Source organism: Homarus americanus, unplaced genomic scaffold (genome assembly GCF_018991925.1).
Source record: "Homarus americanus isolate GMGI-L3 unplaced genomic scaffold, GMGI_Hamer_2.0 scaffold46197, whole genome shotgun sequence".
NCBI lineage: Eukaryota > Metazoa > Arthropoda > Malacostraca > Decapoda > Nephropidae > Homarus > Homarus americanus.
The window spans coordinates 3,851,020-3,923,108 of record NW_024723050.1 but is presented as its reverse complement, the minus strand read 5'-3'; the positions used below and the strand labels follow the sequence as shown (position 1 = coordinate 3,923,108).

At 38.2% G+C, this 72,089-nt stretch overlaps 1 protein-coding gene across 1 annotated transcript; it reads left to right on the top strand.

Annotated features, from left to right (window-relative positions):
- The first annotated feature begins 29,240 nt into the window (after positions 1-29,240).
- On the top strand, positions 29,241-65,506 carry LOC121863288 (flap endonuclease GEN homolog 1-like). Its single transcript, XM_042361873.1, has 11 exons — positions 29,241-29,284; positions 29,592-29,767; positions 40,167-40,362; positions 42,835-42,924; positions 46,557-46,666; positions 49,043-49,213; positions 50,989-51,045; positions 54,535-54,685; positions 60,953-61,063; positions 62,988-63,180; positions 64,729-65,506. The coding sequence occupies exons 2-11, from the start codon at positions 29,613-29,615 to the stop codon at positions 65,490-65,492; spliced, it is 1,998 nt and encodes a 665-aa protein (XP_042217807.1). The 5' UTR covers positions 29,241-29,284; positions 29,592-29,612; the 3' UTR covers positions 65,493-65,506.
- The last annotated feature ends 6,583 nt before the right edge of the window (positions 65,507-72,089 follow it).

Here is a 72,089-nt window from a genome sequence, read left to right as displayed (position 1 = left end):
TATATGACACACACACACTACACCAGTTATATGACACACACTACGCCAGCTATATGACACTCACACTACACCAGTTATATGACACACCACTACACCAGTTATATGACACTCACACTACACCAAATATAAGGACACACACACACTACACCAGTTATATGACACACACACTACACCAGTTATATGACACACACACACACACTACACCAGTTATATAACACACACACACACACATACACAGTTATATAACACACACTACACCAGTTATAACACACACACACACACACACTACACCAGTTATATAACACACACTACACCAGTTATATAACACACACTACACCAGTTATATAACACACACACCACACCAGTTATATAACACACACACACACACACACACACTCACACCAGTTATATAACACACACACCAGTTATATAACACACACTACACCAGTTATATAACACACACACACTACACCAATTATATAACACACACACACTACACCAATTATATAACACACACACACACACACACAGTACACCGTTATATAACACACACTACACCAGTTATATAACACACACACACACACACACTACACCAGTTATATGACACACACACACACACTACAGTTATATGACACACACACACACTACACCAGTTATATAACACACACACACACACACACACACACACACACTACACCAGTTATATAACACACACTACACCAGTTATATGACACACACACACTACACCAGTTATATAACACACACTACACCAGTTATATGACACACACACTACACCAGTTATATGACACACACACTACACCAGTTATATGACACACACTAACAAGTTATATGACACACACACTAACAGTTATATAACACACACTACAACAGTTATATGACACACACACACTACACCAGTTATATGACACACACACTACACCAGTTATATGACACACACTACACCAGTTATATGACACACACACACACTACAAGAGTTATATGACACATACACTACACCAGTTATTTAACACACACTACACCTGTTATATGACACACACACTACACCAGTTATATGACAACACACTACACCAGTTATATAACACACACTACACCAAAGAGACACACACACACTACACCAGTTATATGACACACACACTACACCAGTAGTATGGACACACACTACACCAGTTATATGACACACATACTACACCAGTTATATAACACACACACACTACACCAGTTATATGACACACACGACTACACCAGTTATATGACACACACGACCACACAGTTATATGACACACACGACTACACCAGTTATATAACACACACTACACCAGTTATATGACACCACACACTACACCAGTTATATGACACACACACACTACACCAGTTATATGACACACACACACTCACCAGTTATATGACACACACACACACTACACCAGTTATATGACACACACACACCACACCAGTTATATGACACACACACACTACACCAGTTATATGACACACACACACTACACCAGTTATAGACACACACACACTACACCAGTTATAACACACACTACACCAGTTATATGACACACACACACTACACCAGTTATATGACACACACACACACTACACCAGTTATAAGACACACACACTACACCAGTTATATGACACACACACACTACACCAGTTATATGACACACACACACCAACAGTTAACACACTACACCTGTTATATGACACACACACCAGTTATATGAAACACACACACCTACACCAGTTATATGACACACACCACCTGTTATATGAAACACACACTACACCAGTGATATAACACACACACACTACACCTGTTATATGACACACACACACACACACCAGTTATATAGACACACACACACACACACACACTACACCAGTTATAACACATTACACCTGTTATATGACACACACACTACACCTATATGACACACACACTACACCAGTTATATAACACACACACTACACCAGTTATATAACACACACACTACACCAGTTATATAGACACACACACTACACCAGTTATATGACACACACACACACACTACACCAGTTATATGACACACACACACCCTACTTGTGTATATGACACACACACACTACACCAGTTATATGACACACACACACTACACCAGTTATATGACACACACACTACACCAGTTATATGACACACACACACTACACCAGTTATGTGGACACACACACTTACACCAGTTATACACACACACACACTACACCAGTTATGACACACACACACACTACAAGGTTATATGACACACACACACTACACCAGTTATATGACACACACACACACCCTACTTAGTTATATGACACACACACCCTACTCCAGTTATATGACACACACACTACAATTATAGGACACACACACCCTACTCCAGATATGACACACACACTTACTCCAGTTATATGACACACACACTACACCAATTATAAGGACACACACACCCTACTCCAGTTATATGACACACACACCCTACTCCAGTTATATGACACACACACCCTACTCCAGTTATATGACACACACACCCTACTCCAGTTATATGACACACACAACCCTACTCCAGTTATATGACACACACACTTACTCCAGTTATATGACACACACACCCTACTCCAGTTATATGACACACACCCTACTCCAGTTATATGACACACACACTACACCAGTTATATGACACACACACCCTACTCCAGTTATATGACACACACACCCTACCCAGTTATATGACACACAACCCTACCCAGTTATATGACACACACACCCTACTCCAGTTATATGACACACACACACCTACTCCAGTTATATGACACACACACCCTACTCCAGTTATATGACACACACACCTACTCCAGTTATATGACACACACCCCTACTCCAGTGTATGACACACACACCTCACCCAGTTATATGACACACACACCCTACTCCAGTTATATGACACACACACCCTACTCCAGTTATATGACACACACACTTACTCCAGTTATATGACACACAGTACACCAGTTATATGACACACACACCCTACTCCAGTTATATGACACACACACCCTACTCCAGTTATATGACACACAGTACACCAGTTATATGACACACACACCCTACTCCAGTTATATGACACACAGTACACCAGTTATAACAGGTAAGGGAGACCATCACCTTGACATGATGGGACAAAAGCACTGGCCTGTATGACAAGGTACTGTAGTGGTCTTCCCTTTACCCCGCTACATTCTCTAACAATAACACTTGAGTTCTTTTTTAGAGTCAATTTGCATTCTTGTTTTGTTAAAAGAAAGCCATTTTTAAAAACCTGAAATAATCAAATATTTTTATAGAAATATACCTGTATATACAGTTTGTATGAGTATTACTTATAACTTAATAAATTACTAAAAGTTGTCAGACTTGTCTTTGTTTTGAACATACTGTATTGGTAAAAATAAACTCAGTCCAGACTGCTGGCAGTTAATACATTTTAAGATATCTTTGTTTCATATCATCACATGGCATTTATACTGGCTATGAATATGTTTATTCACGGTGAAACCTCTTTATTTTGACACATATGATGACAACAAGTTCAAGAAATTTGTTCTTTTCCAAATATTTTAGGATTTTATGCACTTTGCAAGCCATCCTGCTAGATGACCAAAAGTAAAACAAAAAACTTGGCTCACCTTCAGTCGGTCATGCTATTGTTTTAACTGTCCTAATAATAAATTTGTTGAAATAACCTTTACTAAATCATGTGGAGTTTACCTCAAACCTGAGAGGATTTCTGGCCTTAAAAGTAAGGTTCATACCTTTTGGCTGGTTTTCAGCCTAACAATAACAAGTTAGTAGGGTATCTTCAGTAGATTCTTGGGCTTTAAGAAGTTCTCTGTTTATGTTTTCAGTTAAATTTAATGGATTCTCACCCTAACTGTAAGAAGTTCTCAACTTATCTTTGACACATTCTTGGCCTCACTCTAACAGGTTCTCAGCCTATGATAAATTTTTAGCTTAAAAACAACAGGCTCTTAGCCTAACTTTTTAAAGGTTCTTGGCACAAAGTACTATATGTTATGTAATATAATAAATCTGACCAAATGTGACATACAGCAATGTTCACGATTAACAGCACTTGGACTCAGCAGTGTGATATTTTTTAGGAAAAAATGGTTTGACTTAAAGGCCTGTTTCAACAATCCAGCCTTTTCATTTAATCAGACCAACCCCAGGCTGAATGAGCCCGATTGTGGAGGGGTTGTGTATACTACAAGAATTCCTCATGGACCTTATAAAAATAACATTGCAAATGTTCACTTGCTTAGCTCTTACAACACTGCACTATATTAGTTTTATATTATTAAGAAGAGCTTTATGAAAATACTGTAGTCATATTTTAATTAATATTTTACTGAAGAGATTATTTCTGAACAAAGCTGTTTTCTCTTGGTAAATGTTACCACCATAACCCAGGAGTCAGTAATGATACTCACAGTTGACTTTATACTGTACTGCAGTATTCTTTGTTATCAGGGACCATTTTATTGCTGTTATTTTTCAGCTCCTACCACAGAGTAGCAGGGGGTCATATCATGTTTCAGTTACTCACCCATGTGTATGTCTACACTCTACATATGAAGTGTTACTCTGTTAACCCAGGCCCCGGGTAGTTCCAGAACGTCCGCCTATTTTCCCGCCTTTTTTTTTTTTTTATAAATTTAAATATTGATTTTTTCTTGATTAACCCTCGTGTGAAGTACCAGAACACTTAACCGGGGCTTTAGGGTTAAGCATGTTGAAAGGCTCTATGGATCAAATTGCAGGGTTTTATACAGCTTCACATCATACATATCTAACCTGGATAAAGTTTTTCATTCTAATTCACTGGAGCTGAAACAAATGGTGGGAAAATGCTTCACTTCTAGTGACTGTGTAGTAGTTTATCTCAATGATATCTTTTAGCAGAGTATATTCAGTAATTTTCCTGGTTAGGATTACTTATTTGGACTTCAATTATTGATTTCAACTTAAAAATATATATTCTATCAACCTAATCTACTAATAAACTAGATAATCCTAATTTAACTTGATGTAACCAAAGTAAACTAAGCTACCATAACATTCACTTTTTCAATTTAACCTAAATTATGATATAAGCTAACCCACCACAAATTAACCTAAGTTTTCCCTTCCTAACCTAAACTAATTCATTGTAACTTTAATTCAGCTAAGCTTGAATTGATCAAGCTTAACCTGTCCTACCCATACTCTGCTCCTGTCTAAATGGGGTGGGGAAAAAAGTTAAATCTTTAAGGGCTTTAATGAATCTATTCAAAATCATTGCTGAAGTCTGAAAAGTATTGTTGGCTTTCCGATAGCCAGCAATTACCATTGCTTTTTTTCCTTTTTTTTTTTAATAATGAGAAGCAGATGGTTTGTTTAATTTTCTCAATATTCTGATGAGTGTTCCTTGATTGTCAGTGTTTGTACAGGTAGGCTTCAGCTTTGAGGTCACTGGATAACATCCTTCATATATCTGACCCAGGGATTGAACTTAGGGTGCAGTGGTGATAGGTGGCGTGCTACTACTGTTACTTTAAACATGTTCACCCATCCATGCTTCCAAAGATAATAAGGATATGGTTATGATACACTCTTGATAGTACTGAAAGAGTAATGGTCTCTTTATTTATAACTTTTTCCATAAATATTTTCACCTTTTCCAATGTAGCAGACGGTGGTCAAAATCAAGAACAACGTGGATATCTATCAGTCTTTGTAACTTGTTCTGATGTCGTGTGCACTCTTTGGTTTTATGTGATTTAGAATTTAACTAAGAGACTCGGTAGTAATAAGTTGTCAAAGTGAAGTGTCAGAAGAAAGAGGTTTTGGTCATCTTTTTATACTGTGTTTATTTCAACGTATAATTAATTTTAAAGTCCAGTACAACTTGTACAAAAATATGTAAATGAATTTTTCTTTTTTTTAATATTTGAAGCATTTAGAAGTACTGTATGCTTTCATCTAGCTTTTTCAGAAGAAACTTGTAGTATTTATGGCAAAAATTTACTTTGATAGTATTCCAGAGATTATCATACTGGTCCATTGTTAGCAGTAATCTGATAGTGAGCTTACTAAGGATATATTGTTATATATATATATATATATAGCACTGAATTTCTGCTATATCTAAAGTGAATCTTAAAGGCTTTACATTACCTGTTTATAATGGGGGATTCAGCTATTGACAGTGAAGACTCCACCAAGTAACCTGTATTATCAGGGAATATTTCCTTACAGATGACCTACACTGTATATATAAAACATCAGAATTTTCTTTATTTACTTATTGGAGATCTCTGTACTAAAATCATTTGAGAATATAACATTATTATTCACTTGCATTAAATAAAACTTGTCTCAATCTGTTCTGTATGTTCTTTCTTTGTAGCTACTTGTATGAAATAAAACATGTAAGCTGTAGAACAAGTTTATATATTGTTTTGTTATTGTTGCAGTTGGTATTGAGAACCAGTGTGATATTCTTTTACACTAGGGTCTTATTGTTGTCATTTTTGTTATTTTCAAGTAAGTGTAAACACTCCCATCCATCCATGTTTGTTACCTTTACTCCCACTTTTGAGTGAGATTGATCAGGGACTACAGGAACCCCAAGAAAGGGTAGAATTGGTATAGGAGAGAGTTGCAGTGCTGTACTGTACAAGTGTAGAAAGTGACAGGAAATGGCTGAACCATTTTTGCTGTTACTTTTCACATCAGTCTTGCATCATTCCCACTTACCATATACTGTAGTACTGTATCCCTTTGCTTGACTTTTCTCTCTTGATCTGTCCCACACAAGAATGGAACAAGAGTAAAGACAGAGATAGACAGAATAGTAACTTAGTTGTTTTTTATTTAACAGATGTTAAATATACAACATATTACCATATTGCTTCTGTCATGACTTAACATTTGGTTTACTTGAATCTCGTTAGTTCCTCATTATTGTTGTTCTTCCTTAAAATTTTTGATGCTGAATGTTTATATAATTACCATATATGAGTTCCTTGCCTTGCCAGTCTTTTCCTGTACAAAGATAGATTAAGAATTGCCTGGCATACATTCCTGGTTGATAATGTTACAGTGTTAGCATTAATAGCGAAGTTATTGTGAAGAACTCACTGTTTATAGAAGAGTGTACTAAGTGAAGAATTAAAATTACACTGTACTATATGAGTAAAGAGTGTACTGAGTGAGGAATAAATGACCATATAAGACAGATACAATACAGTTTATACAGTGATAAAGTGATAGTCTTATTCCAAATTTTTTACATGATTTATGTTGATATAAAATTCTAAAAAGGTACTGCTGGGGCCCCCCACAGGGCTTGAAAGCTATGAGTAAGTGCTCAGGTGGTATGGGCATATGGAGATATTGGATAAATCAGGTTTAAGTGGAAAAGTATAATAATGTGGTCCACAGTACAGTGTTTCGAGAGGTTGAAAAAGAAAAGGAGGAAGTGCCATGGTGGTACAGTATGTATATGAGGAGAGATGAATGAAATCAGGGTAAAACAACTTGGTGTGTATTGTTGAGGATTTGATATGACAGTACTGTACTGTAGTAGATTTTATGAGTTTGGTTTATAGCCATGTAAATTTATATCAAGGTTACTTACATTAAGTGGCTGATGTAACTTCAGAGCTTTTAGTGATGTGACTTATATTTGTAATAATTGTATGGTGATTCAGGGTAAATATGGCTCATGTAACTCTTGCATTGTACAGTATTGAATTGTAATTCATTTGTAATATATTGCCTTCTGTGTGGGTATATGTTGAATTTTGTTCATGTTTTCTTTTTTTCTCTTTTCTTATCAACCTTAGAATCTATTTATCTCCACTTTTAGGTTCTTTTGGTGCATTCTTAATGGGATAGTATATCCAAATGTTTCAGCTGTTGACCAGGCCATAATCATTAACTGTAAATCCGAAAGCTTCCATCCTTGAAACCATCATACGTTTTTTTTTTCTTGCTAGCATCTCCCATACCAGAAGGTGTGGGAGATGCTAGCTTGGATCTGACATAAGTGTGACTGAGTACATAATTCTAAATACTGCCTTGAAAACATTTCACAGGTGCAGCCTTGCACTTCTGACACAGATGTTTAGGGACAAGTCTACATGAGGCCATTCAGGATGTCCAAAGGAAAAAAAACGTAGTGAAATATGTTTCCATTATCTTTAGTACATTATATAAAGTTTAAGTGCATCATCAGCTATGGAGTCTTTATTACTGATTGGGAGCAGTAGTTTTGTTAATAGGTCACTCATGTGGCTAAGGAGGTATACTGGATTACTTCCCTTCCTCTGAGAAATTAGTAAAATTAGCAGGGAACTGAGTAGAGTAGAAACCTGATCACCACTTGACACATGACACATGGATACACTAGACAGGTAGCCTGCAGTACACTCAATAGTACCTTGTTCTTCTGGATAAATTTTACTGCTGTGAAACAAGGCAAACCTTTTAGACACTGGCTTGCTCTAATCAAAAGTGACAGTTGATTGTGTCTCAGGGCACATCCTTGTCTCCTTAACTACAAGGGATTTTGTGCCTCATTCCTCCATTTATACATCCAAGGAAACAGACATATTATGACAGTACTGTACTGTGTTGGACACAGGGTCTCAAAGTGTCCATCAAATGGACACTTTAAAAATCAAATGCACAAAATATATAAATAATCAAAGGGTTTCTCCTAAAAAATCAAATGATTATTCCCAAGAATGAATTACTGTGGTAGTTTTTCTTCACTGAAAATTTGTATACCGTATATACCCGTGTATAGCCTGAGTTCTTAAGACCAAATTTTTGGGCAAAAAGTTGGGGGTCGACCTCTATACGGGTAATAGTTTCGTTAGGTTGAAAAATATTTACCAGTAACTACCAGTAAACAATGGAAACGACGCACTAATGCACCACCCGCTGTGAGTGTCGGTACAGTTGCCAGGGCAGATCTCTTGCGTCATCATAGCAAGCCCAAAGTAGCCAAATCCATGGTATGGTATGCACAGGAGTATGTAAAACATAAAGTATTCATTTTTAAAAGTTATTTATAGATACATAAAGTTTTGTTAATTAAATTTGAAACATCAATATGATGTGAGTCAGGTCATCTACACACAGTTGCCAGTTTCAAAATTTTCCTTTTAAAATTTTAAGTTACCGAGTATTTCTTTTCCCAAATCGTTTTACAATACTGTAGGTAAAACAGTATACTATTGTGCAAACCCCACAGAAAAAAAATTAACAAATGAAGACACCAAAAATGTAAAAAAAAAAAATGCTGTCTGACTTGCAACACTGTTGGTAAGTCCAGGTCTTTTAGCCCGGAGAGTCGCATAAATATCTAAATTACTAGTATTTGTTTGGTGTCTTCTGTATTTTAAAATGAATACTTGTAAATTAAAGATACACGTAACATTGTATTATATAAAACATCATATTTCTGGAAAATAAGAAGCAGAAAATAGAATACACAGTAAACACAATTTCAACGTCACGTAAATTAAAGCTATAGAAAGGGCCGGTGCAAACACAAAGCCTCCACGACCAGGGGGCTCTACACGTATCATGGAAACTGATTGCGTGTTTTTCGAATCATTTTCAGTTAAAAAACTGTTACATCACAAGTGAATTAGGATAGAATATTATTGTAATACAATAGTTTTTTAACTGAAAACCATTCGAAAAGTGATTACGGTAACATCTTTTCAACGAAAGAAAGCTAAAGTCATTGTTTTTGTCACGATTTTATCCCACTTTCCACTGTAATACGTACGTCATTTCAGCAAAAATATTACATTTCCATATTCTCAGAAATAAATAGTAGTTTTGCTGAAACGTGATGTATTTCAATGTAAATTAGGATAAACTACATGACGAAAACAAAAGACTTTACCAAACCTTCCGATGTTCAAGATATGTTACTCGTTTTTTTAATAGTTTTCGGCTAAAATACTGTTATATTAGTGATATTCTATTCATACTGTGGTTGATATAATACATTCACGGAATGTAATATTTTTTGCTGAAATGACGTACGTATTACAGTGGAAAGTGGGATAAAATTGTGACGAAAACAATGACTTTTGCTTTCTTTCGTTCAAAATATGTTACCGTAATCGCTTTTCGAATGGTTTTAGTTAAACTTCTTCTGTGCTTTACAATAATATTCTATCCTAATTGACTTGAATAAATACTAAGATACAATATTTCTGAATATTTTCATTAAAATCCATCAAAATCATTTTCCTTGTCATCGTCTGCAGCACCAAACAGCTTCTCCCAGTCCTCTCCTTGAACAGGGCTAGAGGGTACGTGTTTTTTGAATCGTTTTCAGTTAAAAAACTATTACATCACACGTATATTTTACCTAAACTGCGCCTGAATGAATATATTCTCGGAAATAAATAGTAGTTTTGCTGAAACGTAATGTATTTCAATGTAAAATAGGATAAAATACATGACGAAAACAAAAGACTTTACCTAAGTTTCCGATGTTCTTGAGATGTTACTCGTTTTTTTAATAGTTTTCGGTTAAAATTCTGTTATATTACAATGATATTCCATTCATACTGTGCTTGATATAATACATTGACGGAAATGTAATATTTTTGCTGAAATTACGTACGTATTACAGTGGAAAGTGGGATAAAATCATGACGAAAACAATGACTTTTGCTTTCTTTCGTTCAAAAGATGTTACCGTAATCGCTTTTCGAATGGTTTAGTTAAAAAAACTGTTGTATTACAAAAATATTCCCTCCTAATTGACTTGAATAAATACTTGAATGGAAATATACAATATTTTTGTTGAAACTACCTGCGTTTCAGTGTAAAGTGTCGTAATAATAAATGGTAAACAAGTTTATAGAGACGTGTGTTTCTCCTGATTTTGTTGTTCCTTTACCCTCAAAAACTGAACGACTATAAGCGAGAATATCATAAATTTCACGATTTCTTGGTCATAAAATCGGAGTCGATGGGATGACCTATATCTGAGGGGTTATAGAGTATATACGGTATGTGCATTAATAAAAAGTAATATTTACTGATTAGAATACAGTACTTCAGGTCATGATCTGGAAGTGTTTGTTTGTTGTTGTCAGTGACTTAGTACTTAATATATTTCATTATGTAAGTAAGGGTGTCTGATTAAATCAGACTGAATAGCTGTTCCTGTGTATACATGACTTTGCCAGTGTTTTTCTTTACCATTTACACACAAGTGTAAACAATGCTTGTTTGCTAGACTTATCTCAATTTTCTGATACAATACACTGTTAAGGATATATTCATGAGATAAGATGTATTTAATGTCATGTTAGTGACTGATGCACCACAAGATAAATCTTTAGCTATTAGACATAATACTGCATATCTCCTAATCATGTTGTTGTGTTTGATGGTTAAACTGGATGATATTGATATAGGAAAGTCATAGCCAGGTCAGCAGTTGTGTAGGCTCAAATTCTTGTAGCATGCCTGTTCTTAGACAATTTTTTTTTTTTTTTAATTGGGCACCCCCCTACATCCTTGTGTAAGGTGAAGTGCAGAAGCATTTACAGCGCCCAACAGGGAAGCATGCTTAGTTCACGCTTGCCTTTATGTCTCATGAGTTAAGGGCGTAGAAGCCTGAAGAGTCAATGGTTTATGTCTAAGCAAGTTATTGGAAGCTCCAACAACTTGTCCCTGAACACATTGGCAACTTTCGATTTACAGCAGGTACCTACTTTGCTGCTAGGTGAACATGGACCAAGGGAGGCTAGGAAGTGTGTCCGAACAACTTTCCACTGGCCCAGGAATCGAACCCGTGACATCTCGCTTGTGAGGCAAGAGCGCTACCGTTCTACCCACAGGCGCCCCCTTCTTAGATAATGTTTGAATAATTCTCAAATGTTGTGAAGATGTCTATCAGCTATTCCTCAAAAATACCAGACTTCACAACATTATTTGCTCAATGTTTTAGGGACCCCTAAGAAATTTATCATCTTACTTCCTTGGCAAATTTTTTTAGTACAGGTAATTCATATCTGAATTACAAATGTCTCCAGATCACATGCTGTATGATGTGGTGTCGTCTGGGTGTGTGTTCGTAAACTCTTCCTTGTCCAGAGCAAATCTTTTATATCAGTGTACTGATATATATTTTGATGGACCTTCACTTACATATGGTACTGTATATTCAGTATCATCACTAGGTGAAACACACAATACCAAATTTATGTCTTGTGTCCAAGGTCATAGTTATATATGGTGATGGGTTAATGATTTACCGTAGTGATCTTGTACAGCACGGTATTAGTTAAAAAGACTATTGTAGATGAACACAAAATAATTGTGTATTTGTGTAAGCAGAAAGAACATTTTTTTTAAGCTGTAGAAGTATAACTGGTATGTTTGACATTGAAGTTTTAATGTTATTACTCTGCTGCTTCAACAACTATGGTTTTGAAGTACATAACAAGATTAGCAATTACATTGGCCCATCAAGAATTAAAAATTACTTTGAGAGATTGAATTTTCTGAGTCTGGTGTGAAAGTGTCCCTCACATCCTACAGCAGACAGGTCATTAAATATTTAGGTAGACAGATGACTATATTGTCATCTCCAGTGACAGTCTGTTCTATTTTCATCATCAGTTGAACTCTTGAAACATCACAAATTAATAGAATATATTACTCTAATATCTAATCAGGGAATATAAGTTTATTCACTGCTTGATGATTGTCTTATACAGTATATTATGTGAGAAAAAATTTATAGGGTTTACCCTTTGAACTCACTGTCTAAGACATTGGGTTCATGCTCACAGTCAAGTAAAGTTGATGTGTTGCTACATGCTGTGATATGCACAGAGTCAATCAGTGAATTATGTCAAGGTCTCAAGCTAGAACACTCTCTCTACCCATAAATTGCCACCAAAGGTGGGCACGCGCAATTTTTTTTTGAGTCGCAACCACAACCGTAACTCTGCTGAAATAGTTGCGCCACAACCATTTTCAAAAAGTTTCGCCGTGACCGCAACGCGCAACTTTAAAAAAATATTAATAAACAAATACTAAAATAAAAAAATTGACTATTTACAAGTAAAACAAAATATAATTGATGCAAAAAAGTTAACATCAATATTTTATTACAAAATTACAAGAAAATGCCTCACTGCCACTGGCCTCCATCTCAGTGGACTGGCTGTCAACAGTCTCAGTCACTTCAACTTCCGTGTCCATGTCCTGGTCGGCAGGATCACTGCTGCCGGCCACAGACTCCTTCCTCCTCGTCACAAAACGATCCATAATACTAGTAATAACAAGAAACTGACGCCTTAACTGCAGTGCGACTGACTGTCTGACTGGTTATGACGTGAATCATTCTTCCCTCCCCTTCCCTCGCTGTAGTTGCCAGATTTCATCTTTCACATTAATTCTAGTTTCTAGAGTTTATGTGAAAGATGAAATCTGGCAACTACAGCGAGGGAAGGGGAGCGACGGGGGGGGGTGGGGGTCTCATCTGGTTAACAGTTCAGAAATATGCTGCCCGACCTGTATCATGTATATGCTGAATCATTCCATCAGAAACAGAAATTTTTGTAATGTGCGGCTCTAGAGATGCCCGTTTGTTTATGTGGTTGTATTCCAATTTTCAATTATTGCCAAAAAAAATTGCGAGTTGCACTTGGAAATGCTTGTAAAAGTTGTGCTGCAACTCTCTGGAAAAATTTACGGCGCAACTGCAAGCGCAACCAAAAAATTATTGCGGCACAAGTTGCTCCGCAACTTTTTGTGGCGCAACTGCCCACCTTTGATTGCCACATCCTTAATGATTAAGAATTTTCACTATTGATGTTCATTTTGTATTTTTGCAAGGAAATTGCTGATGTCAGGTACAGTACCTGCAAAACAGACAGGTGTTTGATCTCAGAATATCTATGAATAAACCAATTGTTTTGGACACATCAGCTCTTCTCTCTTTTGTCATTTTCTTATATTTTGTATCACATGATTATATACTGTACACTAATAATTTTGTTCCCTCTAATACTGTTATTCATAAAGCTAGACAGTACATTATGTCCACTGTGTAATAGCTTCTTGTAGGATATGATGTTTTCTGTTGCTGTGTTTGTTATTTACAGATACTGTATGTTGTTCTTGTTTCTTTTATATTTTATACTATTTCCTAAGTGTTCGTATGTGATTCATTTGTTTCTTATGTATTTTACTTTTAGGTTCTTTATGTTTGTTTGTTTTTCGTTTCTATCCCCCGTTTCCTCTTGTGTTGTGATTAATTCGTCTCAGAATCGGGAAAAGATTTAAATATGTTCTGTATTGATGCACAAAGCAACTTTAATATAAAAATTTAAATTATACAATATTTTAATTTGATCTTGTTTCATTGTTTTTTTAATTTAATTTATAAGTTTGGTATTTTGGAATTTAGCTCTAAATATTTTCTCATTTGAATTACTGTGGTAAGGAAAACTATCTGCATGATTTTATTTCAAGAGAAACTCCTTTGAAATTGGTACTTTAAGCAGAAAAAATTTGACATTTTTTTATGGGTGAGATTTAATGAAAAACAATTAATAATTGGTCATTTGCCAGTTATTTGGGTCAACTGGTGATGTTATTTAAGCAACACTGTACTGTACTGTAATAGTTTCAACTGTCCGGTGCATTAGAAAGCAACAGAAAACCAACTTTAACAGAAAGTCCATTATAACTTATCATATTGATTGTTCCTTACCTTGTAAATATAGGATTTGAAGCCCTAAACTTTCCTAAGTTTAGCCGCTTGAATTTGGGAGTCTCTGTGCTGAATTAAATCATCTGGTGTTAACCACTCTTAATACAGTACTGTACATGTACAGTACAGTACTGTATGTTGTTTCTTATGTAATTGTCTTTATAAACTGACAAGTTCTGGTATAGGAAGCCCTAAAATGCCTGTGTCAGCACCTCAGCAACTTTCAATGTTGTGAAAGAATTAAATTATGGAGAAAACAAATATTTCAGATTTTTTTTTTTTTTTAAATTTGTAAACCAGATCTTCATAAATCAGGGACTGTGTGTACCTAGTTGCTTGCTTGGCAAGCACAGGAAAACTTGGGAAATAATTGTCTTATGTTTTACTGAAAAGTGGAATTAAAAGAAAAGGATGATTACTGGTATGTATATGAAAAAGATAAGAGGCTTATTGCTGTATGTTTGGTGCTAAAAACAAAAGATTGTGAATCAGGGTAAACGTATCTCCTTAATATGTTTATCTGTAACAGAACAGTTATATGCTATATAATGTACAGTATGTTACTCAGTTGTTGAGCTGAGGAATATACACAGTAGGTACTCATTATACTTACAATATGTCTAGAAAAGAGTGTAGCAGAGGGGAGTTAACCCTCTTGGCGTCCATTTTATGCATATGTGGGTGAATTCTTATGCATATATGTGTATCAAGACCCCCAAGAGTGTTAATTAAAAGAGATGGAAATAAGGAGACAAGAAAGACGAGAAATAAATTGTAGTGGAATGGTATGGAAGCCGGTGTGTCTGCTGATGGATGTGTGTGTGGTGAGTTGAATAACTGAGGGGAAAAGCAGTGTTGTACGTTGACACCGTTAATTTAATGCCGTCAATGGACAGCGGCAACTTTTTGTTAACGCTGACGCCATCAATTTTTGGGGCAGGTGACGCTACAGGTGACGCAGTCAACTTTTCACCCGAGTGGAGCGTCAGGCGTCAATTTGTTCGTCAACTTCTAAAAATTTTTATTTGTTCAAGTTCGATTTTCAATTATCTTGTTATAAAGACGACCGACAAGGCCATGAAGGAGTTGTTCATCAAATACAACACCCCCATCCCCTCTAGAGCTGCCGTGGAGCGCATGTTCTCCATGGGCAAGGACGTCTTGAGGCCCAAGCGCAGCAGAATGAGCGACAAGCATTTTGAGATGCTAGTATTCTTGCGGGGGAACAAATGAATAATTAAAATGATATAATATAAATCATAATAAATGATTAAAAATTCATGAATATTTTTTATTTTGCATATGTTAGTCCCATACACAGGAGAATATGCGTTTCGGGGCTGCATTTGTATGTCACTGAAAACTCGTTGACGCTAGGTGTTGACGCTGACGCTAACGGCGTCAATTTATGAAATCATTTACGCCGACGCTAACGGCGTCAATTTATGAAATCATTTATGCCGACGCTGACGGCATCAAATTTCTCAGCTGTTTACGCTGACGCTGGTGGTGCCACTTTTTTCGTTGACGCGTACAACACTGGGAAAAGTAATTACCGTAGTACATTGAGAAATACTTAGAGAATCATATCAAAAGAGGCAAATATGAGAATGTACAGGGGAATAATTAATCTGACATTATTGTATTGCTGGAAAGCAGAAACTTTGAATTTAAAAGGAGCAAGTAAGTTTTATAAGACAGATTTCATGTCTAAGAGCAAAATGTGGATGAATAGGATGTAATAAGTATAATGAGAGTAAGATGTGGATATGAAAGAAGTATCACACAGTACTAATATGGTTTACTAGGGTGATGTGAATGTATTGAGAGAATGGGAAATGGTAAGATTGGTAAAAATGGTGAATAAATCAGAGGCTAATGGTAAGAGAGAAAAGGATAAACCAAGGAGGAGATGGAAGGATACGATGAAGCAAACACTATAATACAGTACTGTACTGTATGATGCGAGGGGGATGGGCATCCACAAAGCATAGGTCATAGTGCATGGTATAAAGGTAGTTTTGGGGAATTGATGAGCTCTGGATGTGTGAAGTGACATTGACAAAGCAGGTGGAAAATAAAAACTCAGCAGTGGCGGGAATCGTCCTTAAAGGGTTCAAAGTGCAATAATGTAAGTAGGATTTTCAGTACGGATGTTTCTCTGTACAGTATTATTATTATAATTTGTTTTGCCAGTGAAATTAGGATCCAATTGGGAGGATTATGGACATTGAAGCTTGACTATCCCTCCAATTCAAGCTGGATAAAGTAGAATTGAATCAGTTGTTGCATAGTCGGTTGGTGTAAAAGACAGGTACAGTACTGAAAAGTTTGTGAAGTCAACCAGAAAATGGTGTTCATTAACCGTGGTGGTTAAATTACCTAGGAAAAAAAAAGTAAAATGTACAGTAGAGTCAAGAAAAAAGACGAATATTAGATACAATTACCCTGTATAAAATTTATTTTATATTTGTTAATGGTAAATACTGAAAGACATGGGCTCTTTAACTATTGTATGGTGTTTATTCTTGATATGCTTAAGCCTAGACCTGCTTCAGGCAAAACCCAATAATGTGTAGTGAGGATAAGTCATATACTCACTGGGAGCATAGATGGTGGACATGTGAGCTGTTTAAAACAAGATAATACTCATTTCCCAACATGGATACATGAACCTCCAGTAGTTCCCCTTTGGCAAGATCAGGAGTTTGAGGGAACTTGGATCTTTATAATTGACTTTATCTGTTGGGGAATACCATACACTGTACATGAACTCTCATAAATTCTTCATCTTTTACTCATCTAATTGTATTTCACACTGAGTTCCCATTTATTGTTTGCAACCAGAGGTTGTTATTATTGTTATTCATATAAATATTTATTCTGTAAATATTCTGCCAAATTCCTTTTCCATTGTAAGAAACTGTAAAGCTGCTGCATAATTTACACATACGTTACTGTACTTCCTAAACTTTCACTCCTAGTACTACTGTACTATAATTCTGCACCAGTACAGTACAGTACTTCAGGTTACCACGCCTCACCTCTCCATTTTAGATTATCCAATTCAGTTAATCAAAGTTAAATTTTTTTAAGATGTACAGGGAGATGACTGAATAAGTAAACACAGTCAGTTTATGGTTTTTAAATGTCAGTCAAAGCCAAATTGCTTTCACCACATTGTCAAGAGTATTCAGCAGTACAGTAAGATTCTGTGTGGCACTGCTTCTTAATGTTTCATGTATTTCTCATGTATGAATATTTATTTGAAATCCTGATTACTTTATCTGTCCCATTTTTTTCTTGAGTGCGGGTATGTATATTTATAAAAAATGAAGATTTCGGTTTATGTCAGAGAAATGAAAATGGCCAATATTTTATTTGCAAAGTATCAATAAGCCTTTAATTTGATTTTTAAAATGTTTATTCTAAAGACTGTTGGGTTACTGTACCCTTAACAAACTCGTGACACACATTATCTTTCAAACTGCATACCATAGCAAACAGTGTAAGATAAACAAACCCAGATTGTAAAGCCACCACCCTTATTGCCTATGTTGAAACATTCTGTATTCTATGGTCATAGGAAAATAGTTTTAATGCTCACAATAAAGGGTGATGTTTCCACACATTATGGTCTCTTCCTGATCTTCTAATTCAGTGGTTCTCAACCTTGTTTGCCCCATGCACCCCTTTCACCATATGTCAGAATGTCATTCCCCCCTCCTTTCCAAAATTGTCTGCCTCAAAATGTGCATTCCAAATAATATGCATATAACACTGAAAATCCTTTATTTTTTCCATATTAGTACATATACATTTACAATTTTACATGAATTATTTTTATAGTGGATTTTTACAAATTAAATGCCAATTGAAAATGTTGATGGATTTATAAAACTTGAATAAAAGTAAAATAGTTTTTTTTTTATTTATAATGAATTACTTAACAGACCAAACTGAAGCATAATGCAATAAACAAAAAGTTCAATAGAATGCCAGGATATTGTAAATTTGTAATTAATTTTATTCAGATGAAGATTACAGTCAATGAGAAACCTGTGATTGTTTTTTCTTCGCCAATTCTGGGATACGCGGAGGAGTGCTTGAAAGGGCACAACGCAGGTCATTTTCTACCTCTAATCTACTACGTTGCTTCGTTATAATTTGCAACAGAGTTGAAAAGCCTGACTCACAAAGATATGTCGACACAAACGGAAGCAATGCACGGATAGCTCTTTCTGCCACTTTCGGGTAGGAATCGCACATCAAGGGCCAAAATTCTGTGATTGATTTCTCATCGAACATATCTCTTGCTCCCGAATCAGTTTCTGAAAACCTGAATTCCCCCCCTGGGGGGAATTCCCCCCCTGGTTGAGAACCCCTGTTCTAATTAATATAGTGTTATTGAATGTTTATCCCAATACAGTAAATGCTTTTTTAATTGTTATTAGGAAATGTGTGCTTTTGTCACTGTTGTCCTCCAAGTCTATAATTAAAAAACATTGAGCAATATCCAATTGTACAGTTGCTATTTTGATGTAGAAAAATAGGTCTTCTTACTGGTAAATTATATCATAGTTGGTAGTTGTGATTTCAGAGCAATGGTTATGCTCTCATTCTTGTCTGTAATGACATTTTAATAATTACTTTGTAAAAATGGTTATAGTGTACATGTATTATTGTAACACACCACACAAACGATATACAGGTTGTACCTCTCTAGTCCGGCATTCTGTGGTCCGGAAACTCCTGTGGTCCGGAACGTTTTTAGTTTGCCCATACAGAAAATTAATTTGAGTGGTACTTTCGATGTTTGTTTTTTTGTGTCCAAATAAAAAACGTTGAATTAAAAACTCGCGAAATTTGAGAACCAACTGTACAACATTTAACCCTTCAATATGTCTTCAAAGAGACCACGAAGCAGTGAAAGTGGTGCTAGTGCTTCCAAGTATAAGCATAAGTCACTATCTATCCAGGAAAAGGGTGAATTTCCATGGTCCGGCACCGGTCAGGTCCCGAGGTTGCTGGACTAGAGAGGTACAACCTGTACTGTATATTTATGTCACACACAGTGTTATTACATGGATACATTCATGTTCGTTCTACATAAATAAATAGCGGTGATGGTGTAAGGAAACTAAATTATCAGTGTTATCATCATCTCACTTCTGTCCATTAATCACAAGCTTTTGTTTCTTTTCTTTCACAGACCTGTTGCAACACTTAAGAAACCAGTTCTCATCTAAGCTTAAACAGCACATGACAAAATAGACCTCTTGAATCAAACAGAGCAAGCTAGATTTCAATCAGAACATAGCATATTGTTGATAGACTTAAAATTTAATCTGACTGGTCAGGATTGAAACCAAAACAGAGCTTTCTCCAGATTCAAAAATATGGTGTAGAAAAGCAGCTTAGATGATTAGACACTTGAGATGGGAAACTCAGTCCAGCAGGTATGTGAGTACTCAATGGTCACTTAAGGGGTAGTAGGTAATGACTGTGACTTTTATATATATATATATATATATATAGGTTACCGAACACAATTGTTCCAGGTGGATGGGTTAACCTCGCCATTGTTTCAATGGGATTTTGGGTAATTGGTTCCAGCTCACCGAAAATTACATATAAAGTAAAACAAAAATGCAGTAAAGTACACTTACTTTGAGGTGTGTGTATGTAAGGCTCCTGGTTGATGATGATGGGAATTAGAAGTGGTGGTGGAGGAGAAGAGGAGAAGAATGGGTATGAATCACCCCATGCTTGATTCCGTCATTTCACCCATAAAATTTTAAGTTCACTTGGTGTAATTCAAGATTATTTTCTTTAAATCAACACCGCACTGCACTATATATTGTCAATATGTTAAATAAATTTCAGAATGACCAATAATTGTACTGTAAAAACGTAAAAATACTCTGTGTTCAAGAGACCCACAAGCAAGATGTTTCCTCCACTGAACAGAGACACAAACTGAGGCCTTGGTGGGTGAGTCAAGTGGCTGATGGGCGCACCAAAAACTAGTTCCCTGTACTGCAATATTGTAAGATAAGTGTTAAAATTACTAAAAATTTTAATATAGAACTTGGAAAATTGTTGAATAGTACAACCTTCTTGATATTTACTCCAATTTTAACGAATGTAAGCCCTAGAACCGATTTCTGTATTGGCAGACTAATCTTCCAGCTGGTTAGCAAGCCAAAGCATGTCGAAACATTTTCGTAAGAATTTCGTTAACCGAAATGAATATTCTTATGGAAGGTAATTCGTTAACCGAGGGACCACTGTGTGTGTGTGTGTGTGTGTGTGTGTGTGTGTGTGTGTGTATATATATATATATATATATATATATATATATATATATATATATATATATATATATATATATATATATATATATATATATATATATATATATATATATATATATATATACTGTATATATAAAAAGTAAGACTTAAAAGCAATAAAGGTACTGCATACAGTACCACAGTACCTGAACAGCTATACATATTCATGCAAGGTGAGGTTGCTGGAGGATTATAGGTACACTCCAAATAAGACAAGTACAGTACAGTATTACACAGATCTGGTTATAGGTGAAGATCAAATTGATATTACCACGGGAGAGCTTTGTCATATACAGTACAGGGTATAATTATTTTAGCAGTGATACATATAAAGATCAAATAAGACAGTGGCATATATATCAGTAGCTGGTGTTTGGTATTATAACAGGCATACAGATCAGTAGCTGGTGTTAGGCATTATAACAGGCATACAGATCAGTAGCTGGTGTTAGGTTCATCAAGAGCATTATGAATCAAATTCACAAAAAAGTAATTAGATTTTTAATTGCAGTGAATTAGTTGAGAAAAAGCTATACTGTATATTTATTGTACGATTAAAAGCAGGTGTTTAATATTACACAAATAACATGGTTGCACATTCCTGGAAAAAAAAGGATGTGATTGGAGGTACAACATTTCATTGTTTAATACTGGTAATTATTATGTTAGGGAGTTGTATCTAGAATGAGAAGAGAGAGTGTAGTGAATTTGACTGTTTATCCAAATTTCAGATTTTTTGTATATCCTACATTACAAATGGGAATTCTTCCCAGATTAACTGAACTGTTCAATGTAGAGGACAAAGCCTCCTGCACTGTACTTTAATGTGTTAACGGTGTTAAATGAAATTATATTATTAGTCCTCTTAGGTGATTTGTATTCCACATTTTACATGTACTGTAATAAAAATATCCTCATTCTGGAGTCTTAACTATTATTTCTCAAGTTCAGCCTAGCATCATTAATAAAGTTTGTTGTACTGTACTGTAGTTTCACAGCTTAAAAGCACTGTCTTGTTATTATTTTAGATAGCAGTGGTCATTGAAAATCTCATAAACATTTTGCTTTACCATTATTGCCCAAAAGAGAACATCACATTTGCAGCAACACTTGTACAGTATGTTATTACATCCAACTAGCATCTGTAATACCTTGACATTTTTATACTACCCAGACTCATGTCATGATACATGGACACATACAGTATACTGTAAATATGTATTTCTTAATGGCCTTAAAATATTGTTGATGATAATGATTAATACACTCATGTGCACAATCATTTAACAAAAAATACCAAATTATTTTTTTTTTATGGTTTCATTTTTGTCTTTGTGCTAAGATTATTACTATTGATTTGACAGATTCCTAAAGTCATCTTAAAATAATTTGCCTATAATGAGCTTGTAAGATTTATTTATTGTTTTTTATCCTAATGCCGTGATTAATCTCATTGGCTAAACAATTTGTATCTGTTGATTTTTTTGTGTGTGTTTAAGAAAGAGAGAGAGGAGTGTGGATGTGTTTTTGTGAGCACAGTCATAATATTAAACGAGTTTTGTGTGATATAGTACTGCACATACTGTACCATAATCCAAATACTGTATACTGTAACTAGATTGAAATGAACACAAGCAGTGGATATATTTGAGAGAGATACAGTACAGATGCAGTACAGTATTTATAATTGGTGATAAAAAGAAAACTATCATCACTTTTATAATGGTAGAAGCTCACTGTTTAATCATTTGAACTAAATTAAAGTGGAACAAATGTAAAATACAGTATTGTTTTGAGTCATTTTTATTCCTGGCTGCATGTTTACCCTAAATTGTGGAATGTTTGAATATTTAATAACTACTCTACTGTATTGTACTGTACTGTCTTGGTGAACTTTGCAAATTTAAATACTGAACAGAACCAAATACACTGTATCTTCAGTTGAAAATCAAATTGAAGATCCTTGTCACTGGTACAGTATCTGATTCTCTTAATTAATAATATAATTAGATATATTGACCTTCATTGTGTAGTTTTTATTTATCATTTTCAACTTATCGGATTACAAGCTGTAGGTTTTGGATTATTATTGAAACTGTTGCGATGAAAAACAAAGAAATAACAGCAATAGTGTTGGTGAGAGACTTAAAAATACAACTGTCATGTTAGATTAAGAATGACAATAGGACCAAAGTTCAGTGAATCTGAGTTGTTGTAGTTTCAGAGCTGTTGAAAAATATGCTTCTATACACTTACAAGTACACAACAATTTATTGCTCTGATGGTACAGTAGTACAGGTGTACAGTATTTGGAGGATGGTTGTAATACTTGTATGAAATACAAATGATTCACATAAGATTACTCTTGAAATCTCCAAATAAACATGAAAGGAAGTTATTTTAGTGTATCTAGGTACATTACTGGAAGTTTCTGAAAAAGATTGTATTTTTTTTTTTTTAAGAAAGGGTGACAAGCTTCCAATAATGCTCTATTAGGCTTTACATAATTTAATACAGCTATTGTAAACATAGATTTTTGTTGTTGACATGATTGTATATATCATGGGAAAGGCTCTTTGCTTTATGTACTGTGTACTGAATGGCTAATTACACATGAAAGAACTTAGAACAAAGTGTCCTTTATGGATGACCCAATGCCACCCTAACCCAAAGCCTTGGTACAACCTCACAGTGTCTTTAAAGGAATAATGTACTGTACTGTACTGTATTAACTTTCCCTATAATACTCTCTATTTTGAGGACCTGTCAAGATCACTGTAGGATGTCTTGATGTTGAAATAACTATACAGTACTTGTTGATTGTGACCCCCCACCCCCATTTTTTTGTTTTTTTTATTTTTTTAAGAATCATAACTTATTTTTTTGAGTGTGTGATATTGGTGTTCTAAGACAACTCACTTCAGATTCAGGACAAATGAAATTGTTTTAGAATACTGTACAGGTATTTCAGATATATATTCAGTACAGTATTGCATATACTGTACTGTATGTTTGAGTGTGTGTGTGTGTGAAGTAACAGTGAGGAATAATATTGTTATGGGGCTTATCTGAATATAATCAATGATAATAAGTAGTTGGCTGTAGAGTTAATTTTTAGATTGTGAATGGATTATACATATACTGTTTATCTGTGTGAAATATGATAGTGCCAATAACCAAAGGAAATATCGTGTATTGTGCCTTTTTAAACATTTATAAAGATATTCTCAGCAGGAGCCAGTGAATAAAGCAATAAATATTATTGGTGTGTTATTTCCAATAAACATACGGTACATGAATGACAAGCACAGTACCTTGCTAGGCAAGACCTTGGAGCCAGCCAGGCGAGGGTACAGGGAGAGGATGTTTTTGAAGAGTCCAAGTGGTGTAAAATTAAACTAAAGGGAAGGGACCTACTTGTTGTCGGGTGTATCTACAGATCCCCAAACTGTGGCCCACTAAATCAAAGGAACTTAAGAGCCTTAATAGACAATGCGGCGATGCTCAACCCTAGCCACCTCCTTATCATGGGGGACTTTAACTATGGCGACATTGACTGGAGAAACGAGCTCATCCCGAATGACTTGAATAACCCTGCTACTCTTTTTGTTGAAACTCTGAGAGATAATTTTCTGTTCCAATGTTAGAGACCCGACACATTACAGAGGGGAGCAAACACCCAAGTCACCAGACCTCATCATAACAAACGAGGAGGGCATGGTGGCCAAACTGGAACACCTTGCCCCAGTTGGCACCAGTCACCATATAGTGTTGTCATTCAGATTTAACTGTTACCTAGTTCAGGATAAGGCCAGGCCAAGGTGCAAATATTACAAGGGAAATTACAATGGGATGAGGGAAGAGATGAGAGGTATCAACTGGCCTGACTCATTAAGGCACAAGAACGCAGACACTACGCTGAATATCATAACTAGTAAAGTGACCCATTTGATTGATAAATATATACTCAAGACCAAACCCAGTGCTTCTAGGAATACGAGGGGATCCCTACACATGAACCATGCGGCAGTCGACAAAATTAAGAAGAAAACCCAGAAATTCAAGACGTGGGTTGGGTCAAACAATGAGCAAGACAGGAGGATGTATGCAAGAGCTAGAAACCAAGCAAAGATAGAGTGTAGAAGGGCTGAAAAGGAGTTCCAGAGGCTGGTTGCAAGTAAGGTCAAGTCAAACCCAAAGGCGTTTTACCGCTATGCAAAGTCAAAATTGAAAACGCGAGTAGGAGTATCAGACCTGAAGCATGTGGATGGTAGTTACGCAGATTCTGACCAGGATAAAGCTGAGGCATTGCACAGCTTCTTTTCCTCGGTGTTCACAAGAGTGGATGCAACTAACCTTCCTGCGTTTGAGGACAGACGGTTCGACACAGCACTGACCCACATTGTGTTCACAGAAGAGGGTATTAGAAATAAACTGTCCAGGCTAAAGGTCCATAAGAGTCCCGGCCCTGGCATGGTGCATCCTAGAGTGCTAAGAGAGTTGTGCAACGAGCTTGCAGAGCCCCTGAAGATCCTGTTTTGTAAATGCCTGGTTGAACAAATGGTCCCCAGTGAATGGAAAGTGGCTTATGTGAGTCCTTTCTTCAAGAAGGGCGATCGTCACTCCACGAACAACTATAGACCGTTGAGCCTGACCAGCATAATATGTAAGGTACTTGAGAGTGTTATCAGAGATGCCGCAATGTAACATCTAATACGAAACAACCTTGTAAAGGATTGCCAACACGGTTTTATGCCGGGGCGCTCCTGCTTAACACAATTGCTCAAGGTATTGGTTATTTGGACCCATATTTGACAGTGTACCCCATGAAAGGCTGAAAATCAAACTGGAAGGGTACGGAATTTGGGGAAATGTCCTCGCATGGATAGAAGACTTTCTACATGACCGCAAGCAGTGTTTGGTGATTAATGGCACGAAATCATCATCTGTACCTGTCACATGTGGGGTACCACAGGGCAGGGTATTGGGCCCGCTGTTGTTTGTTTGTTTCATAAATGACATGCCTGACGTTGTACACTCCTCCATACAAATGTTTGCCGATGACGCTAAGTTATTTCGGGAAATTAAGAACCAAGCTGACTGTGAAGAGCTGCAGAAGGACCTCTGTGGGCTCCAGGAATGGTCGAAGGAATGGCTGCTGAGATTCAATGTCACAAAGTGTAAGGGGATGCACCTGGGGTGTACCAACGGTAAGGAGACGTATCATATGTCCCAACGGGATGAAGAAACTGCACTAGTTGAGACTGAATGTGAGAAGGACCTAGGTGTGTATGTTGACAATGAGCTGAAGTTCTCGGGCCATTGCGAGAAGAAGGTAAACCAGGCAAATAAATTATTGGGTCTTATAAGAAGGTCGTTCAGATATCTAGACAGTCCGTCCCTTGTAACGATCTGTAAGAGTGAAGTGCTTCCCCATCTGGAGTACTGTCACCCTGTCTGGTCCCCGAGATATGCTAGGGACTGTCAGTTGGTTGAAAATTGTCAAAGGAGGGCCACCAGACTGGTGCCTGCACTTCGGCACCTCAGCTACCATGAGAAATTGGAGCGCCTGAACTTGCCTAGTTTATATTACAGACGGACAAGGGGTGACCTAGTTGAGGTGTATAAGCATCTCAGGTGGCACTACTCAGTCGAGTGTCCTTACTTGGAGCTGGTGGACGCTTGCCCCACAAGGGGTCACAGCTCAAGATTGAAGAAGCCGCAAGTCCAGAAAACTGTGAGGGCAAACTTTTTCGGAGTGAGGGTTGTAAACTCTTGGAACAATCTACCAGAGAGTGTTGTGACGGCACCGAGTGCGAGCTCTTTCAAGACAAGACTTGACCAACACTGGAGCGGGTTCAGGTACATTTAGGAGCCGGTGCATGCCCAATATTTGCCAACAGTGCATGACAGTGTGGGATACGGGATGTTTGGGTTCGCACTCAGGATGGGATGGAGGAAGGAAACTCACAATGTGTTCTCTGTATACATATTGTATTGGATGTACAGTGCAGCTTGGTGCTGGGAAGGCAGCATGGTTACAAGCGTTGAATAGTGAGAGCTGGTTGGTGAGGGTGCTCAGAGGAGGACCAGCTTGTGGGTCGCCATGCTCGCCGGCGGGAGCGAGGGTTGCCAGGCAGGAGGAGGAGGAGGAGGTGTTGCTTGCTGGTTGGTGTAGGTAGAAAGAGAGGTAGGTCACCACGAGGTCAGGTCTTATATAGCGGAGGTAGGCGTGGCTTAATAGTTGACCTCCGTCACGTAAGGCGGCGCTGGTTGACCTAGACCACGAGGCATACACTGGGGAATTCGCGGGGTCGGCTACTCAGCGACAAACAGCGTTTGTAGGGGAGGTATCCACTACAATACTCTCCCCTTCCCTCCAGGCGGTGTAGGAGACTTGTTGTCTGCAGGGTTGCATGGCACATGTGAGGCAGAACTGGCGGTGCATGCCACATGAGAGCCATAACAGCGAGGGCGTGGATGAGCCGGCCGCTAGTGGAGGCAACAGTCTAGACACACAAGATCTGTGGGAGAAGAGAGGGAGAAAGAGGGTTGTGGAGGCGATGAATGTTGTGCTTCACTCGCGACAGGTACAGAGTCGTCAGATGCGCCTGCTGGGGTGTGTGGGCCTGGGTCAGGAGCAGGGGCTGCGTCAGCAGATGAGGGCTCGTGACAGCAGCTGGGTCCACGACAGCAGCAGGGTGCAGGACAGTAGCAGGAGATACCTGAGGGAGAAAAGAGGGGTGTGTGGGTCCGGGTCAGGAGCAGGGGCCGCGGCAGGGGGTACTGCTGGACCGGGGCGGCGTCTGAGGCAGGACGGGTGTGTTGGGGTGGGTAGGACGTGGTACTTGGGGCAGGAAGAGGAGCTGGTGTCTGCTTAGAGAAGCAGAGCTGCTCTAGGGTGTCTAACCTGCGGTGTAGAGACAGTAGCTGTAGAGCCGATGAGAGCTGCCTCTGTGTGGATAAGCCAGTCTTCCATGTTGCTTGAAGACTGGGAGCGTGATCTGTTTCTCCTCCATCCTGTGTGAGTGCGAATCTCCGGGGGTCACCATTTGTGGGGTATGAGATGTTGGTTCACACTCAGGATGGGATGGAGAAAGGAAACTCACAATGTGCTCTCTATATACATGTTGTATTGGATGTACAATGCAGCTTGGTGCTGGGAAGGCAGCATGGTTACAAGCGTTGAGTAGAGAGAGCTGGTTGGTGAGGGTGCTCAGAGGAGGACCAGCTTGTGGGTCGCCATGCTCGCCGGCGGGAGAGAGGACCGCCAGGCAGGCGGAGGAGGAGCTGTTGCTGGCTGGTTGGTGTAGGTAGAAAGAGAGAGATAGGTCACCACGAGGTCAGGTCTTTTATAGCGGAGGTAGGCGTGGCTTAATAGTTGACCTCCGTCATGTAAGGCGGCGCTGGTTGACCTAGACCACGAGGCATACACTGGGGAATTCGCGGGGTCGGCTACTCAGCGACAAACAGCGTTTGTAGGGGAGGAATCCACTATAAGATCTACAGTTACGTATATACATGGTATGTGAGCCGAACAAAGAGAAAATAGACAAACACAAAGATAAATTAGACAACTGGCCACATACACTACGCTACAGTACAATGAATTCGTTTGACTTTTGATTTTTTTGTCAAGGTGTGGGTGTATCCCTGCAGTACGGTGCCATGCGGGCGCCAGTTATTACTCAGCTGATGAAGAAGTTTGGTCTCGTACTGCAGAGGATGTTGAACATGATTATATTTCTTCAGTAAAATATTCTTACATGTTTAAAATTTGATAAGCATATTCATAAACTATGTAGGAGGTAGTCCGAGAAGACTTCCCACCCACTGAGTAACACCATGGCTCAGTAATCACGGTTGGGGACAGGTGAGGCTCCTTGTTGTTGAATGTTATTACTCGATATAAAAACGAAGGTCTTTAAGTGCGCAACAAGGTTAGTAATACAATAGTCTAACAACAATAAAAAATATGTGAGATAGGACTCTGTGTTAGGCTCGTGGTGGTCTAGTAACATCACGGGACATTTAAATCGTGATGACGTCGCCACTGTTTTAAAAGTAAGTTTATAAACTGTTCACATTATATCTTCCTGTCATTTACAGTATTTCCATCAATGTCGTTGATGTAGAGCACAAACAGGGTGGGTCTAAGGATATATCCTTATAGTACTTCACTGAAAACATTTTACCATTATGACTGTAGCTGCTGTACTCTTGTTGAAGGAGGCTTTATGGTGTACGAGCGGGTTTACCCAAGTAATATTAGAAAATTAAGAGAGATTGGATAAATTACAGAGGAAAATACAAATGTAAATATAAATACAAATCATTTTTGAACAACTGAGTAAATAAATGATAATTTCAGGGTGAAGAAGAAAAGGAGACCATGGGAGTGAAGGAACTTTGGGGTCTTGTGTCCCCAACGGGGGAACTGTTGCCTCTAGCTTCCTTAGAAGGGCAGGCTGTGGCTGTGGACCTCTCCTGTTGGGTGGTTGACTCACAGGCACTGCAGCTGGGACATGTAACTCGCCCACATCTCAGGTCAGTCAGGACATACTGATGAGTATTCAGGGAATGTAACCACTGCTTCTCAAGCAACCTAATGAAAATAAGGACGGGCAAATTTATAGAAAAGCACCGTTCTATCTTTGGATATTGAAAATAGGTTTGGCAAAGGTGTAGACAATGGCTACCACCAGAAGCAATTGTCCGAATTGGTTGAAATTTTTTCTACACACTAATATCATGATATTAAATACAAAAATGGAAACAACAATGCATAGAACCCGACCTAACACACCCATAGGTTGGGTATGTTAGGTCAGGTTTTATTAGGTTCTATGCATTGTTAAACACAGAATACACACTAATATCATGATATTAAATACAAAAATGGAAATGACATGCATAGAACCTAATAGAACCTGACCTAACATACCCCCTTAGAACCTAACCTAATATACCCAGGGTTTGTTAGGTCAGGTTCTATTAGGTCATATGCAAAAGTTTTAAATGTATTTTTCTTAATATAATGCTAATAACATGATATTAAACACAGAAATGGAAATCTTAAGCAACTTACCATAATCGTTGGATTGCGTATTACATTAAAAGTTGTTGTTTTTCGTAATATGTAAGTCTTCCGCATTTTGAACATTTGCAAGTGTTCTTAATTAACCCACGGTCACAAATGAAAGACATCAAGCGAGATTCATCAAGAACCAGGTTTGATAAATCACGATGTGAATAATCACAACCTTCGCAATTTGCCGTGATGTTCAAGAGACGCAGTTTCACGTGATATACACCACCTGTACACCCCTCTTGGGGGATACATGTAAATGTGAGGAGAGACAGTTAATAGAGAATTGTGACGACTGTTAACGGTATTCAAAACAATTAAAAGAGAATGGAATCAGTCTACAATGGCTAGTGCTCTTGTGAACAGGGCTGTGCCCTTCTGAGGGCTGAGTTAGAGAAGGTCAAGGAAGAAAACTTGAAATTAAAGGAAGTGATAGCGAGGATGAAGGAAGAAGACACGAGACAAGGAAACCCCGTGTCTGACGAAAACTGAGGCAAATGGAAGGTTGTGAGGAGAGGAACGACCAAAATGGTGGTGAGAAAAGACACCAAGGATATGACAACAACTAAGTGTAAAAACTCTTTTAGTCCTTTGATAGACGAATTGGACGTTAGCATAGTTCAGGGACAAGGCTGACAAGGAAGGTACGAAAACCCTAATTGTTAGCGATTCCCAGGTACGGTACCTGGATAGAGCTTTTTGTGGTAAAAATAAAAATAGGATGAGGGTGTGTTTGCCAGGAGCTGGGGTGGGGGATATAGTTGACAGGATAGACAATATCTTGTCTGGTAATGGGAACAAACCCATTATCTGTCTCAGTGCAGGAGGCAATGATATTGGCCGGTGAAGGAGTGAAGAGCTTCTTGATAAGTTCAAGACAGCTATAAATCGTATTATGACTAAGAGAGGGATCCCTATCATATGTGGTGTCCTGCCGAGAAGGAGAGTTGGCAGTGAATGGTTGTCAAGGGCAGTTGGTGTCAACGGCTGCCTTGACAGATATTGCAAGTCATTATCAGTCCCATTCGTAGACAACTGGGACAACTTTTATGGCAGAGGGGACCTTTATGCTAGGGGTGGGGTGGCAACCCTGGCTGGATCTCTTGAGAGGGCAGTTCAAAAGATGCCAAAGTCCTTAAACTGCTCGGGGAACATATGAACATGGGGGTGGAGGAGACTGCAGTGGGAGCGGGTAAACAAAGTGAAAGGTTACTGATAAATAGCGCTAGGAATGATGTCAAAACTAAATTAGGCAGGGAGTTAAAGCCTAAACGCATCAAAGAGAGGACTCAGAACACGACTAACTTAAATGTCTACTACACAAACAGTAGGAGTATGAGAAACAAAATGGATGAATTCAGGGCGTTGTTATGTACAGGGTACCGAAAAAATTTATATATTAGCATTCACCGAAACATGGATAAACTTAGACTCACATGAGTTACCTGTCGAATACCAAATTGCAGGTTACAAATTATTCCATACTGAAGGCAGATTAGGAAAGGAGGTGGGGTAGCAATCTATGTCAGGGATAATCTGAAGTGTGAAATAAATAATGAAATTAAAACTGAACTGAATACAGAAACAACTTGGATAGAAATAACCAATGGTTGGGAAAAATTATTCACAGGAGTAATATATAAACCTCCTAATCTTGATAGAGTTAATGAGTGACTTATTTGGGATAAAATGCATAGTGCATCTAGACACAGCAAAGTCTGTATAGTAGGCTACTTTAACTTTAGCCAAATAGATTGGATCGACCTTATGGGTAACTCAGAATCAGAGGATTTTCTTGAAACAGTTCAGGACTGTTTCCTAAGTCAACATATAACCGAACCCACCCGGGGTAATAATATACAGTACTCGATTTAGTTCTGTCAAACAGAGAAAACCTCATTAGTAATGTCGAGGTAGGGAACAAACTTGCTAACTGATCACAAAGAAATTAGATTCCAATTAGAATTTAAGGGCAGTCGCAAGGAAAATTCCATTAAAGTCCCAGATTTCAGAAGGGCAAACTTTGATAGTTTGAAAAGACAGCTGACCTCGCACAATGTACCCACAGAGGGTAACCTCACTTCACCTGCAGACCTGACAATGATAACCTCACAAAATATGACGGTTGAGGATGACCTGATCACGAGATCTGAGGTTGACGAGTTCCACAACAAACTAAATAATGAGTTACTTAATGCACAAAGGCAGAACATACCATACAAAAAATGCAGATCAAACAACAATGACCCTAAATGGATAAATAATTATTTAAAGAATATTATTGAACAAAGGAAGGCTATAGGTAGAAGGATAAATCGTGGTGAAGTTTACCTCCCAGATTACTATAAGGTATTGGCCGGTAGGGTTAAGACCGAGATAAGAAAAGCAAAGAGGAATAATGAACTGAAAGTAGCAAGGGAGGCGAAGTCAAACCCCAAGGGATTCTTTCAAATGTACCAATCTAAAACAAGAGAAAAGATTGGACCAATACAGTCAGATACCGGCGAGCTAACTGATAATGAAGGAGAAATGAGCAATAATCTGAATAAATATTTTTCAACAGTATTCACCACCGAAAATTTAAACATGATACCCGAGGCATCGACTATTCAGAGATAGTGAAGAAAACAAATTAAGCGAGATAGTAGTAACTAGTAACGATGTTAGTAAGCAAATAGACAAACTAAAGCCTAATAAGTCACCAGGTCCCGATGAGATATTTGCCAGAGTATTTAAGGAATGTAAGGAAGAGCTCAGTAGGCCCTTAGCAAAGTTGTTTAACATGTCCTTAAAAACGGGTGTAGTACCAGAATCCTGGAGGATAGCGATGTAATACCGATTTTCAAGAAGGGAGATAGGTAGTAAGTAGTAGGCAGCTATCAAACAGGGAGGTACTACCGCTTGGGAAGATATTGGAAGCATAATGTGTTGTCTAATGGTAGACCCTGCTGCCATATGACATCACGAAAATTGTGACCAAGTCCCAGGTTGCTGATCTGAATTTCTGCCTCATTTACACACAATTGCAGGGTCTCAATTGTTTCACTTACTTTGACAACACAACATACATATATTGTTTCTCACTTTTGATCTTTTTTTTCATTTTTGTAATTATGGTTCTTTATTATTATTATTATTATTATTATTATTATTATTATTACAGAGTTATTATTTTATCATTATTATTTTATTATTTATTTTTTATAAATTTTATTTACTATGAATTATTATCATTTATTATTTATTATTATTACATTTTGCCCCAGACCCCGATGTGTGTCAGTGACCTGTGCTCGGGTAGGCTAATCCCCGTAAAAAAAAAAAAAAAAATCACTATCCTCAAACTACTGTCCAATCAGTTTAACATCAATTGGAGGCAGATTGCTGGAAGCAATAATTTCAAACCCTATTCGAAATCACCTGGAGAAGAACATGTTACGAATGGGAATCATGGTTCATTAACCAAGTTCTACTAACATAAACTCATAAACTTCGTCCTTAATACCGATAGAACCCTCGGTATTCACTCATTCACACTCTTCGTATTTCAATGAACCAAGAGACAAAAAACATATCTCAGACTCATTCCTGAACCTCTTGTCAGCTACTTGTTTGAAGCATGCAAGGTGGGCCAAGTTAGTAATGTTTGGGCCGAGTTGGAGGTGCACCATCTCAAAAACTAGTGATTTCTGGTGGAAATTAATATCAAATTCGTTCGAAACTCATCAAATACCATAGGAAAAACATATGGTAAAGGTGTAGACCAGGGGTGTCAAACATGCGGCCCGCGGCCCATTTGCTGCTCCAGCCTTACCTTGAGGAGCTAAAACTAAATAGTGAGTGTATCCCTCAGCTGAATAAAATAGTCTGCTGTTTCCTAGAACAAAATACTCAATCAACATAACCAATGAAAGAACAACAAGACTAGACATGGTTTTAACAGTTAATTGTGGTTGTAAGCGTGCCACTGTACGAGTCAAGCATTTGCAAATACATGACTTCAGATTGTATGACATTGCTTGTATAACTTCAGTTGCATGGCATAACTTGTATGACCTCAGTTATATGACCGTTATAAACAAGCAGACGTGTCAGTTGAAGAGCGTTCCTGCTTAACTGAACGTCTCTATAGCTGTCCACCGAAAGAGCCAAATTGAGTTGACTGTGTCACCAGTCATGGAAGGAAACGAGGCAGAGGAGACAAGCCTAACCAGCGTAGAATACCTGGAGGCCCTGAACGACGGAGATGCTAACCGGTCACTCATACAGCCAGGGCGAAGTGGAGGAACCTTACAAACAGAGTTAGTAGCAATCTCAAAGGCCCAAACAAACCACATTCACCACCTTCTCCGGGTCATCACACGATACCCACCACCCAGATAGCTTAGGAAGTATCCTCTCCAGCAAGTGCGGACCCCAGTTCAGGGGGCGCGCCACTCCGAAACTGATCAAGAGTGGGGGTTGGTGGTAAGCATTCACTGATCGGGGGTCCGCTTACACTTGCAAACCTGCAGTATCCTTTCATACCTGCAGGTAAGATAACCTCCATCCCAATCCCAAATCTGACCTGGCTGCTCCAAGAGCTCCAGCCGGAACCACCAAACTGGCAACCTACAGGAAAGGGCCCGTGTCGGACTACAGTCCGACAATCTCAACAACAACAGAAGATCGCGTAAAGGTGTTATCACTACCAGAGACACGACCTTCCTGAAACCGAAACTGACAAAGAAACGCTATAAACTCCAAGAGGACTCCCGATGCTCACCTTAACCACGGAGCCGGGAACATTTCACCAGGGGGGGCGGAAGTTCTTCCGAGCATCAAGCTCGCTCACCGAAACCACTAACGTTGATGAAGGACCATAAGTGACGACTATGTGAATAATGTGCATAAATACAAAAGGAAGCAAGGGAAGCCTCCTGGGTTCGAGTAGATGTTGGATTCACTATGGATATGGTCGACAAGGCGGAGGAGGCCCCAAAGGGACAAGGACCGGAGGAACCAAGCTGAATATATGCAGATTCATCCTCACGCCAATCCTCGTCGATGAAGAAACTTGTGGGTCTGGTGACGTCAGGAATAAAGAACAATCGAGTCTTACGTGCAAGGGTCTCCTTATCCCACAGTCGCTCACTGGGCTGTTACAGTCAAAATGAGTTTCGGGTCTAATGTAGGACTTATGAACTCCCTGACTTGATAGTTCACTGGACGGATAGAGACTTCCGAGCTAGTTAGCCTCGGCGAGGGCCAGCTATTTCACACCTCAGTAAAGCTCGTTATCAACACTCCCTCTGTCTCTCCCCGTCCCCCCCCCCCTTCTCTCTCTCTCTCTCTCCCTTCTAGTTTATTCTACTGGCAGTAACAATACATAAAAAAGTGTTGTGTAGTAAAACATTAAGATGGATAATGTCATAGATATTGTTATACAGACAGTGAACTTCATATGCGCGCGAGGTCTGAACACAGACAGCTCAACTGCTTATTAAGAGGAAAATGAGAACACACACAGACTGCCATATCACACTGATGTTCGCTGGTTAAGTCGGGGTGTCATACTGAAGTGATTTTATGAATTGCGCAGTGAAATACAGATGTTTATGGAACAGAAAGGAAGGGATTTGCATGAACTGAAAGATAATGAATGGGTTCAAGATCTAACTTTCATGGTGGATATTACAGAACACTTAAATTTATGTGAATACAAAGATGCAAAGACGCAATAAACTGGTGACAGAGTTTTATGACTGCATTCGTGCCTTTGAGATGAAACTTCAGCTTTTTGAACGGCAACTATCAGAGGGTAATCTTTCTCACTTTCCGACCTTGAAGTCCCTGCAAGGCACACCTGAGTTTCGTGCTGATATCAAGGCAAAAAAGTACTGCATCAAGATTTCCAAATTAATGAATGACTTCCAAAAAAGATTTGCTGACTTTAAAAGACTTGAGAAGGATTTTTTCATCTTTCGGGACCCATTCTCTGTTGGTGTTAATGAGGTACCAGAACATCTTCAGTTAGAATTAATTGAGCTCCAGTGTGATTCTGTGTTGAGGAACAAGTTTTCGAGTGTTGATGTTGGCATATTTTATCAATATTTTGGACCAAATTATCCCAGGATTAAATGTTTTGCCTCAAAGATTATGTCAATGTTCGGAAGTACATATGACTGTGAACAACTCTTTTCTGTGATGAACTTGAACAAGTCACGGCTTCGGTCTCAACTTACTGATGTGCACCTTAATTCAATACTGAAGGTTGCTACAGCTCAGTCGTTAGTGCCAAACTTTGATGCACTGGTTCATACCAAGAGGTGCCAATTATCAGGGAGCAGCAGTAGCAAACAATAAGAGTGATCAAGGTAAGTGAACACTTGATTTGTTTGTTTTTAAGGGTTTCGCACGAGCGCAGACTAAATCCACCTTTCTTACTTTGTCGTACTACTCACCTAAGAGGTGATTGCGATGTGCTCATAATTATGTTACTTGGCCCGCATACTGTGTACTCATATATTAAATCTGGCCCGCCTTGGCAAATGAGTTTGACACCCCTGGTGTAGACAATGGCTACCACCAGACGGAGTTTGTTGAATTTCTTGATTTTTGCTGTACTGTACTTATTGTTTTGATGTTTTTAAGTATTTTTAAAGAATCAACAACTTTCTATTTTTTAGGACTTTTTTTTAAAGTACTCTATCCTACAATCATAAATTCCTTGTTAGTGGGCAAGGCATGAAGGATGAGGGAAATTACTGGGTAAAAACAAGACGAACACTGATGTTATGGTATTAAAATTAAGTCTCTAGGATCCATTTGTGACCCCACAAATCATTTTCATACCTTTAAAGAGTCCGGCAGCACAATTTCCCTGCTTCCGCCATTGTTCGTTGTTGTGAACCTGTATAAATTCTGTACCATTAATCCTGATCCTTTAAATAAAATAAATACGCATCTTTATTACCATAATTTTACAAAAAGTTAATACCAGTCTATTGTTCTTTTGTTTAGTTATTAAATGCAGTCAGCCTTCTTTTCATATCATCTACATAGAAACAATAAATGACGTGAGTGTGTCATATTTTTACTTTTACAGGATCTTGTACATAACAGCATAAGAACATAAGAATGGAGGAAACTGCAGCGGGCCTATTGGCCAATACTGGGCAGTCCCATTTAAACCCAACCTCTATTGCTCATGTATCCATCCAACCTATGATTGAAGCTATCCAGCGTATTAATAATGATGTTTGGTAACTTGTTCCATTCATCCACTACTCTATTTCCAAACCAATGTTTACCAATTCCGCGCCTAAATCTAAATTTGTCTAATTTAAAACCATTGTTACGAGTTCGCTCCTGGTTGGATAGTTTGAGTACTTTTGTAATGTCCCCTTTGTTTAGCCCCGACTTCCATTTATACACCTATATCATATCGCACCTCACTCTACGTCTCTGTGACTGTGGCAGTGGTGAAAACAATCATTTGTCCCTTAAGACTTGAGTACATGAAGATTTCATTAACATTAGTATGGAAGTCTCCAGGAGACTAGCCTGGTGATCTTTCAGTCATATTTAATTAATTTTATATATTGCAGACATTAATATCCCTGTTAGCCGGAATAATTGGTGCAGAGCACTTCGGGAGAATGGGAGTTTCTGCGTAACGAGACGACTCTCTCAAAACCTTAAGAAATCCCACATCCCTGAAATTTTCCGGGTAATGGAAAAATTTTCTCGGAAGTTCCTGAAATTGCCCATTACATCTCTCGAACCGGGAAAAATATCCCTCATCCCTGGAATTTTTCCGGGTGACGTAAAAATTGTCTCTGAATTTCCAGAAAATGCAAGTGATTTTCATCTCACAAGTCCGGAAAAAACTCCCCCATCCCCGGAATTTTTCGGGTATCGGGATAATTTTCTCAGAATTTTCCGGAAAATGTGCCCCTCAGAAAATCGTTTGCAAAACCTGAAAACTCCAGCTTTGGGAACGATTTTCTGAGAAAATTTAAATTCCGGCTATCGGAGAGTTCCGTGTTTGAGAGATTCCGGCTAACAGAGATATTACTGTACTATACAGTACAGTATTCAGTTTAAGTTGTCCTTGTAGTCCACCTAAAAATTTGGCTACTACCTTCTGGTAAACCTCGTATTAATGACACAAAGCTGCATCAGCTACCCCACTATAGCACAGTTTGTCATTCGCCGATGTTACCGTACGAAAATAGATTCAAGACGACATGGCAACAGCACGGCAGCAACCTCAGCACAGGACAAATATTGGGGTGTGGCCAGTATGAAACACAATTTAATACAAGCTGATCATGCTGTTATATATTATAATGACTTCATCGAACAAGAGATTTTATTTTAATTTTTTTTTTCACAGGGATTAGCCCACCCGGACACAGGTCACTGACCCACATCGGGACCTGGGGGGCGAAAATGTACCAGTAATAATAATAATAATATTATTATTATTATTATTATTATTATTATTAATGATTCATAGTAAATAAAATTTATTATAAAAAATAAAATAATAAAGTAATAATGATAACAATAATAATACTAACAAAACTGTAATAATAATGATAAAGAAAAAAACGAAAAAAAAATAGTTAGAAACGATATACTTTATGTATGTTGTGTTGTCAGTAGAAAGAGAAACAATTGAGACCCTGCAATTGTGTGTAAATGAGGCAGAAAGTCAGATCAGCAACCTGGGACTTGGTCACAATTTTCGTGATGCCATATGGCAGCAGGGTCTACCATTAGACAACACATTATGCTTCCAATACCTTCCCAGGCAGTAGTACCTCCCTGTTTGGTAGCTGCCTACTACCTATGAGGAGTGATGGATTGAAGAAGTAGAGAATACATGCAATAAGTAGCTACCATATTAATATCAATGAAGTAAAAGCACAGGAGGTGCATGATACTCTAAAGCAAGAACTGAAGCAAAAAATATGGATGGATGTATCAAAACCTATAGAAGAAAAGAATGAAGTTATATTATGATTTCATAATTGGGAATGGCAGAAAAGGAAACTCAGTACATAGTAAAGTTAGGAATTTAATAAGCAGTACTGACCTTTAATGTAAAACTCATGCTTGAACTAAAAGATAATTATATCACCACAAATAAATGAAAGATACAAAATGTGCCATGAATTGGAAAGAGGACGACAGGACAACACATATTTGCATAATTATAAACATTGATGTCTTAGAACTATCAAAAAGTGAATATAAGAAATCTTTATGATTTTATTAAGCTTAGGCAACCTCTCACTCATCCAAGGCTTAAAACTATTTCGATTAACCCTTGTATTAGTAATGTACTGTAGTACTAGCCATTCTGAGGGTACAGTAACAGATAAACAGCGCTTTGTCTGGTATCTGTGCTCTACCATGTGGTCACCCAGAAGCTCCACCCACAACTGTAACATCAATGACAAACAGTGCTATTGAGAGGTCTTATTGTTAGTAATAAGGATCTGTTACCATTATGGGAGCAGTGGTTGAGTGGATACAGCTCTAACCTCCTGTTCCAGGGGTTGATGGTTTGATTCTTGGTCACTTTCAGTTCACCCAGCAGTAAATGGGTACCTAAGTTTACGACTTGGTGAATTGAATGCGATCGAGTGCATTACCAACCATACTGCCTCCTTGTGTACTGAAGACTTAGTATACAGTGTGCCGTATCCACACTGTCCCTAATGGGCAGATTTAATTGCCATTTGGATTTTATGTGTAATACCAAGAAAAATTTTATTATTCATCTGGATCTTTATCATCTATTAAATTGATATGACTGTTCTTTACTCAAATACTGTATATTTCTTTTTCATAATTATTTTACAGAAACTTATTTTTTCGCACCATGGCCCTGTTGAAGGCGGGAGTGTTGCCAGTGTTTGTACTGGAAGGGGATGCTCCACGCCTCAAGTGGAACACCATCACTTCTCGCAACCAGAGAAATTTTCACCATTCAGCGCCTTCCAAGAATGTTTCACTCAAGACAGGAAAAAGGTCCCAATTTAAATCAATTTTGAAACAGGTAACAGTTAATCAGGTTATTTTTCTGATGTCATTAATATTAAATGTCACTTAAAATTTCTGTGTCATAATAACTTTATATTTATTTATGTACGAGGTGTGATCCAAAAGTTCCATGACTGGCTTCATAAAATCTTTATTTTTCAAGATATTACAGTGAAACTTAAGTCACCCTCAAAATATTCTTCAGAGGCCTCAGTGCAGCACTGAATCCCTTCCTCCCACTTCTGGAAGCAGATCTGGAAGTCCTCGTTGGTGAGGCTGGAGAACACCTTCTGCGATGTGTCCTGGATCTCCATTATGTCCATGATCTTCTTCCCCTTGAGGTTCAGCTTGAACTTGGGAAACAGCCAGAAGTCACAGGGGACCAGATATGGAGAGTATGGGGGGTAGGGGACCACTGGGATGCCGTGCTTCACCAGAAAATCATTCGCAGTGAGGGCAGTGTACTCAGGTGCATTGTCCTGGTGAAGGAGCCAATAGCCAGTCGTTAGTCAGAATCTGGTTAACATTTCCACATGAAACGTCCAACTGCTCGGCAATCTCACGGGTGGGCCCCTTACGCTCTTCATGGACAAGTTGGTAATTTTTCTGGACATTTTCATCACTTCTTTCAGTGGAAGGCTGCCTCAAACAAAGCTCATTTTCAAAGGAGGTGCACCCTTCTTTGAAGCGCTTGTGCCCCGTGAAAACTTGAGCCCTGGACATTGCTTCATCTTTGTTAGCTTCCTTGATCATTTCATGGGATTCTTCACCAATTTTTCCTAGTCTGAGGCAAAATCTGATGGCACAGCTTTGCTCGATACTTCCCTCCATGTTGAGGGCTGAGTGTCGACTGATGTGACGTAGCAGATGGGCCAGTACACACACTCGCACAAAGCTGCACTATGGCCGGTTGGTGACACAGATTCCCGCCAAATCGATGCAGCAAACAACTTATACCCGAGGTGAGTAACTGCTGATGATTTGACTTCGATATCTGCTAAGAGAAAGGTTTTATGAAGCCAGTCCGGGAACTTTTGGATCACACCTCATACAATATCTTGCTGATATATTCTTTACTACAATATAGTAAGGTGGACAGACCATACTCCATCTTGTGGCAATCCCTTGTGACTCATCTCTTGCTGCTCAGAATTGTCTCTCTTGTTCACCCATAACATTCCTGAACGTTCACATAATGTTGTCATCCCCCATTACTTCTCATATCCCTCATCTTGTATGTACAGTATATGGAAGTTACAAGTGAATGGGGGGTTACTATTGTACTGTATATATTATGGTGAAATGAGGAAGTGAAAGAGAGAAGGACACATACACTGAGTATCACAGCCACCAGAGAGGGACACATACACTGAGTATCACAGCCACCAGAGAAGGACACATACACTGAGTATCACAGCCACCAGAGAGGGACACACATGAGTATCACAGCCACCAGAGAGGGACACATACACTGAGTATCACAGCCACCAGAGAGGGACACACATGAGTATCACAGCCACCAGAGAGGGACACATACACTGAGTATCACAGCCACCAGAGAGGGACACACAGTATAGTATCACAGAGAGGGACACATGAGTGTCACATACACTGAGTATCACAGCCACCAGAGAGGGACACACATGAGTATCACAGCCACCAGAGAGGGACACATACACTGAGTATCACAGCCACCAGAGAGGGACACATACACTGAGTATCACAGCTACCAGAGAGGGACACACATGAGTATCACAGCCACCAGATAGGGACACATACATTGAGTATCACAGCCACCAGAGAGGGACACATACACTGAGTATCACAGCTACCAGAGAGGGACACATACATTGAGTATCACAGCCACCAGAGAGGGACACATACATTGAGTATCACAGCCACCAGAGAGGGACACATACACTGAGTATCACAGCTACCAGAGAGGGACACACATGAGTATCACAGCCACCAGATAGGGACACATACATTGAGTATCACAGCTACCAGAGAGGGACACATACATTGAACTTCACAATATATAAAAACGTCTGTCACTGCATGGATGTTTACTTTAGTACAGTGATTATATTCTGCTCCCCAGGCTTGATGGCCAGTGAGACTTTTGCCTGCATTTCCATTTTCATGCATAACTGCCCTAGAGTCTGTACTGTGTAAGGTCTACTGTCATTCATCTGACTTGCTCCAGCAGCTTATTTCTAAACCCTAACAGCTCAGTTCCATTCTCAGACCACTTCCTATGTACAGTAGTTTATATCTGCCCCAAGCTTCCTACTTTTACCTGTATTCTCATAAATCTTCATCTTGTGATTCATTATTTGTTTTTATGCATGGAACCACGCCAAGACATTTTTGCCCCATACATAATTCTCAATGTACTTTCTTTCCTGCCCCAATTAATTATTTTCTTGATAACTAGAAATAATGTATATTATGAGAGTACAGGTATGTAAAGACTTTTTTTATTCAGTGTGGTGAGCTGCTTGATCTTCTGGGTGTGCCTTGGGTACAAGCACTTGGTGAGGCAGAGGCAACGTGTGCTGCTCTCAACTACCATCAGGTATTTTCACATTAAGAATTTGTTCTATTCAGTCATAAGTGATAGAGAAGACAAATCCGTGGGGATGCTTCAGGGAGATATATGAAAAATTATATAAAGTTTTGGTAGGTCAAGATTTACTAAGTTAACTTAATTCAAAGAAAGGTTCATATAAGATGCAAGTTTGGTAGGTAAAATTTGATGAGAGAAAATAGATAGGGACATACTGTACAATTATCTAAATATAACTTTTTTTAACTCTTGGAAATCTATTCTTGCAACAGAGTAGAGTGGCTGGAACCAAAGACACGAAGAGTTCATTCAATGTCATTCGTTCTTTATATACTGCTTGTGTGTACTGTATAGTTTGCCATGTCCTACTCTCCAGTAAGGTAGATTACATATAACTTAAGCACATATACTGTACTTTAGCCATTTGGACATGACTGCATGGTTAAACAGTTCTTACACACACACACACACACACACACACACACACACACACACACACTCACTCACTCACTCACTCACTCACTCACTCACCCATGTCTTTACTGTACTCTTTAACCACCTCTCCTCAAGGTTTGCATCCCCTCACCTCCATACCACCTGACCCAAGTACCCCATATTACATCTACTGTATTGCATTAGTCAGTACTTTTATAAGTCCATTATTGTAAACTCCTTGGTTAAGAACGTTCAGGTAATGGGCAGTTCGAAGGGAATGATTGAGGCCCGCCTTTTGAAGCATTTAATATTTATTGATGTGATCAAAACCTGCAGAGAAGAAGGCGTTCATAATATTACACAGTGATCCATCTGATACATAATTAATTAGTCTCAAACAATTTTATCTTAATTACAATTTATTAAACATAGTGACATAACACAAAGTTCATAACTCTATTAATCTTAGCTTCGCTTCATTCCGCTTTGTCTTATTGCTCTAGATAGGGCAAAAACGAGTACCGGGTAGGCGTAATTAGTCAACAATATTTCAGTACCGAGGGGTATGTCATCACTTAGGCTTTACTTACAAGTGCGGGTCAATGCAAATCAGTATGGTGTTCCAAGAGACAACAGTACTGCGTAAATTGTCCCAGCACAAATTCTCGGACAGGATTGTGAGTCGGTGTTCACCAGTGTGAGCAGAAGGCTGGTCTTCACAGCATCACTAGAGAGGGCGATCTGTCTCATGGCGGGGCGGGCAGCAGCGCCACCCACTGAAGACAGTCCACTCAGCAGAACCAGGACTTGTCTATAAACTCTTGTACATCTGGCGAGGTCACAGGTCGAAAGGTTTAATGGCAACACACGCCAGCACTGTAGCTGAAGCCAGCGGCGATAACAATTGTCTTTAAATTTTTTTCACTATTTCATCAATTCTTAACTTCAAATTAAATTGGAATTCCATTTTGTCTGTTTCTCTTAGTGGTCTGCATTATACTGGCATACTGTACATTAATTATTACTCCCATTGTTTGAGGATGAATAGATAGATGTTATATGGATGGATATTCTTTATAAGAGCAACAGCAATTACTAGGTAGTAGTAAGTAGGCAGCTATCAAACAAGGAGGTACTACCGTCTAGGAAGATATTGGAAGCATAATGTGTTGACTAATGGTAGATCCTGCTGCTATATGGCATCACAAAAATTGTGACCAAGTCCCAGGTTGCTGATCTGACTTTCTGCCTCATTTACACACAATTGCAGGGCCTCATTTGTTTCTCTTACTTTGACAACACAACATACATATATCGTTTCTCACTCTTGATTTTTATTTTTATTTTTGTATTTCTTTATGATTCTTTATTATACATATATTGTTTGACTCTGGACGCCTGGTAAGGAGATTAACCTGCCTCGTCAACTCGATACAGTTTATTTGGGTCAAACCTGTCAAATACAAATAATCAATTTACAAGAGGGAAGCTGAAGGTTCAGTGACATATCATATATGAATACATTCACCTAATATTAGCACAAGTGAGTACATTATCTTAACAGTAAACACAACATAAGCTGCATATCGTCAGCAGTTACTCGACTCATATTCTTCACGTCCACAGCTAAACACAATATTTTCACACTTACGTGTTGCAGGTCTGGCTCGGACCAGACAGACTCTGGTGTGTTTAGGGCGATCAGTTGAGAGGTACTGCTGTATGTTATCGTCCAGGGGCCTGGGTGAACGTAAAGCCAACTCGGCGTACACACGCCTTGTTCCTCATTAAGACACGAGCTGACTCGCCAGCGTCTCGTCGCGTGGTACATAACAACATTAATTCTTATTACTCCCCATTACTTTCACTACTCTTATCACGCCTATGATTACCGCTGTCCACCGGTAAAATTTATAAAGCTAGACATCGCATTCTGGACACAAAAACTGTTTTTTAGAAAAAAACGGCTTTATTTTTAATTTTGTATTTTAATTACTGTACGGTGAGTTCTGCTATAACGTGTGTTTTGACAACGCGAATTGGCTCTAACGCGATTTATGAATAGAGGAACGATATTTGTATAACGCGAACGCTTGTTTGCTGTAACGCGATTTTTGCTTACTATTTCTCAAATTTTGTTGTATTAACTGTGAATATGGTAAAGAAGAAAACTGTATCTCCAAGAAGCGTTCTGGTGATCGCATTCCCGGTGATGATCGTAAAAGAAAGGCTATAACACTTGAAGAGAAGCTTGATGTTATCTACCTCAAAATCACTCTTCTCCCCCATCAAGTTATATTCATATTTTTTCAAGGTAAAGTGTTACATTTACTGTATGATTTCATTATTGGATATGAATGTCACATTTATTTAGACTGTGCTATCCTTTGTGTTAGGCTAACTACTAAATTTTTTTTTATTTCGAGTAGTAATCCGCATCAAACCCTATTTTCTCCATAAGCCCTGTTGGTATTTCTATTACGCAAATTTCTATAACACGATGTTTTACAAGAACACAACTATCGCGTTATAGCAGAACTGACTGTACTGTATAATTTTTATTTACTGTCAATAATAATAATAATTATTATTATTATTATTATTATTATTATTATTATTATTATTATTATTATTATTATTATTATTACTATTATTACTACTACTACATTTTCGCCCCCCATGCCCCGATGTGGGTCAGTGACCTGTGCCCGGGTAGTCTAATCCCCGCTAAAAAAAAAAAAAAGCCCTTCCTTTGAAAACTGATATATCAACCTTCACTGTAACACATTTTATTTATTTTTGGGTTACAGTATTTCCATGGAAGTACACAGTAAACCCTCACTATAATGGACCAATTGGGGACAAAGGTGGTAAGTTGAAGCCAAAAGTACAGTACTAAATGTAGCTGTATTTACCTTTTTGAAGTTGAATCTGCAGTTGTTTCCTGGTGATCTTGAGGTGGCCATTGCTAGGTAGCTACAATAACTCCTGAAACACTACACATGACTATGTACACTTTATACATAACATAGCACACTTTGCACATGTTCGATAGGCCCAAGTGACTCGTTAAAGCCGAAATTCTGTTTATCGAGGTTCGGTATAACTGGGGTTTACTGTACATTTCTTTTGCATGTCATGTCTTTCACTTCAGTGTTTTGTATTGAAGATCTACAAATTGACTGAGGCTGCATAATTGTTCACAGATGGTAAAGGGAGTCATTACCCAAGACAGTGACGTCTTCTTATATGGGGGTCACACAGTGTTCCGTAATTTCACTGCTAACCAGAATAAGGCAACTATGGAGAAGTTCAGGTAAACTCATATTAGTTATCTGTATGATGTGATGTGTAGGTAACTCCATTGATATGTCTTGGTTTTCCTGCTTCCATTTTTCTACTTTCATTTTGTATACAGTACTTACTAATTCAACCCTTTTCCTGTACTGCTATATTTGCTAGTACTGTACAAGCAACCTGGGCTATTTCTTTAATGGTGACACAAGCAATACTTTAATTTGTGTCAATTTATGTATATAGTGTTACTGTGAGCACTGTGCTGAGCTTCTTAAGATATGGAAGGGCCAGTAACCATACTGTTGGAGCAAGAGCCTGTTTTCTGTCCTAATTTTCAATTTATGGAGTGATATACTAGTGCCTTACCTGGTATTGATAATGTTTGTAGTATAGTACAATAAAATTCATTATACTCACAAGAATTTTATACAATTATCGGCACTACAGTAAGTGTGGAAGTAAAATTCAGTGTCTGTTGAGGAGTATGGCTTACTTATGGTTTTCCATATAATACAATACAGTCAACCCTCACTTTACGCGGTTAATGTAACCCACAGGGTACCGCGGAAAGTGAGAAACGCGTAAAGTGAATAACATAACATATGGGATTAAATGAAATAGAGACCAGCTGACCCCCAAACTCCACTTTTTCCAACACAATACCTATGTTCTAGTAAAAATAACATCTTAATTTTATGATGGTACATGCACACAATTAATACTTAAGAGAAATAGAGAAATACAGTCGCCAAGTTAATGTCCATTCAAATAATGGACACGACTCCCTCCCCCACTTCTCACACTACACTGCTGGCTCTTCCCTCTGAGAAATTTTGGGGGGAAAACCAGGTATAGTAATAAATAATACCTCAAACTAAAGTTAGGATAATATAATTGACATTGCTGGATTCCTTGTAAGACCAGGAATATTTTGAATATAAATGTCATATATTTTTCACAAAAGATAACATATTTACTCAGATTAAACATTTTATCTAAAACTTGTATGTCTAATGCAAAATCTATGATGTTTATATTCAAAATGATCACCAAATTGTAAGAATTCCAGCAATGTAAATTATATTCTGGCCGGGTAATTTGTATGAATTTTATGAGCTAAAACAAATATCTTCAGTTAATAAAAAAAAAAATATCCTTCACGACACTATCTGTCAATCAAAGTACCCCACCTTGCCTCCCCCCTCTTCCAACCGCGCGGTCAGTCCCAACCCTCCCCCCCCACCCCCCACCAATCGGCCCTTCAAGAGAAAGAGTGGGTGAAAAAAATAAATTTTAACATTTTGTATTCAATAATACCTCAGATTAAAGTTAGGATAATATAATTGACATTGCTGGATTCCTTGTAAGACCAGGAATATTTTGAATATAAACGTCATATATTTTGCACAAAAGATAACATACTCAGAGTGAACATTTTATCTAAAAATTTTATGTCTAATGCAAAATATATGATGTTTATATTCAAAATGATCATCAAATTGTAAGAATTCCAGCAATGTAAATTATATTCTGGCCGGGTAATTTGTATGAATTTTATGAGCTAAAATAAAAATCTTCAGTTAATAAAAAAAAAAATATTCTTCACACGGTAACAGATGGTCGGTCGCCGGTCCCTCCCTCCCTCCCCCCCACCCCCCACCAACGTCCCTACTAGATAAATGTGTGGGAATACCAGACTGTTTACCTTTTTAGTAATAAACAATAAATCAGACTAAAGTTAGGATAATATAATTGACATTGCTGGATTCCTTGTAAGACCAGGAATATTTTGAATATAAATATCATATATTTTGCACAAAAGATAACATATTTACTCAAGAGTAAACATTATATCTAAAATTTGTATGTCTAATGCAAAATCTATGATGTTTATATTCAAAATGATCATCAAATTGTAAGAATTCCAGCAATGTAAATTATATTTTGGCCGGATAATTTGTATGAATTTTATGAGCTAAATAAAAAAATTATACTTCACCGTGTAAAGGGGTACACCCACCGCGGAATGTGAGCATCCTGGGTTCTGGCAGGGCACCGCGTAAACGTGGAAACGCGGAATGTGGGACCGCGTAAAGTGAGGGTTGACTGTATATGTAGGAACTGATGTGTGCCACCTGGTTTGTAAATTGATTTAAGTTAAGAACATGAAACTACAGTAATCAGCTGTTTCACATGTCCAAATAATTAAGGTAACTATTTCAAGCAAAATAAAAGAGTGCAAAATTACTTATGAATCTTAAAATATTGGGACGTCTCCTTTGTTATACTTACAGTACTGTACTCTCATGACTATGTCCTCTTCCCTGAGACAGTTGTTATAATAGTATTTTAACTTAACATTATTTATTAGGTAAATTGAGTTTTTATTCGACAGCATGGATATCATAGAGGACCGCCTACAGTTGACTCGAGGAGGTTTAATAACTCTTGGCATCTTGCTTGGGTGTGACTACCTACCTAATGGTGTGCAGGGGGTTGGTAAAGACACTGCAGTGAAACTCCTGCGAGCTTGGTACAAGGCTGGCGAACGAGATCCAGTGAAAAGGTACAGCATCATATTTATGATTTGTACTTACAGGTATACCCTGTAATACAGTATAGGAGTGCTTTGATTTATGTAGAATCTTTCAAAAAAAATTTGCTAATACATGTACAAAAAAATTTTGTTCCAGCACTTCGTTATATGAATGAAAACCCTGCTTTTACAAAACAACATTTTTGTCTTTTTTGGAGCATCAGAAAATACTGAGTTGATGACACATGCACCTGAGAGCATCCTGTGCTGAACACTAAGCAGTGTCCTGTAGTACAGGCTAGTGTGTGTGGCAATGTTTCTGTGCTTATATATTAATGGAAATTAAAACATTTATATTTTAATTGGATCTATTTATATTGCTGGTGACATGTTGCCAAGTTAGACTCATCACTGTAGCCACATCTCCCTAGCCCTCTCCCTACGAGGCTGAGCTGTAAGCTATGTTATGGTTATTTTTCAACTTGTTATTTTGGGGTGATACTGTACATTATGCTTAATTTTTATTTATTTTATTTATGTGCATAAATACAAGTAAAAAAAAAACTAAGTATCTTCTGGTCATAAACATTTCTTGTGTGCACGGGAGTTAGTCTACAGATCTGGGGATGGGGGAGCGGCATGGGGATTATCTGCTGCTCGCTGTCTCGTGTCCCGTGTGTAGTGAAACAACTGCTAAATGACATGTAGTACAGTGTATTTTTTATTTTTTATTATTATTAATTTTAATTTTTCCTCACATTTACTGTTGGATGGGGTGCAATAATACCGCAAGACACTGTAAAAAAAAGTGTTCATCCTATCCTCGTCAGAAGTGTCACTATGAAAACCACGCTGAACAGCAACTGTTTACTGATTAAATAAAATCAATACCGTACTATACTGCTTTATTAATGCTTAGAAGTATTGTTTCCCACCAAACAAAATCAAATAAAATAATTAAAATTGTGTATTTTTATCTTTGGGGGATATTTTAATTTTTTAATTTTGCAGGAATGTACAGTACATATCCCTTTATATGATGGGAGTTAATGGTATATGAAAATCCTGAGAGTGTTAAGTCGCCCATCATTATCATTGAATCTTAAGATGGAGACATTCAGTTTTCCCATAACCTATGTATCTTTTTGGCTTACCTTTTTTCACTGTGGCGAGTTCACACTTAGAATAACTCATCTCTCATACCTTGCATTTAGTCTGATTCTATTATATTCTGGCACTAACCCTCATTCTATAGTATTCCATCATGTATCTCCATATTTACATCACTCAACAGCATCAGTGTACCTGTTTTTGTTCTTGATTTATCTGACATTTTTACATTTACAACCCCAGGACATGTGGGTTTGTTTCTCTCATCAAAGCTCCCAACATTTCCTTCCTTTTTGTCCACAATCAAGCTCCCCTGTCTTGTTTGCAGCTATTAATTCGTTTTGGAACATGATTACATGGTGGATAAATTAGTTTGTCTCTATGAAGTGATAAAACTAAGTATTAAGTATATTCAGACGTGTTTTAACAGTATAGACATGAATCTTATATGCATGATAATCCCTGTGTAATTTCAGGTTTGATGAGATTTGCTCTTGATAATGTACACCTTGAATGGGATGCAATTTGAGCAGTCATTGACCTTGTTTGACCTTTCAAGAATGACCAGAATATTGAAAAATCCAAGTCATTATGAGACAAACACTATCTGTCATAGTGTTTGTTGAAAAATATAAAATATTTATTCAGACCGTAATTGTGATTATTATTAATTTTCTTATTTCATTTTCTTTCAGAATGTGTTCATGGACAAACCAACATAGCACAGTGAGCTCCAGAAAATGGAAAAATGGGTATCTACCACTTTTTATCTAATGTAGCCATATATGTAATAGTAATAATATATAATTTTGTTGTACTCTGGAAAAGCTTCAACATAATTACTACAGCAATTGTTTGGTATAAGCATATTATCATCTCTTGCATCCTTTTCCATCTTTACAAGTGAGATACAGTACAGGGGCAGCAATACTAGTTGGCTGTGTTAAAAATAAGGGATGGTGAAACAGGAACTCTATTTACGAATCTTAGACAACAGTCTAAATACTCGTCAATATTGTCTCCTATATCGCCTTCATGTTAGGTCCTGTTATTGTGACCATGATAATACTAGATATGTAAATGTACGTTTTTCTTTTACAATCACAGGAATTAATGTAAAAACCAAGAAAATCAGTCAAATATTAATGTATTGTATTGTATTTCAGTATTTAGAAATCTCACACCTCAATTAAATGTCCTGTGTCCATAGTATCCTGCCTGTTGTTTGTGATTCAGGTGGACAATCCACAAGTAAACTACATAATGTGTGTCACATTTACACTAATAACAATGTACAATATACTGTATGTGTGTGCAGTACAGTATTTATTGATTTTTTTAAAGGACTTCAGCTATTATTACTTGAACGGTATTGGTAATTAAATTTTTTTTTTTTTTTTTTTGCACCCTGTACTCTACTACAGTGGGGTATGCTATAACAAATCTAATTGGTTCTAGAACCTCATTCGTTATAGCATTCGTTCGTTATAGGATTAATCCGTCCCAGGCCCCCAAATACAACCACTTAAGACTGAAAATTTTCTGTGGAAAATGTAAAAAATACGGTACTTTATCTTACCTTAGTGTTGTTCAGCATGCAGGACAGGAGGCAGAGGAGGAGGGGGGAGGAGAGAATTATGGAGAAGAGGTGGAAGGAGAGGAGTCATCCTTCCTAGCCCTCTTTGGTGACGGTCTTACAGGCACTTTGTGTGTAGGTTCGTTTGCTACTTTTTTAAAGAAGGAATCCAGGGTTGGCTGCTTCAACCTTGATTTCTGGACCTTCCAAAAGTAGCTCATCACATTGTCATTAAACATACTGATGCCCTTTTCCACAGCACCAACATCAGGATGATAATCCTCCACAAGTTTAGACAGTTTGCTCCAGCAAAAGAACACATCCTTGAGATCTTTGGTTGGAATGATGCAGCTTTCCTCCTTGTCCTCATCCTCCCCTGACTCCTCAGAAGTTAAGCTCCGCTTCAGTGTCTCATTTTCCTCTTTGTGAAGCTCAAGCAGCTCCTCAGTGGACAGTTCCTTACTGTGCTCTTCCACCAACTCCTCATCATCATCATCATCCACTTCCAGGCCCATGGAATTGCCCAGAGACACAATTTCATGTACAACAGCCTCTTCCTCTAACTCTTTGAAGCCTTCAAAGTCTCTTTGAAGCACACATTCAGGCCACAATGGCCTCCAAGCAGCACAAAGACACCTCATAGAAACCTCTTTCCAGGCTGACACAATTAAAAACACAGCACCTGCTATATTGAAGTGACTCTTCCAAAATTCCTTCAAACTAACATCACTGGAAGAAGTGGATGCAAAACATTTTCTAAACAGTGCCTTTGTGTACAGCTTCTTAAAGTTAAAAATTACCTGTTGATCCATGGGCTGGATGAGAGGTGTTGTGTTGGGTGGCAAGAAGTGCACAGTGATGAAGTTGAACTCCTCTGGCAATTCAACCATCAAATTAGGAGGGTGGGCTGGTGCATTGTCCATCACCAATAGAGCTTTCAGTGGAAGATTATTCTCCCTGAGGTATTCCCGAACACTGGGTCCAAACACCTCAGTCACCCACTCAGAGAAAAGACTCCTGGTCACCCAAGCCTTTGGGTTTGACCGCCACATAACACCAAGGCGGTTCTTCCTAATGTTTTTGAAAGCTCTGGGGTTTTCTACATGGTACACAAGGAGTGGTTTTATCTTGCAGTCACCAGAAGCATTAGCACAAAGAAGGAGGGTAAGCCTGTCTTTCATCGGCTTATGGCCAGGGACAGAAGTTTCCTCCCTTGTAATGTATGTACGGCGAGGCATTTTTTTCCAAAAAGTCCAGTTTCATCACAGTTGAATACCTGCTGAGAAACAAAGCCTCCCTCTTTAATCACATTAAAAAAAATGTCATGGTGTTCCTTAGCTGCTTCCTTATCTGCACTAGCAGCATCACCATGTCTCACAACACTGTGTAATTTATTTCTTCTTCTGAAACCAGTAAACCACCCCTTGGTACCCCTAAACACTGGCACAGCACTATCACTTGCACTGGGAGTCTTGGCTTTAAGGTCCTCAAACAATTGTCTGGCCTTCTCACAAATTATAGCTTCACTAATGCTATCACCTGCCATTTCTTTCTCCTTTATCCACACTAAGAGTAAATTTTCCATCTCCTCAATCACATTACACCTTGCTTTGCTAAGTCTAGAGATTCCCTTAGCCACTTGCACAGTTTTTAACTCCTCTTTATTCTTCAAAATCGTACATATAGTCGATTTAGCCATCCCATATTCATCACTAAGTTTCACAATGCTTGTTCCATTCTCACTTTTCTTTATGATTTCTTTCTTAGTTTCAAGGGTTATGAGCTTTCTCACTCGCTTTGGATGATTCATTTTTACAATTGTACACTTGTATAACAAAACAGTTATACAAATAACACGTATTTCAACATCAAAAGACGAAATTTCAACAATAACAGTGGTGCACTGGCTACACAATGAGACAAAGATGGCACCTGATGCTCTTGTTGTGAGTCGCGGTACAACAATATTCATGCGCCAGACGAAATAGTCCCGTATTCATCCGCGTTCGTTGTAGAAGTTGCTTTCGTTATAGCATTCTCAATTTTATAGGTAAAGCCGTTCGTTATAGGAATATTCGTAGTAGAACCCGTTTGTTATAGCATACCCCACTGTATATATATGAGACTTACTATAGTAATATTCCCGTTAGCAAGAACAATTGGTGCAGAATGTTTCCGTGTTCGAAAGATTTTCTTGTATTAAGATAAAATCTCATCCCTGAGAAAAATCGCACATTTATGGAATTTTTCCAGGCATTGGTGAATGTTTCCGAATCTAAGCTACATTTCTGACATGGAGCACTGTTGTTACCGAGGCTTAACTGTAACATTTCCTCATCTTGAACTGGAAAATACATACGCTTATTGTATTTCTATGTTCTCAAAATTTACATATTGAGTGGACAAAATACTTCTCCACACCTGAAACAATATTGACTGCTTTTCACCTTCCAATGGGCTCCTAATACAGTATAGGTATTTGATCTGGATTGTCATGCAGGCATTTTTCAAATTTACCTTGTTTCCAAGCTCATACACTTAATGGGGGAATTGGGATTATCACACAGTATAGTACAGTATATATGGTCACAGGCTTAATACACTAACTATAATATGGGTGTCCATTCACTTTTGGTATTATCCTGAACCTCTTGTTTACTAATAGGAGCACTGAGGAACTTGAAGCAGGAGTGAGAGAGAGGCTGCTAGCAACAGATGGGTTCCCTTTCACAGAGATCCTTCAGGAATTTCAGCACAAGCTCAGTCGCCCCACTACAAAGATTAATTGGGCTCAGCCACGTTATGAGGATCTTGTGGTGAGTTTACAGGAAAGTGAAGTCGAAGTTTTATATTCATATGATGTGTAGTTTTTAAAATAGCAGTACAGTAGGGTCGCAGAGTATGCGTATCTTTAGTATGTGACCCTGCTTATATGCGTCTGACCCCCTGAATCACCCTTATGATTAGGATAATGAGAATTTCATTCCCTGATTGAGTTGCTTTACTGCCCATTTAGGAAACAATGACAGTGCTTGACACCTTGAAAAGATCTTGGTGTTGACTGGATGAGATTCCACACAATAGTTTTGTTATTCACATGAATAATGTGTCCTGGTACTGAACATTTGTACTTTACAACTCTGGTAGGCTCTGTCATGGCATGATCAGTATGCTGAGATCCAGTCCTCTTGTGTTATGTATGGTTTATGGGCCCCTTGTGTTATGTATGGTTTATGGGCCCCTTGTGTTATGTATGGTTTATGGGCCCCTTGTGTTATGTATGGTTTATGGGCCCTTGTGTTATGTATGGTTTATGGGCCCTTTGTGTTATGTATGGTTTATGGGCCCTTGTGTTATGTATGGTTTAGGCCCCTTGTGTTATGTATGGTTTATGGGCCCTTGTGTTAGTGTGGGGTTGGCTGTGTTGGTTTAGCTTTGTGTTAGTATGGTTTGGGCCCCTTGTGTGTGGTTTATGGACCCTTTGTGTTATGTATGGTTTGGGGCCCCCTTTGTGTTATGTATGGTTTAAGGCCCCTTTGTGTTATGTATGGTTTATGGACCCCTTGTGTTATGTATGGTTTCATTCCTCAGGCGTATGGTTTATGGACCCTTTTGTGTTATGTATGGTTTGTGCCCTTGTGTTATGTATGGTTTATGGGCCCTTAAGGTGTATGGTTTATGGGCCCTTTGTGTTATGTATGGTTTGAGGGCTCTTGTGTTATGTATGGTTTAAGGACCCCTTGTGTTATTTCGGTTTATGGGCCTTGTGTTATGTATGGTTTATGGACCCTTTGTTATGTATGGTTTGTGGCCCTGTGTTAGTGGGTATTTTAGGCCCCTGTTATGTATGGTTTATGGGCCCTTGTGTTATGTGTTGGTTTATGCCCTTGTAAGTGTATGGTTTATGGACCCTTTGTGTTATGTAGGGGTTTATGGGCCTCTTGTGTTATGTGTATGGTTTATGGGGCCCTTGTGTTATGTATGGTTTGAGGCCCTTTTGTGTTATGTATGGTTTATGGGCCCCTTGTGTTATGTATGGTTTATGGACCCCTTTGTGTTATGTGTATGGTTTATGGGCCCCTTGTGTTAGTGTGTATGGTTTATGGGCCCCTTGTGTTATGTATGGTTTATGGCCCCTTTGTGTTATGTATGGTTTATGGCCCCTTTGTGTTATGTGATGGTTTGGCGGGCCTTGTGTTATGTATGGTTTGTGGCCCCTTTGTGTTATGTATGGTTTATGGACCCCTTTGTGTTATGTATGGTTTATGGGCCCCTGTTATGTGTGGTTTATGGGCCCCTTGTGTTATGTATGGTTTATGGACCCCTTGTGTTATGTAGGGGTTTATGGGCCTCTGTGTTATGTGGCGGTTTATGGGCCCCTTGTTATGTATGGTTTATGGGCCCCTGTGTTATGTATGGTTTATGGGCCCTTGTGTTATGTGGTTTATGGGCCTCTGTGTTATGTATGGTTTGTGGGCCCCTGTGTTATGTATGGTTTGTGGGCCCTTGTGTTATGTATGGTTTATGGGCCCCTTGTGTTATGTATGGTTTATGGGCCCTTTGTGTTATGTATGGTTTATGGGCCCCTTTGTGTTATGTATGGTTTATGGGCCCCTGTGTTATGTGTCGGTTTATGGGCCCCTTGTGTTATGTATGGTTTATGGCCCCTTGTGGTATGATGGGGCCCCTTTGTGTTATGTATGGTTTATGGGCCCCTTTATGTATGGTTTATGGGCCCTTTGGTTATGTATGGTTTATGGACCCTTGTGTTATGTATGGTTTATGGGCCCCGTGTTATGTATGGTTTATGGGCCCCTTTGTGTTATGTGATGGTTTATGGGCCCCTTGGTAGTGTATGGTTTATGGCCCTTGTGTTATGTGTGCGGTTTATGGGCCCTTTGTGTTATGTATGGTTTATGGGCCCCTTTGTGTTATGTGGCGGTTTATGGGCCCCTTTGTGTTATGTATGGTTTATGGGCCCCTTGTATGTATGGTTTATGGGCCCTTTGTGTTATGGGCGGTTTAGGCCCCTTGTGTTATGTATGGTTTATGGCCCCTTGTGTTATGTATGGGGTTTATGGGCCCCTTGGTTATGTGGCGTTTGCGGCCCTTTGTGTTTTGTGGCGGTTTATGGACCCTTTTGTTATGTATGGTTTATGGACCCTGTGTTATGTATGGTTTGCGGCCCTGTGTTATGTATGGTTTATGGGCCCCTTTGTGTTATGTGTGGTTTATGGACCCTTTGTGTTATGTATGGTTTATGGACCCTTTGTGTTATGTATGGGTTTATGGGCCCTTGTGTTATGTATGGTTTATGGGCCCCTGTGTTATGTATGGTTTGCGGCCCCCTGTGTTATGTGATGGTTTATGGGCCCCTGTTATGTATGGTTTATGGGCCCCTTTGTGTTATGTATGGTTTATGGACCCCTTTGTGTTATGTATGGTTTGTGGCCCCTGTGTTATGTATGGTTTAGGACCCTTTGTGTTGTGTGTATGGTTTATGGCCCTTTGTGTTATGTGTGGGGTTTATGGACCCTTTGTGTTATGTGTATGGTTTATGGGCCCTTTGTGTTATGTATGGTTTATGGGCCTTGTGTTATGTATGGTTGGCGGACCCCTTTGTGTTATGTATGGTTTATGGCCCCTTTGTGTTATGTATGGTTTATGGGCCCCTTGTGTTATGTATGGTTTATGGGCCCCTTTGTGTTATGTATGGTTTATGGCCTTGTGTTATGTATGGTTTATGGGCCCCTTGTGTTATGTATGGTTTATGGGCCCTTTGTGTTATGTATGGTTTATGGGCCCTTGTGTGTATGGTTTATGGACCCTCTTGTGTTATGTATGGTTTATGGGCCCCTTTGTGTTATGTATGGTTTATGGCCCCTGTGTTATGTATGGTTTATGGGCCCCTTGTGTTATGTATGGTTTATGGGCCCCTTGTGTTATGTATGGTTTATGGGCCCCTGTGTTATGTATGGTTTATGGGCCCCTTTGTGTTATGTGGCGGTTTATGGGCCTTTGTGTTATGTATGGTTTATGGGCCCCTGTGTTATGTGTAGGGGTTTATGGGCCCTTTGTGTTATGTATGGCGTTTATGGGCCCTTGTGTTATGTATGGTTTATGGGCCTCTTGTGTTATGTATGGTTTGTGGACCCCTTGTGTTTTGTGGCGTGAGGGCCCCTTTGTGTTATGTATGGTTTATGGGCCCTTTGTGTTATGTATGGTTTATGGGCCCCTTTGTGTTATGTATGGTTTATGGACTTCTTGGTTATGTATGGTTTATGGGCCCTTTGTGTTATGTATGGTTTATGGGCCCCTTGTGTTATGTATGGTTTATGGTCCCCTTTGTGTTATGTATGGTTTATGACCCCTTTGTGTTATGTATGGTTTATGGGCCCTGTGTTATGTATGGGTTTATGGCCCTGTGTTATGTCTGGTTTATGGGCCCCTTTGTGTTATGTATGGTTTAGACCCCTTGTGTTATGTGGCGGTTTATGGGCCCTTGTGTTATGTATGGTTTGTGGCCCCTTTGTGTTATGTATGGTTTATGGCCCTTGTGTTATGTATGGTTTATGGCCCCTTGTTATGTAGTGGTTTGTGGGGCCCCTTTGTGTTATGTATGGTTTATGGGCCCCTTGTGTTATGTATGGGTTTGTGGGCCCTTGTGTTATGTATGGTTTATGGGCCCTTTGTGTTATGTGTATGGTTTAAGGGCCCTTGTGTTAGTGTATGGTTTATGGACCCCTTGTGTTATGTATGGTTTATGGGCCCCTTGTGTTATGTATGGTTTATGGACCCTTTGTGTTATGTGTATGGTTTATGGACCCTTGTGTTATGTATGGTTTATGGACCCCTTGTGTTATGTATGGTTTATGGACCCCTTGTTATGTATGGTTTATGGGCCCCTTGTGTTATGTATGGTTTATGGACCCTTGTGTTATGTATGGTTTATGGCCCCTTGTGTTATGTATGGTTTGTGGGCCCCTTGTGTTATGTGTATGGTTTATGGGCCCTTGTGTTATGTATGGTTTATGGGCCCTGTGTTATGTATGGTTTATGGGGCCCCTTGTGTTATGTATGGTTTATGGACCCCTGTTATGTATGGTTTATGGGCCCCTTTGTGTTATGTGGCGGTTTATGGGCCCTTTGTGTGTTATGTATGGTTTATGGGCCCCCTTGTTATGTATGGTTTATGGGCCCCTGTGTTATGTGTATGGTTTATGGGCCCTTTGTGTTATGTGTGGTATGGTTTAGGGCCCCTTTGTGTTATGTATGGTTTATGGGCCCCGTGTTATGTTATGGTTTAGGCCCCTGTGTTATGTATGGTTTATGGCCCTTGTTATGTGTATGGTTTATGGACCCCTTGTGTTATGTATGGTTTATGGGCCCTTGTGTTATGTATGGTTTATGGTCCCCTTTGTGTTATGTATGGTTTATGGACCCTTTGTGTTATGTATGGTTTATGGCCCCTTGTGTTATGTATGGTTTATGGGCCCCTGTGTTATGTATGGTTTATGGGCCCTTTGTGTTATGTATGGTTTATGGACCCCTTGTGTTATGTGTATGGTTTATGGGACCCTTGTGTTATGTATGGTTTATGGGCCCTTGTGTTATGTATGGTTTATGGGCCCCTTTGTGTTATGTATGGTTTATGGGCCCCTTTGTGTTATGTATGGTTTATGGGCCCCTTTGTGTATGTATGGTTTATGGGCCCTTGTGTTATGTATGGTTTGTGGCCCCTTTGTGTTATGTATGGTTTGTGGCCCTTGTGTTATGGGCGGTTTATGGGCCCTTGTGTTATGTATGGTTTATGGGCCCTTGTGTTATGTGGCGGTTTATGGGCCCCCTGTTATGGTTTATGGGCCCCTTGTGTTATGTATGGTTTATGGACCCCTTGTGTTATGTATGGTTTATGGGCCCCTTGTGTTATGTATGGTTTATGGGCCCTTTGTTATGTGTATGGTTTATGGGCCCCTTTGTGTTATGTATGGTTTATGGGCCCCTTGTTTGTATGGTTTATGACCCTTGTGTTATGTATGGTTATGGGCCCTTGTGTTATGTATGGTTTATGGCCCTTGTGTTATGTATGGTTTATGGGCCCCTTGTGTTATGTATGGTTTATGGGCCCTTGTGTTATGTATGGTTTAGGCCCCTTGTGTTATGTCTGGTTTATGGGCCCCTGTGTTATGTTGGTTTATGGGCCTTGTGTTATGGGTGGTTTATGGGCCCTTGTGTTATGTCTGGTTTATGGCCCTTGTGTATTGTGTGGTTTTGGGCCTTGGTTATGTATGGTTTATGGCCCTTTGTGTTATGTATGGTTTATGGGCCCCTGTGTTATGGCGGTTTATGGGCCTTGTGTTATGTATGGTTTATGGGCCCTTGTGTTATGTATGGTTTATGGGCCCTTGTGTTATGTATGGTTTAGGCCCTGTGTTATGTATGGTTTATGGGCCCTGTGTTATGTATGGTTTATGGCCCTTTGTGTTATGTATGGTTTATGGGCCCCTTGTGTTATGTATGGGTTTATGGGCCCCTTTGTGTTATGTAGGTGGTTTATGGGCCCCTTGTGTTATGTATGGTTTATGGACCCCTTGTGTTATGTATGGTTTATGGGCCTCTTTGTGTTATGTATGGTTTAGGCCCTTGTGTTATGTATGGTTTATGCCTGTGTTATGTATGGTTTATGGACCCTTGTGTTATGGGGTTTATGGCCCTTGTGTTATGTATGGTTGTGGCCTTGTGTTATGTCTGGTTTATGGGCCCTTTGTGTTATGTATGGTTTATGGGCCCCTTGTGTTATGTCTGGTTTATGGGCCCCCTGTGTTATGTCTGGTTTAGGGCCTTGTGTTATGTATGGTTTGAGGCCTCAAATCTCAGTTACCCTTCCCTTCTTCCTCTGTCCACAGTATTTTCAATGTTTTCTCCATGAAATATGGTATAATTTAATTAAATTGTACAAGTCTCCCAGGCCCTGCTGAGATGTCGGTGGTCACTCATATTTCAAGTTTTCATTTTGTACTTTTTGAAAATTTAATAACTAGTAGTGTATTGTGAAATCCTCTGAAGGAAAAAGTATATTTCAGAAATGGTGTATCTGTATGCTGGACTGGGAACCTTTGTATGCTGTAGAAAAGATCTCACCAGTTGTTACTAGATGGATTGTAACCCATGGCACAGGGCTGAGGTGTATACAGGTATGGATTGGTTTTCTAAGTTGGCACATCTGTGAATGTTTTTTAAACCAACTGACCCTTTGAGAGAAGTTTACCCCCACTCATGTGCTCCATCTAAGCCTCTGACTAACCCAACCATAAATGAAGCCACAGCCAGTTGCTAGGACACCTTCATATTTAATATTATTTGGCTTTTATAAAGAAGTGGTTCCTTTGGTTTCAATATAGGGACTATTAGTGTGTCTGCTATTAATTTATTTCATGAATTACAAGTTTTAATACAAACCCACCACATAGTGAAATATTTAGATGCAGTCCAGTACATTACACTACATATTGGTAACTGGAGTATCTTGTTTGTTTTAGGCATTTAGAGTACTGCTACAGCAGCAGTGAGCTTGTGAAAGGTACACATCAATAATCTCTACAGTATATTCATTCCATAGGAAATTAAAACTTTACAAAAATTTATTCTCAATTATTTAGATATGTCTGGTAATTGTAATTTCATTTTACCTGTATGTATATGTGTTGACTTTTTACTCTGCCAGGACAAGTACCGTAGTCCCAATGAATGCAATTCGTAAACAGCGGGAAAATGTTTCTTAATTGTAACCAATGCAAACACATGCAACCATGGGAAATGGTCGTAAAACGATGATGAGGATGATGAATTGATAAGTGACGAATATTATGACAAAATGGGTCCATTCCTAACATGATTCAACCTAACCTAACCATTAGGATCAGAACTCATTTTCTTCTGGTCACAAACTAACCTAAAACAATCTAACCATTAGTATTACTATGTCCTATTGATCAAGTTAGATTAGGTTAACCTATTATTTGGTCTAATAAGACTGGGGTACAACTAATCTGCACCCAGCTCCCACCATCATCAAAGTTCTATAGCCATTTTCCATGCACGTGTGAGTTAGCTGTGATTACTTGATGGCACTTCTCCATGCTGTGCAGTCTTTTGCAGCTTCTCTCATCAGATTCTTAACTCTAATGTAATTTTTTACAATCTCTCTCTATGTCATTCTTAGCCTACCCAAACTCTCCTCTCCACATTTAAACTCGTTACCCAGTTGGTCTCCTCCACATGCCCAAATCATCTCAACCTACCTCTGCACAGGGTTTCACTAATACTGTACTCTCAATTCCCAGCCACCCTCTAAGCTCTGAACAGGGTTTCCTCTCTTTCAATGTCACATTGCACATCCACCTCACCATGCTCATTACAAATTACTCAACCCTGCATATGTCATCCTCTTTAACTGCCATGTTTCACTGCCACAGATCATCACACTTTTCATGCCAGTTGCATTATATCTTTCCTTTCACAAGAGGGGAAGGTCCTCTTAGCATCAATAAAGGCAGCAACTCCCTGAACTTCCTCCAGCCACTTCTGACTCTTACAACTGAGCTAGCTTCAGCACCATCTCTAGCATTGATCACAGCACCCAGGTAGCAGGACTCTTCAACACAATCCAAGGATATATCCCCAATGTTGAGTTTCAACAGCTTCGCTAAGGCCACATGATTACCTGTGCATGCAGGACATTTAAAGTCAACAACTTCCTTTAGTTTGCCATCTACTCCACTGCACCTCTTGTGTACCCACCTTCCATACTTACACCTTTGAATGTGGATGTTGCTCTATTTGTTGCAGATGAAACATGGACAGACATATTCACTTTTAGCTTAATTAAGTATGTGGATCTCACCACTTCAAGGGTAAAATCAACATACAGTGCACTTCCTCATTTGACCCAGACTACTAAACCCACATACATACTAAACATACTGTATGTTGGGTTAGATCATGGATACAATAAAAAAAAGTTGAAAGGAAAAAATTAATAATAGATTTATTGAAAGATTTTATGTTAAACATGTCGTTTATTAAAAATCTCTTGTTCCATTATACTGTACTACATAGCCGATCGGCATTGTGAAACGCTGTGTCCGGCGTGGTGTAGCAGCATGTGAGGTTCAGTGGAGAGTTGTCAGTTGTGATCTTCCCAAAGGAACTCCAGAACACCTCACTACTGATGAACCTCTGCATCTCATTCAAGAATCATTATCAATGCTTGTGCAAGAGTTTGAAGAAAAGACCAAATCAAAGAAACAAGGTACAGTATATATACTGCACTGTATACAGTGGTCCCTCGATTAACGAACACAGTTGGTTCCACAGAGTTGTTTGTTAACCGAAAATTTCGTTAACTGAATCTATTATTTCAATGGGATATTGGGTAATTGGTTCCAATTCACAGAAAAAGTACAGGTTGACAACCCTTTATCCGAAATTCTGAAAACCGAAAGTTTTTTTAAGAAAAGTTATGATTAGCCCACCCGGCATAAATCACTGACCCACATCGGGCCTGGTGGGCGAAAATGTAATGGTAATAATAATTATAATAATAATTATTCATAGAAAATAAAAATTTTAATTAAAATACTGTACACCAAAATAAAATAATAATGATAACAATAATAATAATAATAATAGTAATAATAAAATATAATAATAAAATTAATAACAATAATAATGTAATAAAATAATAATAAAGAAATACAAGAATGAAAAAGATCTAAAGTGAGAGCTGCACTCTAGACCTATGAATTATTATTACCTGTACATTATTATTATTATTATTATTATTATTATAATATTTTTGCCCCCAATCCCAGGCCCTGATGTGGGTCAGTGATCTATGCCCAGGTGGGCTTTAAAAAATAAAAATAAAAAATATACATTCTGAAAACCGAAAATTCCGAAATCCAAATGCTTCTATTTTAGGTTTAGGTGATTGTCAACCTGTACATACAAAGTACTGTATACCTTAATAGAATTAACAAAACATTAAATATTAACTAAATACAGTACTGTACTGTTACGATGATGACATGCTATATTCTTTGCAGAGTGCATTGGTTCTAATGCCTTCTTCATGTTTCATTATAATTTCTGCACTGTATATTATCAATATGTGAACTAAATTTCAGAATGACCAATAATTTTCACGTAAAAATGCAAAAATATTCAAGAGACCAACAAACTGGATGTTCACTCCACTGTAAACAAAGTTAAACTGGGTGATTTGATCAGCTTAGGGCACACAAAAACTGTTCCCTGTACTGTATATATCATCAATATGTTAACTAAATTAGAATGACCAATAATTTTAATATAAAAAATGCAAAAATATTGAAGAGCACAACTTTCTTGATATTTACTCCACTGGAAACGAATGTAAACATAGAACAGATTACCCTGTACTGTACTGTATTGGTGGACTGTTCGATCACCTGATGCGCACAACAAAGCGTGTTCTCGTAAGGCTGTTGGTTAATGGGGTTGTATTCGTTAGTGGAATTGAAAATCCTTATGAGAGCTAATTCGTTAATTGGTCCGTTCGTTAATCGAGGGACCATTGTATATACTTATTAGAACTATCTTTTTCTTATATATCAAGACTCAGATTTTTCAGAGTAGAATCTATGCATTGTGAATTGTCTTCAGTTTTTTTATACAGTACTGCAATTTATCTTTCCAGAATACAGTACTGAGTACTGTAATAATTTGTCATATTTTGCTGTGTATAAAATTTTCATAAACATTTTTATTTTTTGTGGCTGTATTATTCAAAGTTTAATCTTTCTTTTCTTCCTCTAAGGTAAAAATAAAAAGAAGAGCAAGGATAATATCAAGAAACTGACTAAGGATGACCCTGTGAAATTAGTTAAGGATGACACCAGGAAATCAGTCAAGGATGACCCTGTGAGATTGACTAATGATGACCCTAGAAAAATTAATCTTAAGGATAACCTTAGGAAATTGAATCTGGATATGAATAATAGCAGCAGCAGCAGCAGTGTCATGGACGGAAATGATAAATGTTATGACTTTGTAATGAAAAGTAAGCACAGTCTTTCAAACCATTGCAGCATACAAGTAAATAGTTCTGAGGAGTTTGTTGCTGACAGGAATCATGTAACTAAAGAAAAAAATAACATAACTCTGACTGATGATGAAAGAGAGGAGAAGCTTGAAGATGCAGACTTATCATTGATCATTGACAGAATCATAAACATCAAAATGAGCAGTCACTTTCCTGAATGTGGAAGTGTTAACAGACAAGGTGCTGAATATATAAATGAAAAACAGAAAAAAAATCAGAACAGCTGTAACTCAGACCAGAAGGCAATGACACAGTGTGAAGGCCACTATTCAAGATACAACTTAGGTGAAGAAAAGGTCGATATAAAGAACATAAGTTGGCAGAAATTCAATGATTCGGGAAAAAGAGATAAAACTCAAAGAATAATCGACAGTACAATTGATTTTAAATTAGATGATAAAGAAAATCAACCAGAAAGTCTCTTTGACAGAGTATCTAAACGGCTAAATAAAAGACACAGGAAAAAGGGGCATGTTTGACCAGCCCTTGCAATCAACCCCATATGTCTGTCAAGTTAAACAGGGATTTAAATCTTAATCCTGGCAGTTTTGATGGAAGGCAGAAATATAAAAATGTTTCACACAAAGATGCACAGAGCTCCAAAAAAAGCATTAGCAGTGGTAAAGTCGAAGAAGATATTGAAACACCAATTGAAAGAAACACGTCTTCTCAACTTGCATTTCCTTCTAAAGTATTGATGCAAATGGAATTTTTTTGTGAAAATAACAAAGAAAATGCATCAAAAAATTCTGCTGAATCAATTTTAAGCTCATCCCATGATTTGTTCAGCCCAAGATCTGAGACCATTGAAAGCAGCAGTCAAGTATCAAGAGACATTTTTAATATCACAGATGACTGTCTTCCCACACCTCCCTGTTCATCTTCACCCAAACAGCATTCTACTCCATATCTAACAACTGAGAGAGCTGTAGTTAAAAGGAGTAATACAGATATAAAACTTAAATCAACTCTTCTAAGTCCAAATGCACAAATAGTTGAAATGGATGGAAAAAATAAGTTATCTCTCTTAACTGCAATTTCTCCTTTGTCCAAAAATTTGCAGGATAGCTCCAAGAAACCACTACCTGATAGCAGTTCGTCTGTCCACACATTTTCCAAAGTGAGTGAAATGTTTGTGAATGATTCTGTTCTAAGATTCAACAAGAGTATCATATCCCAGGGAAGTTCCATTGTAAAAGAAAACATTATTGTTTCTTCTTCTAAAAATTATAATTTATCTGCTATTTTGAGCACTCCAAGAGCCCCTAAGAAATGGAATATGGAAAGTGTGTGTTTCAAACTCATAGATAGTTTTAATGACTGTGAAGGTTGTGTATCATATGATGCTACAACATCTAGATCATCTCCGTTGAGTGTTATGTCTACCAAAGAATTACAGCAGGCCTCATTTACAAAGAAAATATCTTGTGCCTATAATGAGGAGGAAAGAAGTAGCCTTGATAAAAAAGATAATTATAATAACATGTCACCCATAGTAACAGAAAACAGGCTTAAAAATGCTAGGGATGAAGTGAAAAACAATGAATGTAAAATCCTGGAGGAAAATATTGCATTTGGAAATGAAGAAAGCAATGATAGAACAAGTTCTTCCCCAAGAACAGCCAATAATGCACTGACTTATGACCCCTTTTCTCCATTTGGGGTTGGCTTAACATTAGCTGAAAGACTCAAAATAAAATGTCCTAATAAGAATTTTGCTAAGCTCTTTGATGGTATCTGATACAAATTTATATACCTGTACTGTAGAAATGTAATTACAGTTCTCAAAAAAAAAATAATAAATAAATAAAAAATCCTGTATACGGTGCTGTACAGGTGCTGGACAGTAGACCCTCACCATCCATAGAGTGGGTATCCACAGTTTTTACTCTGTATGTCATTTCACCAACCACTGCATTTAATTTAATGTATCCACAGATTAGTGTGGTGTCTTTATCCCCCCACAGTCTAATGAATTCCTCCGTTAATGTGAAGAATGAATAAAAATAATATTGATAAATAATAAAATAAAAAATAAATACTGCAGTTGTTTTGCAATTGTTTACCTAAGTGTGTAACAGAGAGCCAGTACTTGCCAACAGTGCATAACAGAGATGTGACAAACAGCCCAAAAGGCTATCGGACCATTCAGTCGTGGCATAGAGGATATAAGTAAATTCAGGGGTGGTGCCAGAACTGGTTTGAGAATGTATCTGTAATAGTTTTTGATTAAAGTCTGGTCTTGAATGAGCTCACCTCTAGTGGAGTGTTCAGCAGTTCAGCTCCTCCAGAAAAGTTTTTCCTCGTAGTTTTCCACCAGATTTGTGGCTTGGTGCTCTTTGGCTGTAACTCAACCTTTACCTCTATAATTTAAACTTCACTCATATTTCTCACCTGTAACATTTTATGCAATTTCTTTATTTATTTTTTATGCTTTTATTATACATATTAACGTTACATCAGTTTTATCTCGTATTCAATGGGATTAAAAACATTAACCTAAATACTGTAATAAGACTACTGAGTAATTAACACTATTTGTGATTATATTCCTTTCTATTGTGAGTGTACTTTTAATGCTTATTGATTTGTGTGAGTGTTTTTGCATGTGTCGTGTCTGTTTGTATATATTGTATACTGTACAAAAACCATATTGTATAAACAGTATTGTGGATATAAATAAAACTATTGGTACTGTATATAGTCTTACTTCGTTTTATTTTATGAAAAAAAAATATCCTAAAATATCTGACTAAACATACATTTGTTCAAGTAAATATTAGTTAATTATTTCTTAAAATTACAGCATTGCAGAATGAAGTGTAAAAATTCCATAGGCTTTTCTAATCTGGGCTAGTCACAAGTACAAAAACTGAAGGATTGCATCAGTCAAATTGCTTTACTTATGTTTAATTACAGGACAGGAATGCATATCAGTATCTATCTTCCGTGGTCCGTAGTGGACAGGTACTGTTTTGAGCAACAGGATGTTTAATGCGTCAGGTGAAATAAACTTGGGTGTCCCAATCTTCAGGTAGCAATAAGATAATGGATTAATTGATGAGGTAATATTAGTGTAACTTTTGTCTTAACAGGAATTGTTTTCTCTCTTGTGTTCTGGTGTGGTTAGTTGCAATACCCACTAAAAGAATGTCGAGTGAATTTTTCTGTTTCTACTTTAACAATTTGAAGCGTAAGCGAAATGCTTTGATATGAACTGATCCCACATCACCAATAGTTAGAGATAGGGAGTAGGATTGGGGGTTCAGGATATCATTGTATAATACAAAAATACTTCAATATAACAAGAAATCCGTTTAAGCTATACAGGTGCTCCTCTACTTACGAGCGAGTTATGTTCCTGAGGCTTGTTTGTCAAGTCCAACTTTACTCTTGTAGATACCAAAAATATTGTAAAAAATAGAAAGATTATGGATATTTAGTACAGCTATATCCTTTAATACAGCTTGTAAAACCTGGCTCGCACTCTTCTCTTGGGCAATGTTTGTTCTATCTGGAATTTTTCTTCAAAATAATCCAGTCTCATCCACATTAAACACCTGTTCTGGCAGATAACCCCCTCAGTGATGATGTTTGTATCTCTGAAAGTTTGTAAGTTGAGGCAGTTCTGAAATGAAAGGCTTACCTGTACAATATTAATGTAGGTATCGTTCTGGGTGAAGCGAGGCATATGTAAACAAGCACGCTGACTGATGGTACAAATAACACTAAAAATTTACATTAAATGCAAACGTTTCCAGGAACATCATAACTGAAGACAGACCTCGAAATGAATTTTTCACCATTACATCGTTGTACTAACGGAATATCATTCTTACCGAGTTTCACAACAGCACCTATTCATATTAATTTGCGAAATGTTTGATTTATGAAGTGACTAGCAAATATCATTTCATATTAGAGTGAACAGCTACAGCAATATACAATATATCCATCTTCGTGGGATCTGTCATGTTAATGAAATGTAAAATTGCATTGGTTTAACACTGAATTGGGTTTTTTTCAAATCAAGGGACTTGCAGGCAACAGAGCACCACCCCCATCCATCTATAATAAGACATTTATGGTTTAAGTTTCGGTGTGGTACCAGTTGTTTCCACGGCTCCTAATCGTAGTGCTATCTCCGGTATTCGTATACCTCGTTGTGTAGGGCAGTGATAGCACCTCTAACGCATCTTACGTTAATGTCCTCCAATAATTCCTCACTTCATTCACTCCCTTATATGCTGCAAAATCTCTAGGGACTAAGGGAATTCTCATTATTTAAAATGACAAATAAAGTAAAATTGTATTGTTATCAATAGTGACATACAGTATGTGGATAGAGAACCTGCTGGTGCTGGCCTTCAGATGTACAGATTCTTGACTGGATAACTATACTGTATTTAGCATAATCTATACAGTACATACTTTGCAGTCTCATTATTCTCTAAACCAGTGTTGCAGTGCCACTTTTTGGTAAGTGCCGGAGCTGTCAAAATAATTCTGGTAGTAGTCTAATGTGCTTATCCTTTCGAGATATAAGTCACATATCTATAGCTCTTCTGCAAGGAAGTACTGTTTTTAAGTGTTTAGAAGTGCACCTGTTATCAAAAGTTCTGCTGGCTAGAACATAAGAAAATAAGGAGTTCGCACAGGCCGGTTGGCCTGTGCATGGCAGCTCCTGTCGAGAGTTACTACCACTCTCTATCATCCATGAATCTATCCAGCCTCCCTTTGAAACTTTCCAGCATTCCAGCACTTACTACAAAGTTGCTAAGCTTGTTCCACTCGTCCACCACCCTATTTGTAAACCAGTTCCTTCCTATCTCCCTCCTAAACCTAAACTTATCCAACTTGAATCCATTGTCCCGAGTCCTATCCTGCTCAGATATTATAAGAACTTTATCTATATCACCTTTATTGATTTCTTTCACCCACTTGAATACTTCTATCATATCTCCCTGCACTCTTTGTCTTTCTAGGGAATGCAAGTTTAGTTTCTTTAACCTATCCTGATATGGAAGGTTTCTAAGTCCTGGAATCATTTTCGTCATTCTTCGCTGCACCGACTCTAGTGAATTGATATCCATTCTATAATAGGGGCACCAGAACTGAACCGCATAATCGAGGTGCGGCCTAACTAGCGTAAGATATAGCTGCAATAAGACCTTGCACTCTTATTACTTACACTTCTAGATATAAACCCAATACTCTGTTTGCCTTATTTCGAACATTAACGCACTGTTTTCTAGGCCGTAGGTCCGGGCTTACAAGTACCCCTAGGTCTCTTTCACAAGTCGACTTCTCTAGGTTGATGTTAAGGCTGTATACATTGTCAGTATTTGTTCTTCCAATATTAAGTACGCTGCACTTGCTGGTGTTGAATTTCATTTGCCATTTTTCAGACCACCCCTGCAGTTTATTTAGATCCTCCTATAATGCATTTGCATCCTGCCCTGAATTAATCTGCCGCCCTATTTTGGTGTCATCCGCAAACTTGCTTATGTCACTGCTGATCCCAGTATCTAGATCGTTTATGTAGATTATGAACAAGAGTGGGCCTAGTACTGACCCCTGGGGAACCCCACCGGTTACACGGCCCCACTCAGATTTAACACCATCTACGCTGACCCTCTGCGTTCTATCAGTGAGCCATGATTTTATCCAATTTAAAACTTTCCCCTCGATACCATGAGCCTTAATTTTTCTCAGAAGCCCCTGATGCGGTACTCTGTCAAATGCTTTGCTAAAGTCTCAGTAAATAACATCGTAATTTTCGTCATTATCTACTACTCGAAGACTTTCCTAAAAATGCCAGCAGATTTGTTAGACAAGATTTTCCTTTGTAAACCCATGTTGAGAGAGTCGTAGATTAATTTGCTTTTCTAAATACGATCGGAGGTTATCTGCTATAATTGATTCAAGAAATTTCCCCACTACTGACGTCAAACTGATCGGCTGGTAATTTGACGCTGATGCTCGTCTCCCTTTTGAATACTTCCGGTATAATATAAAATGTAAGCTGATCTGAAGGAGAGATTAATTATATGAGGATATATTCGGTTTTGTATATGTATTATTAATGCAAAATAAAGTTGATTGCTTGATTGATATAGATTTATAGTAACATGTAGAGCTTACTATAACTTCATGTGTGAAGTGTAGTGTGGTGGAGTGGATGAAGAGGAATACATCTCACCCCCCACCCATCCCAGCAAAGACTGTGCTCCCTTCCTTTAAATCATCTCTTAAAAAATATCTATTGTCTAAGTATTAATATTTCTTGTAATAATTACTATATATACAGTACCTGTTTTTATTGTACCATCAAAACCATTTTATCGGAAATTATCATGTAAATAGATAAGTAATTATCATTGCAATACGTAAATATATTTGCCAACTAGACATAATCCTGTCAGCTCTGTCCTCTTGTTCAACCTTAATACAGTACTGTACAACCCATGTTGTACTGCTTCCCCATTATACTTGTGTTTTTCAATTCCACTGTAATTTATATACTGTATATATTTATAATATAAATAAAAAAATAATAATAAATAAATTAAATAAATATTGAAGTGATAACTGTGGTAACATTAAGAGAAGTTCATATTACCACCATCCTATTGTACTATTCCAGATGATACTAAATGTTGCATAATACTTCCTTGAGATAAATGTATAGTATATATCAGGTGCCTAAAAGAGAGGTCAGGTTCTCAACTGGCTCAGCCATGTTAATATTGTTATTATTATCCACTCTGTATCAGTGTTTTTCTGGCTAAATAAAATGTTTAATTCAATTCAATTCAAATTAAAAGGTGGTATGGACATGTGCCAAGGATGCATGAAGACAGTCTGACAAAAAAAAGTTATGATAGGCAAGAGAGGGAATGTTGGGAGGGGTAGACCAATTGCCACCTGGGAGAAAAGAGTTAGAGAGTTTGTTGAAGAGAGAGCGGGAAGGGGAGGATGAGTGTTTGAAAGAGCAAGTGAGGTGTGCAAGGATAAAATGGCCTGGAGACACTTCTGTTGGGGAGTTCCTGGGAGGGAACAAGGCGTCGGCGATA

What these genes read in the sequence shown, in the direction of transcription:
- LOC121863288 (XM_042361873.1), top strand. Translation starts at nt 29,613, where the DNA reads ATGGGAGTGAAGGAACTTTGGGGTCTTGTGTCCCCAACGGGGGAACTG. An exon ending in GCAACTATGGAGAAGTTCAG is followed by an intron (nt 46,667 to 49,042) that starts GTAAACTCATAT and finishes TTTATTCGACAG; the next exon opens with CATGGATATCATAGAGGACC. An exon ending in GAACGAGATCCAGTGAAAAG is followed by an intron (nt 49,214 to 50,988) that starts GTACAGCATCAT and finishes ATTTTCTTTCAG; the next exon opens with AATGTGTTCATGGACAAACC.